The sequence below is a fragment of the Aquarana catesbeiana genome, linkage group LG01 (assembly GCF_042186555.1).
Source record: "Aquarana catesbeiana isolate 2022-GZ linkage group LG01, ASM4218655v1, whole genome shotgun sequence".
NCBI lineage: Eukaryota > Metazoa > Chordata > Amphibia > Anura > Ranidae > Aquarana > Aquarana catesbeiana.
The window spans coordinates 927,033,025-927,105,113 of record NC_133324.1 but is presented as its reverse complement, the minus strand read 5'-3'; the positions used below and the strand labels follow the sequence as shown (position 1 = coordinate 927,105,113).

Here is a 72,089-nt window from a genome sequence, read left to right as displayed (position 1 = left end):
TTATGGCTCAGGGGGACTAAGGGGGACGAAGGCTCAGGGGACTAAGTCCACGCCCCACACTATATAAGGCTGCTTCCAACGCCGGCCGGGTGTAGTGTTGTTGCCGTGGATGGAGAGAGAGAGATATTGAGCTAAATTTGGCAGGTTAGTACCTGTGTATTGTGAGTACAAAATTTGCGTCCTTTTTTTCCCACAAATAGAGCTTTCTATTGGTGGTATTTGATCACCTATGCGTTTTTTTGTTTGTTCTATGAACAAAAAAAAGAGCGACAATTTTGGAAATAAAAAACAATATTTTTTACTTTTTGCTATAATAAATATTCCCAATTTTTGAAAAAAAAAAAACAAATGTCTTCATCAGTTTAGGCCAATATATATTCTTCTACATATTTTTGGTAAAAAAAATTGCATTAAGCATATATTGATTGGTTTGCGCAAAAGTTATAGCATCTACAAACTATGGGAAAGATTTATGGCATTTTTATAGCATTTTTATTATTTATATTTTTTTACTAGTAATGGCTGTGATCTGCGATTTTTAGCAGTACTGCGACATTGCAACAGACAGATAGGACACTTTTGACACTTTTTTGAGACCATTGAGATTTATTCAGCGATCAGTGCTAAAGAAAATGCACTGATTACTGTGTAAATGTCACTGGCAGGGAAGGGGTTAACACTAGGGGCGATCAAGGGGTTAACTGTGTGTTCCCTCAGTGTGTTTTATTTGTGTGGGGATGGGAGTGACTAGGAGAGGAGACATATCGTTTTTCCTACTTAGTAGGAACAAACAATGTTTCCTCTTCCTTGACAGCACAGGGATTTGTGCGATCATGCATGCGATCGCGCATGGCCGGGGGCGATCATGCCTGCTGGCCACACTCATCGAGTCCCCTGCCGTGCAGTGGGTGTGTGTGTGCACCCTCTGGTGGCCGAAAAAGGGAAGGACGTACCCATACGGGATTTCGCCCAGGGGAGCCATTCTGCTGCAGTAAATCTGCGTGAGCAAGTCGGGAACCCGTTAAAGTCTATGGGACACAAATGTGAAAAATCAAAGTGTTAATTTTAAAGGCTTATATGCAAGTTATTGCCATAAAAAGTATAAGGGGAGAAAAAACGCGCTTATTATGAACACTGTAAATGATAATTCAGAAAAATTCAGAAAAACAGCAACTCTTGTGCGATATCACAAAAAAACAGTATAACCAAGAGCGGAGTCTCGCTTAACGTTTTACATGACATACTAATCATAAGAATGTCAACAAAATATTGATGCAATAAAGAGTCCTTATTCCAGGAAAAAGTCATAAAAAAAAATAATAATAAATATTAAAAATATATATATCTCCAATGTTACACAGTCTTATGTGATAGTAAAAGGAAAGTGCAGAGCTTGAGGTAGTGAAAAGATGTCACACTCCTGAATTCCCAATCACAGTTCATAGAAGCATTCCAAATATTCAATATGTTATCCACACCGCATGTGACCATCACCAGAGAGAAATGCCCGCTTACCGGATCAATTTGACCTGTAAGAAGGTCAAAACACCTGTGGCTGATAACCCTGCCAGGGCCTTTAAGCTGCAGTGCCGCTCGGCACACCAGGATATATATATGTGTATATATATATAGATATATATCTATATATATATACACACACACACTCACTCTCTGCATTCAGTGTAGCCTATATATGCAGTGCATTCGGTGGTGTACAGTTTCTAATACACTTCAGGCGGTGTACACAGTATATAATACAGTGCAGTCATTGTAAAGTTTCTAATAGAGTGCAGCTGGTATATTTTATATATATATATATAGATAGATAGAGATATATATATCTATATATATATATATAGATATATATATATATATATATACACACACAAACTCACTCTAATATATATTTATTAGGGATGAGCTTGATGTTCGGGTCGCCGAATAACGAACATTATGGGGCATTCGCAGGAAATTTGAGCGCCCGCGGAATGCCTCATAATGCACTGCGAAATTGCAGTGCATTGCTGTATGATGATTGGCCAAGGCATTCACCTGACCTGCATGCTTTGGCCAATCCCAGCACCCTTTGCTAAGAGAGCCATAATTGGCCAAAGGCAGGGTGCCTTTAGCCAATCATGGCTCAGGGGGACTAAGTCCATGCCCCACACGATATAAGGCTGCCTGCAAGGCGGCCCTGTGTAGTGTTGTTGGCGTGGACAGAGACATAGCTTGATTTAGATTAAGCAGGCAGGTTATTGTTAGTTAGTGGATAGTTAGTTAGTGTATAGTTAGTGGCAGTGTATTATATATATATATATATATATATACAGTCAGTCTAGTATATATATATATATATATATATATATATATATACTCTGCATCCAGTCAGTGTAGCCTAGAGATCTACATTCTACAGTGCATTCCGTGGAGTACTATTTCTAATCTACTTCAGGCAGTGTATTTGATATATATATACAGTCAGTCTAGTATATATATATATATATATATATATATATATATTTATACACTGCATCCAGTCAGTGTAGCCTAGAGATCTACATTCTAAAGTGCATTCTGTGGTGTACTATTTCTAATCTACTTCAGGCGGTGTATTTGATATATATATATATATATATATATATATATATATATGTGTGTATATACAGACAGTCTTGTAGATATATATATATATATATATATATACTCTGCAGCATCCAGGGTAGCGTATATCTACAGTGCATTCCGTGGAGTACTGTTTCTACTACTTTTCTGGTGGTGTACACATAACACAATACAGTGCAGCCGTAGTGCAGTTGCTGCTACTTTTCTGGTGGCATACACATTGCACAATACAGTGCAGCCATAGTGCAGTTGCTACTACTTTTCTGGTGGTGTACACAGCACACAATACAGTGCAACCATAGTAGAGTTGCTACTACTTTTCGGGTGGTGTACACATCACACAATACAGTGCAGCCGCAGTGCAGTTGCTACTACTTTTCTAGTGGTGTACACATTACACAATACAGTGCAACCGTAGTGCAGTTGCTACTACTTTTCTGGTGGTGTACACAGCACACAATACAGTGCATTGTGGTGTTGCCAAACAAAATATACATCATGTCCGGAAGGCCACCCAGGAGAGGCAGACGCTCACAGGCCACTAAAAGAGGGCAAGCAGGCTCTGTGTCTACGGTCAACAGTGCTGGTCGCAGACATGGTGCATTCTCTGCAGGTGGTCGTGGGGCACACATGTCTTTTTTTCTGCTGCTGGCGGTGTTATTGAGCCAGAACATGCAGAAGAGTTGGTGGAGTGGATAACAAAACTGTCCTCATCCTCCTCAGCCTCTGTCACCCAGGCTCAGAGTAGTTTTCCTTCCAATGCAGCTGCCAAAGTTGCCTATTCCACCTGCTCCTTGTACACAGTCACTCCTTCCGCAGCCCCAGCATCATGCACGGAGGAGTCCCCCGAACTATTTGACCACAAAAAAAAAACCACAGTGTCGAGTACATGCTAATGGAGGATGTGCAGTGATTTGAAGGCTCCGATGTTGGTTCCCAGGTTGAGGAAGGGAGCAACGTGAGCCTAGAGAGAGGGGGTGCCCAAGAAAGACTCCCCCAGCCGCAGCATACTGCCAAATTTGCTCCAGTGACGAGGAGGGAGGGGATGATGAGGCCCCTTCTCTACTTGGGTGCCTGATAGAATAGAGGAGGAGAAGGAGGAGGCACAAAACCAATGAGGCAGGATGTCCTCTAGGGGGCAGCTTAAGGGCAGTCACCCTACTGCATCACACTGCAGAGCTCCGCAGGTGCAGGCGCTGCTGACTCCCCGCTGATTTTGAAAAGTTCCTTTTTCCTTTGGTGTGGGCCTTTTTTGACATGTGTGCAGCAGATCGCACCGTTGCTGTTAGCAACCTATGTCTGAAGCAGATCAAGCATGGCCAGAACAGCAGCCGCTGGGCACCACATGCTTGACCAGACATCTGACGACCTCCCATGCAGTCCGTTGGCAACAGCATTTGAAAGACCCACATCAAAGAAAAAAGCGGACTTCTCCTTGCTCCTCATCTGGGATTTCAAACCCTACTATGCCTCCAGTCCTCTCAAAAACCTGCACTGAGTGTAATGAAGGTATAGCAATAGGTATCACAAGTACTTGCAGCCAATCTCCTATCAGTACACCTCCATCTGATTTTAGCATGCAAATTTCCCTACCCCAGTTGCTAAACCCGGAAAAAGAAATTCGGTCCCAGCCATCCACATGCTCAGCGTCTGAATGCTAGCTTGGCCAAATTGCTAGCACTGCAACTGCTTCCTTTTCAGCTGGTAGACTCTGCCTCCTTCCGTGAATTTGTGGAATGTGCTGTACCTCAGTGGCATGTTCCAAAATGCCATTTCTTTTCACGGAAGGCCATTCCGGCTCTCTACCGGCATGTGGAAGGCAATGTTTTGGCCTCATTGGACAGGGCAGTAAGCAGTAAGTTGCATATTACCGCTGACTCATGGTCCAGCAGGCATGGGCAGGGACGTTACCTTTCCTTCATGGCTCACTGGGTAACTCTGCTGGCAGCTAGGAAGGTTGCAGGACAGGGTTCCGTATTGTTGGAGCTTGTTTCGCCACCACGCCTCCAAAATGCTAGTGGTAATTCTGCCACACCTCTCTCCTCCACCCCCTCCTCTTCTTCTTCCTCTATGGCCTCTTGTTCAGATTTCTCCTCTGAATCAGCGGTGCTCTGTAAGCGGTCAAGGGCCTACGCAAGCACTCAGGTAAAAAGATGCCATGCGGTGCTTGAGTTGGTCTGCTTAGTGGACAGGAGCCACACTGGGGCAGAGATTCTGTCAGCTCTGCAGGGGCAGGCTCAGAGTTGGTTGACACCATGCCAGCTTCAGCCAGGAATGGTTGTATGCGACAACGGCATCAACTTTCTCTCTGCCCTCTGACAGGGACACTTGACCCATGTCCCATGTTTGGCACACGTCCTGAATTTGGTGGTGCAGCGGTTCTTGAGCAGGTACCTAGGCTTACAGGATCTCCTGAGGCAGGCCTGAAAAGTCTGTGGTCATTTCCGCTGGTCATACAATGCCAGTGCTCGGCTGGCTGACATTCAAAGGGAATGTAACCTGCCCACCAACCGCCTCATTTGTGACATGCCCATCAGGTGGAACTCACCGTTGGCAATGCTGCAGCCGCAGCAGAGGACTATCAATGAGTACAGCACCAGGACAGGGTCAAGGGAGCTTGGCTTTTTTTTCGCCACGCCAGTGGCTACTGATCAAGGATGCATGCACTGTCCTGTCACCACTTGAGGAGGCCACGAGAATGGTGAGCAGGGACAATGCATGCATCAGTGATACTGTCCCTCTTGTCTTCCTGTTGGAGCACACGCTTCATGGAATAATGGACAGGGCACTTGAGGCAGAACAGCGGGAGGAAGAGGAGGACTTCCTTACCTCTCAAGGTCCCCTTTATACAGACAGCATTCCTGTGGGCCCACCAAACACACAGGAAGAAGAGGAGGAGGATCGTTGTGTCAGCATGGATGTAGAGGATAACACTCAGCAGCAGTCTTCAAGGGATGGTTTTTAGTCCCCAGAAACCCATGGAGTTGTACGTGGTTGGGGGGAGGTAGTTCATGACAACGTCATCCTCAGTGACCCAGAGGACTCACAATCGAATGCATCTTCAAACTTACGCTTCATGGCCTCCCTGATTCTGCAAAGCCTGCGAAAGGACCCCAGGATTTGTGGTATCAAGTAGAGGGATCATTACTGGCTCGCAACCCTTCTTGATCCACGTTACTAAGGTTAGGTTGCAGAATTCATCCTGCCTTCGCAGAAGAAGCAGAGGATGAAACACCTTCGGGAGGCCATGAAGAAAGGTTTGTGCAATGCGTTTCCAGACCCTGGGAGGTTACAATTTCCTGGTGCTGGACAACGTGTTGCTGAGGCTTTGGTCAGTCAGAGGAAGAGCGGTAGAGAAGGTGTCCAGCTGACCGATGCCTTTAGACAATTTTTTAGTCCTCAGCGCCAAGGTCTGATCAGTTCAAGCAACCATCGCCAGCGTCTGCATTACATGGTGCAGGAATATCTTGGGGCAAGAGCAGACTTGGAGACCTTTTCAACCGACCATCCACTGGGTTACTGGGTCTTGAGGATGGACCACTGGCCAGAACTTGCTCAATATGCAAATGAGCTACTGGCCCATCCTGCATCCAGCGTTCTTTCTAAATGCACATTCAGTGCTGCTGGAGGGTTTGTAACGGATCATAGAGTGTGCCTGTCCACAGACTCCATTGATAGGCTTACATACATAAAAATGAATCAGTCTTGGATCAGAAGCAGCTATCAATCACCTGATGCTGATGTAACTGACTGATTTTTCTATGGATGTGGGATTCCTTGAAGACTGCCTATGCTGAGTGACTATCCTATTCCTCCTCAATCTTGATGATGCTAGCTTCCAACAATATTTTTGGTTTAGGGCACCACCACCACTGCCTAAGGCCTGATTTTTCTGCCTCTGTTTAACAGGGGCATGTAATTACATTTTTTGAACAAATATTTCATAGCAGGGCCCGTTCCTGCGCCCAACAAGCGTAACTGCGAGAGGTTACAGTGTTGTGGCACCACTGCCAAGGCTCGATTTTTCTGCCCCTGTTTAATGGAGGCATGCAATTACAATATTTGATCAAATATTTAACAGCACGCCAGGGCACAACTCTTTTTCCACAATGGTACACTCCTACCCCACCCAGCCATTTCCGCTAAACCTCCAGACTACAACATCCCCTTTTATAAATACTTGCAACTTTGACATTTTCTCGACACGGCCAAACCTACCTCTCTTTGGCACAGAGAATACACACCCTTTGAACTGCTATGCAACAGTGCAGAACCCCAACGTCACCTGATCTCCTCTACCTATGCTCTCCTATTTTCGAAGCACCATGTTAAGAAAGACAAGATCGTGAGAAAATGAGAATCTGAACTGTCCATAGATCTGGGAACGCATATTCAGTCACATTCATAAAGGCTCAATTAACGTCTCAACCCAGGAGAATAGATACAAACTATTCTCCAGGTGGTATAGGACTTCTGACAAGATCCACAACTTTCACCCCACTGTCCCTCAAGCCTGCTTGAGATGCAATGCAGCGAGAGGCACCCTACTTCACATATGGTGGGAGTGCCCTCTTATCCAATCATTTTGGATGGAAATCCATCGCTTGGTCTCCCAAATTACCACCTACACCCCAGCCTTCTCACCTGCACAATACCTGCTCCATCACACCCCAGTCCCCCCCTCTTCGTATAAAAAATCCCTCACGCTACATCTCATCAATGTGGCCAACCTGTTTCTCCTGGAGGAACACAGTACCTCCCACAGTAAATTAATGGATCAGAAGGGTGGACAGTATTGCGGAAATGGAAAAACGTATTTGCCAAGCAAATGATAACCCAACCAAATTTACTAACACTTGGGGCTGCTGGCTACACTTTAGAGTCCACAGCGTTGACCAAATCAGCCACTGATCCACCCCCCCACCATGAGCGCATTGAGCGGTTCTCGGGCTCTGCGGAACACACACCCAACACCTTAGCCCCCTTGCCTCCTACCCCCCCTTAGACTCGAACGCTCCAGGTGGAGATACAACGTTGAATGGTCACTGGATACCCTTCCCCTCCTACCCCTGGTAAACTCAACACCCTGTCGGGGTTACATAGTAGGCCCCGATATACCGCCCATGTCTAAATATCTTACCCAATCTCCATTGGTCCCCTCCCATTCACAGCAAAGTCCCTATAGGTTTAAATGGTACTCAGGTTGGCCTTTGGCGGTATACACTAAACCACCGTCTATACCCTGAACCTCACATCCACCCCAACCCCTCCAAGCAGAGATACTCAAGCACTGCTTGTACCAGTCAAGGTACACTGTACATCTTCAGAAACAGATGCCTCCTGGTAAATAGCAGCACCTGGTCTGAAGCACAAATGTATTTGTTGTTTAGTTTGTTGCACTACCACGCTAGTGTTGTGGACTTATGCACTCATTCCAGATCATATATGCATAAGATCATGCATTGTACTAACCTCCTTACTTTCTGTACTTCTATATTTACATGTCAATTGTATTTCTCTGTTAACCTGACAAACTTGAATAAAAGCTTCTTGGAAAAAAAATTTAACAGCAGGGCCCATTCCTGCGCCCAACAAGAGTATCTGTGAGGGGTTACAGTGTTGTGGCACCACCACTACCTAAGGCCCAATTTTTCTGCCCCTGTTTAACAGGCACACAGGTTTCACAGCAGGGTCTGTTCCTACACTCAACAAGTTTAACTGAGGGGCTAAAGTGTTGTGGCATCACCACCACTGCCTAAGGCCCAATTTTTCTGCCCCTGTTTAACAGGGGCATGTAATTACAATTCTTGATATAATATTTCATAGCGGGGCCCATTCCTGCGCCCAATAAACGTAACTGTGAGGGGTTACAGTGTTCTGGAACCTCCAACACCTAAGGCCCAATTTTCTGCAGAGTATTTAGGGCAGGCCGTATAGTATATATACTACTGTTCAGAGTATATAGTGCCTGGGGGCCCCCCACGCCAGTTTTTTTTAAATTTGGGTGCAGGGTTCCCCTTATTATCCATACCAGACCCAGAGATCCTTGTAATGGGCTGGAGGGACTCAATGGTTTACATGTGTATTGCTGGGACCCGACAATACATTACAGCCGCAAGCAGTTTTAAAGGACTTTTTTTCCTTTAGAAATGTCATTTTGCTGTGGTATTGTTCTAAACATGGGAAAACTGCACCACTTTACAGGCATCCTATAGACACCCCCCAGGCATGATATTTGAAGGAATATTTAATTTTTTTTGTTTCACTTTAAGCATTCTTAAAATCACTCCCGAAAAAACGGCCGTTTATAAAACTTTTTTTGCATTGATACATGTCCCCTGGGGCAGGACCTGGGTCCTCAAACACTTTTTAGGGCAAAAACTTTCATACTGTATAAGCCTTTAAAATTAGCACTTTTGATTTTTCACGTTCGTGCCCCATAGACTTTAACGGTGTTTGCGTATTTGAACAAACTTTTTTGCGTGTTCAGATGTTCTGGTGCAAACCAAACCGGGAGGGGGTGTTCGGCTCATCCCTAATATTTATTAGTGTGTGTTTATGTATGTATGTCTAAATATATATATATGGCGTGAAGTGTGCCCTGGTCGGCTGGACGGTATGCCTAAAATACCCAAGGCATACCCAAGATAAGTAATGGATGATGTGGAAAGAAATGTGCTGACAAGTGCCCTAAAAAAGGGGAATGGGAGGGAGGGTATCACAAACCGGAAACCGACAAGGCCCACAGGTGAGTGGTGTGCTTTAAATACCCCCCCGGGTGTCCTCCCATAAATCCAGGCCACCATACTGGCTTTCTTACTTATGGTCGGAGCCTACAACTGGGACAGATATTAACCACACAAACACGCCACAAGACTAACAACATGAAGACCTGAAGTGTGCCCTGGTCGGCTGGACGGTATGCCTAAAAAGGGGGCAAGAACACTCAGATAGGGAGGTAACTACTTTATTAAGCTGGTAACGTACTAATGAGCAGGCTTGCTAATGGCTTGCAACTTCTCTCCTGAGGGTTCGGAATATACTGAGCGAAGCAAGCGGATTTCCATCTGCCCACCTTTTTAAAAGGCATTGTCTGGTACCCTGTGCTGAGATGTGGCCGAGGCCGCTCCGACCCAAAAGGAGTGTTTGGAAAAGCGGCCGTGGTCAAGGCCTAGGTTAACCAGGTGGATCCTAACGAGCCTGACGAACTGGCTGCCTCTCTGGGGGCTGGTCAGAAAAGGTAGCAAGGGCTGGAGTTCAGCTGGCTGGGTAGGTGAGACAGTAAGCGAGTATCACTGCTGGGCACCAGACAATGTTAGTCTGGAAAGTTTGATGTTGACCCTGGGGTCGTATTGATGTTTTTGGACACCACGAGGTGTGGCCGCTAAAGGTAAACTCGCTAGGCCGCAAAAGTCGTAGAAGGCCAGGTAGTAGGGCGCTTGGATGATCAGGCTGGGTAGAAACCCAAAGTCGGAACGGGAAAGGATGGTCAACATGTCCCTGTAGATGGCACTTGTGGGTAAGCGTTTGTAGTTGGCTATGGGCTGATGCTTCTGGATGCCACGTAGAATGGATTTTGACTGTATGGGCTGCGAACAATGATGGCTTTCCGGGGTCCTATAAGGACAAAATGCTGGATGCCAGCTAAGTATAGTCCGATGGTGTTATGAGATAGAGCCAGCTGCGTGTGGTAATACAATATAAGGCTAGGATGTGCTTGATGTCTCCTGTCGCTGCTCTGGGGCATGAGGCTAGGAACCTGTAATAGGCGTTCCAAGCGGGTTGATAGGCCTTCTGTGTGTTGCGGAAGAACGCCTGATTTAACAAGATGGGTTGCGTTGTGAAGGTGTGTCTTTAACCCATGGTCAGTAGCGACCAGGATGGGATAGGAGAAGTGGTTGAGTGGGCTCTTGGTTTCTGCTGAAGGAATTAAGCAAGTTTAGGCGGGACAGTGCGTCTGCTGAGACGTTGTGCCTGCCCAGGATAGAAATGCAGTGAACATTAAATTGATGCTGCTGGGACAATTGCACCTGCCATGTAGGAAGGACATGGCGGCGAGTAACTTGGACCTGCCTTGTTTATAATTTCGGCCATGGCTTAATTATAAGACCCTTCAGGTCTGGTATGGATTTTAAGGGGAACCCTGCACCAAATTAAAAAAAATGGCATAGGGGCCCCCTCAAAATCCATACCAGACCCTTATCCGAGAACGCAACCTGGCAGGCCACAGGAAAAGAGGGGGACGAGAGAGTGCCCCCCCTCCTGAACCATACCAGTCCACATGCCCTCAACATGGAGAGGGTTCTTTGGGTAGCCCCCCAAAGCACCTTGTCCCCATGTTGATGGGCAAAAAACAAAAAGAAACACTCCTATGGCCACATCTGTATGGTTAGGTTATCAAAATAAAAAAAAGGGGTTCAACAAGGAACCCCCGGTCAGACTTTAAGGCACAGCAAACCAGAGGGATAGTATTCAGTATAATAATATAATAAATTTTATTCAATACACAAATACATATACATTGTGAAAAGGGCAAAAGCATATAAAAATCATCTATATAAAAATATACATGATATGAGCCCCAATGCGTCTACGCGTTTCGTTCTAAAAACTTCTTCAGGACACATTCAGGTCTCAATTATTGCAGAGAAAAGGAGAAAGGTCTCACTATCTAAAAATAAAAACAGAAGCATAAATACATATAGACACATAATTCCATAAAACACCAGATGAGGCTCAATGACATATGCACAGAAGACATATATTGTGTACATCCGCATTGTTACCTTGCAGAAAGGCTCTCATAAGCCCTAGTAGATAAAAAGTGTATATTTCCACTGTAGGTGCAGGAGACCTGTCATAGAGGTAAGTAACCATCAGCTACAGAAAAAAAAAAGGAGAATGTCAGAAAAACAAATGATGCATAAGAGAATCACAATATGTATGAATGGAATAATATATGTGACCTGTGGTCATATAAATCCTAGCTGCAGGTGCAAGGAAACCACAAAAGTTGCTAATAAGCCAAAGGGATAAATATCCACGCCAAAAGAAAGCTCCCCCAACCATCGGGGGGCTAAAAAATAGCCCATATGCAATATCCGCTGAATGGCCCAGATGGAAGTGTGTAAGTACACTTATAGAGCCTGTAGAAATAAAAATAAGGAAGACACCCAAAGTGGGCATTTAGAGTGTTCCATATGTATCCCAACAAACAAAAATAAAGAAGAAAGGACGATTATAGTATATATAAAGCACTTACTTTCAATTTGGATCTAGTACAGATCCCCTGGGAGGAAGCAAAGACTCTCATGAGTTGGCCGGTAAACAAACAATAAATAACCCGTTTTGGCACCAAAAGGGGCGGACACATCGTCTATCTTGGCGCCAAAACGGATGTGGCAAAGATAACAAACCTGTCCTCAAACCACGTGAGAAAAGGGGGCGGGGTGAGCTCCGCCACCCAACACGAGTGCACAGCAACGTGGAGAGGCGGGAACGTCGCCCGCCCCGACGCCGGAACAGACAGGATGCAACCACATGTCCCGTCCCCCACCAGCCCGAAAGAAGGGAAGGGGCGGGGCAGTGGCCCACGCATGCACCAGCACGACAACGTCACCGCACATGCACAAAACAAAACACAAACACAAACAGCACAGCAGGCGGACCTAAACACCATACGGCAGCAAACAACATCAGGCCACGTCCCAGACAGGAAATAGAACAGCATGCACATCTGGCCACCACAGGTCCGCCGCAGCATAGCCAAGACCGAGACGCCGGAAGAGAAGAAAAGAGGGAAAATAAATAAATAAAGCTGACTGACCATTGATGACATGTATGTATCAAAACCTACTGTGGACATATTAAACGGATCTGTCATAGGTCAGAGGTCATAAGCCAGCATACTGGGATATGGTATGAAATAAAATAAATTGTCCTGCTCACTGTACAGAAACATTTCATAACAACAAATATCCATCAAAGTAAATTGGTTTGCTTATGGGTACAGAAGTTTGTAATAAAGCATATAATAATGCGAACAAATGTCATAAATAAATAAATAAATAAGTGACATAATATCACGAAAATACCAGTGTATGAAAAAAAAAGGGGACCACTTTATAAGTGATATAAATAAAATAACATTTATAAAAATGATTTGAAACTGAGCATGTCATTGAGGCCAGGGTATGATGTGGCCTGCAAATTGTACACGCATTGGGTCTCTCTTTGGAGTACCCTTTGATCAAAATTACTGCCTCTTGGATCCTCGTAAACACGGTCAAGGACGGCAACTTTGAATGTGTGTGGATCATAATTATGCTTAAATGCCACATGATAACCAATGGCCTTGTTAAGTATGCCATTGGTAGCGTAATAAACGTGATCCTTCACCCTTTTCCACAGTGGTCTAATCGTTTTGCCGATGTAGAAGGCTCCACATCGGCAAAGAATAATATAAATAACCCCTTTGGTTAAACAGGTAACATGGTGGCGCAAAAAGTGCATCTGGCCACTGGGCAGGACAAAAGAAGGCCCCTCCAGAAGAAGATGACAAAAGTCACAGTTACCACAACGGAACAGACCAGATAATTCATTTTGTCTGTCCTGGGATTTGTGATAATTACTCTGTACAAGACGATCCTTAATGGATTTAGGACGCCTATATGTTATTTCTGGACGTGGCCCCAGATATTTAGAGAGTATAGGATCAGCTAATAGGAGGTGCCAATGCTTGCTGAGAATAGAACATATAACCTGATGCTGATCAGAGAAAGTAGCGATAAATCTTTATCACATCGGACTCACTTTTTTTCTGAGAACAGGATCTCATGTCTTTTTAAACACATTTTAGTGTACCCCCTGGCCAATAAATGCTTGTATAATAAGTCAGCCTCATGTTTAAAATTTGCATCATTGTAGCAATTTCTCCTGAGGCGTAGATATTGGCCAAAAGGGATACTACAAATAAGTGCATTCGGATATAAAAGTACCCCTACCATTTCACAAAAAAAGTGTCAAAATGTTAAAAAAAACAAGATACAGCTTGGGGACAAGTCCTTTATTAAAAAATGAAAAAATAAAAATGTTCCACGATGTTCCGCCGACAGACCGAAAAAGCAAAAAAAAATCTGCCACCGATCCGCCTCCATGGGAGGCACCCGCCGTGTGAAGCTTCATCGCCTTTAACAGTTCTTATATAACTGAGGGCGGGGCCACCCGCTGATGTAACCGGGAGGCCCTGTCCCCCTCTGACGCCACGGGGAAGCCACGAGAAAGTCTCCGTGCGTCACAGGGGGGTGGGGTCACCCAGGTATGTCACCGTGTGGCCCTGCCCTCAGTTATATAAGAACTGTCAAAGGTGATAAAGCGTCACCCCATGGAGGTGGATCGGTGGCGGATTTTTGTTTTTGTTTTTTCGGTCCGTCGGAGGAACATCGTAAGACATTTTTATTATTTTTATTTTTTAATAAAGGACTTGTCCCAAGCTGTGTCTTGTTTTATTTTAACAGGGGGAGGCCGGGATCTTGGGGTCCCCTTGTTAAAGGGGGCTTCCAGATTCCGATAATCCCCCCACCCGCAGACCCCCACAATCACCAGGCAAGGGTTGTGGGGATGAGGCCCTTGTCCCCATCAACATGGGGACGAGGTGCTTTGGGGGCTACCCCAAAGCACCCTCCTCCTGTTGAGGGCATGTGGCCTGGTATGGTTTAGGGGGGTGCTCTCTCGTCCCCCCTCTTTTCCTGTGGCCTGCCAGGTTGCATGCTCAGATAAGGGTCTGGTATGGATTTTGAGGGGAACCCCTACGCCATTTTTTTTATTTTGGTGCAGGGTTCCCCTTAAAATCCATACCAGACTTGAAGGGTCTGGTATGGATTTTGGGAGAGACCCCTATGCCATTTCTATTTTTAAATTTGGCAGAGGGTTTTCCTTAATTTCCATATCAGACCCGAATGACCTGGTATGGATTTTAGGGGGACCCCCACACAATTTTTTTTTTAATATTTTGGTTCGGGGTTCCCCTTAATATTCATACCAGACCCAAAGGGCCTGGTAATGGACTGGGGGGGATCCCATGCTCTTTTTTTCAATGAGTTTTATCTATATTGCCGAGACCTGACAATTCATTACAGCCGCGATCAGTTTTAAATGACAATTTTCCTTTAGAAATGTCATTTTGTTGTGGTACTGTTCTAAACACGGGAACAATGGATCACTTTACAGGCATACTATAGACACCCCCCAGGCACAATATTTAAAGGAATATTTCATTTTTATTGTTTCACTTTAAGCATTAAAAAAATCACTGCTTCCGCAAAAACGTTTTAAAAAATAAATTGCATTGATACATGTCCCCTGGGGCCGGACCTATGTCCCCAAACACTTTTTATGACAATAACTTGCATATAAGCCTTTAAAATGAGCACTTTTGATTTTTCATGCTCTTGTCCCATAGACTTTAACAGTGTTCTGGCGGCTTTCGAATTTTTCCCGAGCACCACATATTGTTCGGTGTTCGCCAGAACATCCGAACAACCAAAGTTCGGCCCAAACTTTTGCTCGGGCCGAACCGTTTGCCCATCCCTAGTAGACACAAGAACTGCTATGCCAAACAGGGAGATCGCAGAGCAGCCAATGGTTGAAGGTGTGTTGGTTCCTGAAAAGTTTGTTTCCCTCCAGTCGGAAGGACCAGATAAGGGCACATGCATAGCAGATGTGTTGCCCACAGCCCAACAGCTGAATAGTGTCAAGGTGACAATGTAATGAATGTTGACTTGCAGAGGCTCATTGTTGAATTAGAGGGGATGAGTGGGAGACATGCGTCTGACAGTGCTCCGGGGGAGCCTCAGGCTGTGATGGGTACCTCCAGTGAGGTGGAGGCCCCTTTAAATGCCTCGGCTTTTTAAGCTGCAGTGAATGAGCCCCTCCATGTCTCTGATAAGGGAAAGGTCCCTAAAAAGGTTTTGCAAATTGATGTGGAGTGTGTAGAAATGACAGATATGCTAGTGGAACTGCTTGAACTGGTGAAAGCACATTCTTTGTATACCTGGGTGCCTCCATTACAGTTGGATGTGGTGGTACCAATGGGTGTAGCCAGATATTACAAACTGTGCAGGTGTCAGGGCTGGGCTCAGCCCTTCCTTCTCAGAGCTGGCCACTCAGTTGTTGGCTAATTGCCAGCTCTATCTCTCCACAGCTACTCAGCTGTTGATGATATCCTGCTCATCAGTCCTGCCTACTTAAGCCGTTCAGCCCAGTGGATCTCTGCCTTCGCCTTGGTCAACATCACAGAGAAATTCTCCTGAGTTCCTGTTTAAATACTTGCTTTGCTGACATCCCTTCTGGCTCCAGATCCTGCTGGCTGTTCCACTACATTGATACCTGACTTCTAGCTTGGGAGACTATCCTTTCCGGTTACTGAACTTTGGCTATGTTTTGACTACATTTGTTCTTTTTACGTTTATTATTAAACAAGTGTGATTTAACTGTACTTCTGTCTCGGCCTGATTTCATGGTTTCTGAAAGCCGGGTAACATTAATCACCAGTGGAACCAGTTGGTTTGATGCTTTTTAACAGTGTGGCAAGTCATCTCCCGATTCCTTGTGAGGGTGTTTCCAGAAATGGTTCGGTATGGAAGGCACTCTGGAGAGCTGATGGAGACATTGGAGGTCTCTCCGGCTTTTGCGGTAATGAACACACCTGCTAGTGCGGTCCGAGCTGCGGCTGAGCACAGATTAGTAAATGGAGCAGATACTGTCTCACCTGCTAGACCTCCTAAGAAGGAAGGGCCTGATATGGATGTGGAAAAAGCTGAGATTCTGTCTGACACCCGCAAAGAGGTACAAATTGAGGTACCCAGAGACGCTCTAAAATATAGTACGGAAAGGAACAAAAATTGTGCAATGGAAAAGTGTGAGCTGGCAAAGATTGGTACTGCTAGCAATGGGTCATGCGTTACTCAATATCAGTTGTTAGGACAACTGACCACAGAGATTTGGACAACAGGTGAAGAGAAGGTCCCATAGGGGATAACTGCTCACCTGTGTGTTGTCCCTCATTGAGCCTGGCCCAAACAAACCCTGAGAAAGAAAGAACTGATGGTATTGGTAATTGTAGAAATGGTTATTTATTACTAAATGTTAATGTAAATAATGGCCTTGATATGAAAATGAATAATTTCTTGGTAAATGAGCATGATAAACAGGTGTTGAGCTCTGGGGATTTGGTGGTCAAGGGTAAGTGCAAAGGTGTTGGTAAACCTAAGAGACATACTGTGATGGGGAAAACGGGTACCAGTGAAGGAACAAGTGGTTCCTCTTCAGGCATAGTGTCAGGAGCACGCCTACAGAACCCAGAAAGTTTGTTGAAAGGCAAAGGGTCACCAGGAAAGACATGGGAGCTCAGGAACCCCAAGGGAAGAGGGAGAAGGCTGAGTATACAAAAATGTAGGACCCCATTGAGGTTCAGGCTAGGAAGTGCCTGGAAACACACCCTAAAAAAATATTGGGCCTACGCAGCTGATAGCTGGCGCAGAGGTAGGTGCTCCAATCATGAATTTGGGCCTACTGGGTCGAAACAAGGGTGGAGGATATGTGATAGGATGTGATGCTGTCACTGTAAAATTTGTGATTTAAAGGACATAGTGTGCACATTGGCCCAGTGCAGGACTACAGAGTGTAGCTTTGGAGTGGAGAAAACTGCTTTTGCAGCTTTCTCCAGGTTTTGTTATACCTGGATTGGGCTCTGTAGTTTGGGAGATTCCATAGTGTCTTGGGTGGGACGGAATCTTCAACCCTGTGTCCAGGTTTTGTGGAAGACCAGCAGGGTGTGCTCAGTCACTCCGTATGATGAAGGTATGGGAATACCTCATGGCTCCCAGTTGGAGACATGTCCACCCAAGAGAGACAGGAGGTCTCCAGGAGTCAGAGGCTGCAGGTGGCAGCCAGAGCGTGTGTGTGTCCTCAAGAGGCAGTAAATAGCCTGAGGACTAAGGCCAGAGTGGAGCTGTGGGCGCTAGGGATGAGCTTTGTGTTCGAGTCGAACCCATGTTCGACTTGAACATCGTGTGTTTGGTCGTTCGCCGAATTACGAACGATATGGGCTGTTCGCGCCAAATTCGAGTGGGGCGTCACGGCCCATAATTCACTGCGGCATTGCAGTGCATTGCTGGCTGATGATTGGCCAAGCATGCACTATGACCAGCATGCTTGGCCATTCACAGCGCCGTCTGAACAGAGAGCCATAATTGGCCAAATCCAAGGAGGCTTTGGCCAATTATGGCTCAGGGGGTTTAGTACGCGCCCCATACTATATAAGGCCGTCTGCACGGCGGCCCGGTGTAGTGTGTTCCGGCATTCAGATAGAGAGAGAGAGACAGACAGTGTCATTTTATTTAAGTTAGATAGAGTAGGCAGGTCGAGTCAGTTAGCTGCAGTTACAGTGTATTGTGCATATATATATGCATCCCAGGTGTTGTATATATACAGTCCCTGACAAAAGTCTTGTCGCTTGTGTACAAATTGACCTGAAGTGCCACTAAAATATATTTATAATCAAGATTTTGTTACAAGAAATGGGTCATTTTAATCCCAACAGCTTTTGTAATAATGTTTCAGTGCACATCGAAACTGACAAAAGTATTCTAATATTCACAGCTTGGTAAAGCCCATTGAGTCAATTTTTGCCAAGACATAAGTGTTGTCGCCTTGTTATATGAGCTTCACCTGTGACTAATAATGGATCAATTAGGTCCACCAGTACACTAGACCTTCTCAATTGCAACTAGACCTCTGCAAACTAAAGTGTTGATTATCAAGAGGCTGAAGACCAGATCCACTGCTGATGTGGCACCTTCAATGTGTCTCAGCGTCAAGTTCAGAGGATAAAAAAAAGATTTGAAGAGACTGGAGACGTTTTGGACAAGGCCAGGTCAGGCCGACCCCGCAAGACAACTGCTCGAGAGGACCGTTTGTTGGCTCAAAAATCCAAAGCCAGCCCATTTTTCCCTGCAGCAGAGCTCCACGAGACCTGGTCACCTGAAGTCCCTGTGTCAACCAGGACAGTTTGTCGGATTCTGTCTCGAAATGGCCTCCATGGTCGAATCAGTGCCCATAAGCCAGCACTCAACAAAAGACAATTGAAAAAACGTGTGGCATTTGCAAGGGCCACAGCCTGCTAAAAGGATGGACTCTGAAAAAGTGGCAGAAGGTGGATTTTTCAGATGAATCTTCTGTTAAATTACACCACAGTCGCAGCAAATATTACAGGAGACCTACTGGAACATGCATGGAGCCGAGATTTACCCAGAAAACAGTGAAGTTTGGTGGAGGCAAAATCATGGTCTGGGGTTACATCCAGTATGGGGGTGAATGAGGGATCTGCAGGGTGGAAGGCAACATCAATAGTCTAAAATACCAAGAAATCTTAGCTACCTCTTCTATTCCCAACCATAAAAAAGGCCAAATTTTGCAGCAGGATGGTGCTCCATCGCCTACTTCCATCTCCACATCAAAGTTCCTTAAGGCAAAGTAGATCAGGATGCTCCAGGATTGGCCAGCCCAGTCACCAGACATGAACATCATTGAGCATATGTGGTGTAGGATGAAAGATGAAGCATGGAAGACGAAACCAAAGAATATTGATGAACTCTGGGAGGCATGCAAAACTGTTTTCTTTGCTATTCCTGATGACTTCATCAATAAATTGTATGAATCCTTGCCAAACCGCATGGATGCTGTCCTTCAAGCTCATGGAAGTCATACAAGATATTAAATTTGGATCTCACAGCACCACTACTTAATTTGGTGACATATTTTTGGATTTTCAGTAAAGTTGTTCAATTTCTGTATAGGCGACAAAACTTTTGTCTTGCCAAAATTTGACCTGTCTGTCTTGATTAAATGATAAATCTTTTTTCAGTGAAACTAATTTATTTCAGTGCATTAAACATCATTTTGGAGGGCTTTAGCTTTTCATATGAGCTATTTCTAACACCATTTGATTAATTAAAAGTCAGGTTAATAGCAGGAGTTTCTACAAAATAGAGAAGCGACAAGACTTTTGTCAGGGACTGTGTATATATATATATATATATATATATATATATATATATATATATATATATATATATATATATATATATATATATACACTGTATTCAGTTTAGCTATATCCTGTTCTTCTCTTCCTAATATACTGACAGGCAGGCAGGTGTTTTTACAGTATTTCCAGCTACTGTACTGTGTACCCTGCACAGTCATAGTTACATATATAGTTACATAGTAGGTGAGGTTGAAAAAAGACACAAGTCCATCAAGTCCAACCTATGTGTGATTATGTGTCAGTATTACATTGTATATCCCTGTATGTTGCGGTCATTCATGTGCTTATCTAATAGTTTCTTGAAGCTATCGATGCTCCCTGCTGAGACCACCGCCTGTGGAAGGGAATTCCACATCCTTGCTGCTCTTACAGTAAAGAACCCTCTACGTAGTTTAAGGTTAAACCTCTTTTCTTCTAATTTTAATGAGTGACCACGAGTCTTGTTAAACTCTCTTCTGCAAAAAAGTTTTATTTCTATTGTGGGGTCACCAATACGGTATATGTATATTGAAATCATTTCCCCTCTCAAGCGTCTCTTCTCCAAAGAGAATATGTTCAGTGCTTGCTACTTTTCCTCATAACTAAGATCCTCCAGACCCTCTATTAGCTTTGTTGCCCTTCTTTGTACTCGCTCCATTTCCAGTACATCCCTTCTGATTACAGCATATTCCAGGTGTGGCTGGACCAGAGTCTTGTAGAGTGGGAGAATTATCGTTTTATCTCTGGAGTTGATCCCCTTTTTAATACATGCCAATATTCTATTTGCTTTGTTAGCAGCAGCTTGGCATTGCATGCCTTTGCTGAGCCTATCTTCTACTAGGACCCCCAGGTCCTTTTCCATCCTAGATTCCCACAGAGCTTCTCCCCTCAGTGTATAGATTGAATTTATATTTTTGCCACCTAAATGCATTATTTTACATTTTTCTACATTGAACCTCATTTGCCATGTAGTTGCCCACCCCATTAATTTGTTCAGATCTTTTTGCAAGGTTTCCACATCCTGTGGAGAAGTTATTGCCCTGCTTAGCTTAGTATCGTCTGCAAATACAGAGAATGAACTGTTTACCCCATCCTCCAGGTCATTAATGAACAAATTAAATAGGATTGGTCCCAGCACAGAACCATGGGGAACCCCAGTACCCACCCCTGACCATTCCGAGTACTCCCCATTTATCACCATCCTCTGAACTTGCCCTTGTAGCCAGTTTTCAATTCATGTACTCACCCTATGGTCCATGCCAACGGACCTTATTTTGTACAGTAAACATTTATGGGGAACTGTGTCAAATGCTTTTGCAAAATCCAGATACACCACGTCTATGGGCCTTCCTTTATCTAGATGGCAACTCACCTCCTTATAGAAGGTTAGTAGATTTGGCAAGAATGATTCTTCATGAATCCATGCTGATTACTGCTAATGATACCATTCTCATTACTAAAATCTTGTATATAGTCCCTTATCATCCCCTCCAAGAGTTTACATACTATTGATGTTAGGCTAACTTGTCTCTAATTCCCAGGGATGTATTTTGGGCCCTTTTTAAATATTGGTGCTACATTGGTTTTTCTCCAATCAGCTGGTACCATTCCAGTCAGTAGACTGTCTGTAAAAATTAGGAACAACGGCCTGGCAATCACTTGACTGAGATCCCTAAGTACCCTCGGATGCAAGCCATCTGGTCCCGGTGATTTATTAATATTAAGTTTCTCAAGTCTAATTTTAATTCTGTCCTCTGTTAACCATGGAGGTGCTTCCTGTCTTGTGTCATGAGGATAAACACTGCAGTTTTGGTTACTGAAGCCCCCCGATTCATTTGTGAAGACTGAGGAGAAGAATAAATTCAATACCTTCGCCATCTCCCCATCCTTTGTAACCAGATGTCCTTCCTCATTCTTTATGTCCTCCCTTTTTTACTGTTTACATACTTAAAGAATTTCTTGGGATTTTTTTTGCTCTCCTGTGCTATATGTCTTTCTTGTTCTATCTTAGCCATCCTAATTGCACCCTTACATTTCTTGTTGCATTCTTTATACAGTCTGAATGCTGAGGATCATCCTTCAACCTTGTATTTTTTGAAGGCCTTCTCCTTTGCTTTTATATTAATTTTTACATTGGAGTTAAGCCATCCAGGACTTTTGTTCCCTCTTTTAAATTTATTACCCAATGGGATGCATTGGCTAATGCCCTTATTTAATATGCTCTTAAAGCAAACCCATCTCTCCTCTGTGTTCTTTGTTCCTAATATTTTATCCCAATTTATGCCTTTTAGCAAGGTTTGTAGTTTAGGGAAGTTGGCTCTTTTGAAATTCAGTGTGTGTGTATTCCCTTTAGGTTTCCTATTTGTGTGATTTATACTGAAACTAATTGACCTGTGATCGCTATTATCTAAATTGCCCCATATTTCCACATCCGTGATCAGGTCTGTGTTGTTGGTAATCAGTAGATCCAGTAATGATTTATTTCTAGTTGGTGCGTCTACCATCTGACACATAAAATTGTCCTGCAAGACATTAAGGAACTGGCGAGCCTTAAATGAATGTGCGGTTCCCTCCACCCAGTCTATGTCTGGATAATTAAAATCCCCCATTATGATAACACTTCCCATCCTTGCTGCTAATCCAAATTGTGATAGGAGATCTGTCTCCACTTCCTCCCTCAGGTTAGGGGGCCTATAGCATACTCCCAATATTATTTTCCCCTTAGCTTCATCCCTTTGGAGCTCTACCCATAAGGATTCCACCTCCTCCCTAGCTCCCTCAGTGATGTCATCTCTCACATTCACTTGTACATTATTCTTGATATATAGGCATACCCCTCCCCCTTTTTTACCCTCTCTGTCCTTGCGGTAAAGGGTATACCCTTGAATGTTTGCCAGCCAATCATGAAAGCTGTTGAACCAAGTATCTGAAATTCCCACAAAATCCAAATCCTCCTCGTACAACAGTATCTCTAGTTCACCCATCTTGTCCGCCATGCTCCTGGCATTGGTGAACATTAGGGATGAGCTTCGTGTTCGAGTCGAACCCATGTTCGACTCGAACATCGTCTGTTCGCCCGTTCGCCAAATTGCAAACGATATGGGCCGTTCGCGGCAAATTCGTGTGGCGCGTCACGGCCCATAATTCGCTGCGGCATGGCAGTGCATTACTGGCTGATGATTGGCCAAGCATGCACTATGACCCGCATGCTTTGCCAATCACAGCGCCGCCTGAACAGAGAGCCGTAATTGGCCAAAGCCAAGGAGGCTTTGGCCAATTATGGCTCAGGGGATTTAGTACACGCCCCACACTATATAAGGCCGCCTGCACGGCGGCCCTGTGTAGTGTGTGTTCTGGCGTTCATTGAGAGAGAGAGAGAGACAGACAGTGACATTTGATTTGAGTTAGATAGATTAGGCAGAACAGTCAGTCAGTTAGCTGCACTTACAGTGTATTGTGTATTTATATGCATCCCAGGTGTTGCATATATATATATATATATACACTGTATTCAGTTTAGCTAGATCCGTTCTTGTTATCTTCCTACTGACAGGCAGGCTTGTCTTGTTACAGTATTTACAGCTACCTGAAGAAAATTGCTGGTGTTCTTTTGATCCTATTAGTACCACAGTCAGGCAGCTAGACTATTTACAGTTAGTGCAGTGCGTCCTGCTCACAGTGTTCAGCTAGATCCGTTCCTGTTATCTTCTTACTGACAGGCAGGCTTGTCTTGTTACAGTATATACAGCAACCTGAAGAAAATTGCTGGTGTTCTTTTGATCCTATTAGTACCACAGTCAGGCAGCTAGACTATTTACAGTTAGTGCAGTGCGTCCTGCTCACAGTGTTCAGCTAAACCGACAAGTTAGTGGGGTGCGTCCTGCTCACAGTGTTCAGCTAAACCTACAAATTAGTGCAGTGCGTCCTGCTCACAGTGTTCAGCTAGATCTGTTCCTGTTATCTTCTTACTGACAGGCAGGCTTGTCTTGTTACAGTATATACAGCAACCTGAAGAAAATTATGTAAAAAACTCCTGCGCTGTTAAATGAATCCTATACTAGAGGGACAGTGCTGTAACACACAGGACTGCTCCAAAACAGACAAAAAAAAAGTGAGATAAGGGGGTGGTGGTTGCGCTGTGATAGAAAAGGGGAAGGGGAAGGGGATTTTTTTTTGGGGGGGGGGGGAGGGGAAAGGAAACTAGACTAAATTGAATCAAAAGATATCAAATGACCTAAAAATGTGAATAAATTGTGTGAAAACGGACTCACAGATGCAAATATACAATGTAAGCACAAACAAATATCACTAAATGATGCATGACAAAAGTGCTGTAATCAAACCAAATAAAATAAATTAAATCAAATAAAGGTGTATACCAGCAGAGAGTGTACAGGGGTATATGAATCTGCTTCAAAAAGAGCATCAATCCAGAGTCTATCAGATATCATGAAAACTTGTCCAATGAAATTGCTGAAACCATGTATATATAAATGTGCTAATATTATAATCAACTGATGATATAAATACGTGGATAATAATTGACAATAAAAAAGAAAAAGACTGTGAATAAAAAATATATATATAAGTGTCCATAAAATAGTCCCAGTGGTTGGTGTTGGTGACCCGCCAACACTTGGCGAAAAAAATATATAATATATACCAAATAAAAATAAAAATAGATAAAGTGACGACAGTCTCACCACCAAATGTGACAATCCTGGATGTAGATAAGATACTGATGGTGGACCAGGGGGGAAGGAAGACAGTGTGCTGACAGGTGGGGGCACCTCCGTGTTCCCAGGCCCCTTACCTTACAGCTGTAAGGTATACAGCATACGTAGAGGAGGCCCCGCAGACGGGGAAGTCCAAGGTACAACGGATGGCGTTGATTGGTGATGCCGTATATCATATGCAGAGACAAAGAACGAGTGGCATATAGTATAATTCCGTTTGATCTAAAAATACAGGTGGGGGGGGGGATGAAGTTGGGAGAGGGGGAGGGGGGGGGGGTTGCACTCACTTTTAAGCAATGAGCGCACGCCTCAACCCACGAGCGCCGAGCTCGTATAATCCCAGGCTCTGGATCTTCTAAAAGACTCTCCCCGCTTCCAGTTCCTCACCACCCGTTATGCAGAGTTATATTGTGCGGTGTATAGAAAACAGAAACTGCACATAGCATAATCATTTAAAACACAGCTGGGGGGTAAAATATCCACGAGCGCCGAGCTCGTCACATCCAGCTAGTGTGTGGCAGAGTCCCGTGCTCCTGACACGTATCGTCACGTCAGTTAGTGCAGTGCGTCCTGCTCACAGTGTTCAGCTAAACCGACAAGTTAGTGGGGTGCGTCCTGCTCACAGTGTTCAGCTAAACCTACAAGTTAGTGCAGTGCGTCCTGCTCACAATGTTCAGCTAGATCTGTTCCTGTTATCTTCTTACTGACAGGCAGGCTTGTCTTGTTACAGTATATACAGCAACCTGAAGAAAATTATGTAAAAAACTCCTGCGCTGTTAAATGAATCCTATACTAGAGGGACACTGCTGCAACACACAGGACTGCTCCAAAACAGACAAAACAAAAGTGAGATAAGGGGGTGGTGGTTGCGCTGTGATTGAAAAGGGGAGGGGGAAGGGGATTTTTTTTTGGGGGGGGGGGGGAGGGGGAAAGGGGAAAGGGAACTAGACTAAATTGAATCAAAAGATATCAAATGACCTAAAAATGTGAATAAATTGTGTGAAAACGGACTCACAGATGCAAATATACAATGTAAGCACAAACAAATATCACTAAATGATGCATAACAAAAGTGCTGTAATCAAACCAAATAAAATAAATTAAATCAAATAAAGGTGTATACCAGCAGAGAGTGTACAGGGGTATATGAATCTGCTTGGGAACACGGGAACACGGGAACACGGAGGTGCCCCCACCTGTCAGCACACTGTCTTCCTTCCCCCCTGGTCCACCATCAGTATCTTATCTACATCCAGGATTGTCACATTTGGTGGTGGGACTGTCGTCACTTTATCTATTTTTATTTTTATTTGGTATATATTATATATTTTTTTCGCCAAGTGTTGGCGGGTCACCAACACCAACCACTGGGACTATTTTATGGACACTTATATATATATTTTTTATTCACAGTCTTTTTCTTTTTTATTGTCAATTATTATCCACGTATTTATATCATCAGTTGATTATAATATTAGCACATTTATATATACATGGTTTCAGCAATTTCATTGGACAAGTTTTCATGATATCTGATAGACTCTGGATTGATGCTCTTTTTGAAGCTGAAGAAAATTGCTGGTGTTCTTTTGATCCTATTAGTACCACAGTCAGGCAGCTAGACTATTTACAGTTAGTGCAGTGCGTCCTGCTCACAGTGTTCAGCTAAACCTACAAGTTAGTGCAGTGCGTCCTGCTCACAGTGTTCAGCTAGATCCGTTCCTGTTATCTTCTTACTGACAGGCAGGCTTGTCTTGTTACAGTATATACAGCTACCTGAAGAAAATTGCTGGTGTTCTTTTGATCCTATTAGTACCACAGTCAGGCAGCTAGACTATTTACAGTTAGTGTAGTGCGTCCTGCTCACAGTGTTCAGCTAAACCTACAAGTTAGTGGGGTGCGTCCTGCTCACAGTGTTCAGCTAAACCTACAAGTTAGTGCGGTGCGTCCTGCTCACAGTGTTCAGCTAAACCTACAAGTTAGTGTGGTGCGTCCACCTCAGTGTTCAGCTAAACCTACAAGTTAGTGGGGTGCGTCCTGCTCAGAGTGTTCAGCTAAACCTACAAGTTAGTGCAGTGCGTCCTGCTCACAGTGTTCAGCTAGATCCGTTCCTGTTATCTTCTTACTGACAGGCAGGCTTGTCTTGTTACAGTATATACAGCTACCTGAAGAAAATTGCTGGTGTTCTTTTGATCCTATTAGTACCACAGTCAGGCAGCTAGACTATTTACAGTTAGTGCAGTGCATCCTGCTCACAGTGTTCAACTAAACCTACAAGTTAGTGGGGTGCGTCCACCTCACAGTGTTCAGCTAAACCTACAAGTTAGTGGGGTGCGTCCTGCTCAGAGTGTTCAGCTAAACCTACAAGTTAGTGGGGTGCCTCCTGCTCACAGTGTTCAGCTAGATCCGTTCCTGTTTTCTTCTTACTGACAGGCAGGCTTGTCTTGTTACAGTATATACAGCTACCTGAAGAAAATTACTGGTGTTTTTTTGATCCTATTAGTGCCACAGTCAGGCAGCTAGACTATTTACAGTTAGTGCAGTGCGTCCTGCTCACCGTGTTCAGCTAAACCTACAAGTTAGTGGGGTGCGTCCTGCTCACAGTGTTCAGCTAAACCTACAAGTTAGTGTGGTGTGTCCACCTTACAGTGTTCAGCTAAACCTACAAGTTAGTGGGGTGCGTCCTGCTCACAGTGTTCAGCTAAACCTACAAGTTAGTGGGGTGCGTCCTGTTCAGTGTTCAGCTAAACCTGCAAGTTAGTGGGGTGCGTCCTGTTCACAGTGTTCAGCTAGACCTACAAGTTAGTGGGGTGCGTCCTCCTCACAGTGTTCAGCTAAAGCTACCTGTAGAAGGTTGGTGGTGTTCTCATACTACAGGCAGGCAGTTGATTTTGCTAGCTGCAGTATCAGTACATATATATATATCCCAGCTTAGTGCAGCTACAGGCCATTAGTATGTCTGGAAGGCCAAGAAGGAGAGGTAGACAGTCACAAGCCAATAAGAGAGGGCAAGCAGGCTCTGTGTCTAGTGCTGGTCGTGGAGACAGTGCATCCTCATCAGCACGTGGCCGTGGGACACGCTTGGCCTTTTTTTCGGCAGCTGGCCGTGTTGAGCCGCATCATGCGGAAGACTTGGTCGAGTGGATGACCAAGCCGTCCTCATCCTCCTCATCCTCTCTCACCCATGCCCAGGGTACTTTGTCTGGCAAAGCAGCGGCCTCTTCCCTCGGCTCAATGTCATCAGTGACTCCTTCCCTAGCCCCACCATGTCCTCCTGAGGAGTCCCTCGAACTGTTTGATCACAGTGTTGGGTACATGCTCCAGGAGGATGCCCAGCGTTTGGAAGGCTCTGATGATGATACTGAGCTCGATGAAGGCAGTAACATGAGCACGGACAGAGGGGATGCCCAAGAAGGACAGCAATCTGGCAGTCATGCTCCCGCTGCTGCAGCATACTGCCAGGTTTGTTCCAGTGATGAGGAGGGAGGGGATGATGAGGTCACTGACACAACGTGGGTGCCTGATAGGAGAGAGGAGGAGGAGAACAAGGTGCAGTAGTGTTGGAGGTTGTTCCGCCACCACGCCTCCAAAATGCTAATGATTGTGACACACCTCTCTCCTCCACCCCCTCCTCTTCTTCTTCCTCCATGGCCTCTTCCTGTGCTTTGTCCTCGGAACCAGCAGTGCTCCGTAGCCGTTCAAGGGGCTACGCAAGTACGCAGGCCAAAAGATGCCATGCGGTGCTTGAGCTGGTGTGCTTGGGGGACAGGAGCCACACTGGGGCAGAGGTTCTGTCAGCTCTGCAGGGACAGGTTCAGAGGTGGTTGACGCCACGCCAACTTAAGACAGGAATGGTGGTTTGCGACAATGGCACCAACCTCCTCTCTGCCCTCCAACAGGGACAAATGACCCATGTGCCCTGTTTGGCTCACGTCCTTAACTTGATGGTGCAGCGGTTCTTGGGCAGGTACCCGGGCTTACAGGATGTCCTGAGGCAGGCCAGGAAAGTCTGTGTGCATTTCCGCCGGTCATATAATGCCAGTGCTTGGCTGACGGACCTCCAAAAGGAGTTTAACCTGCCCAAGAACCGCCTAATCTGTGACATGCCCACCAGGTGGAACTCAACGTTGGCCATGCTGCAGCGGCTGCACACGCAGCAGAAGGCCATCAATGAGTACCTGTGCGACTATGGCACCAGGACAGGGTCAGGGGAGCTTGGTTTTTTTTCCCCACGCCAGTGGGCCATGATCAGGGATGCATGCACTGTCCTGTCACCATTTGAGGAGGCCACGAGGATGGTGAGCAGTGACAGTGCATGCATCAGTGACACTGTCCCCCTTGTCCACCTGTTGGAGCACACGCTGCGTGGAATAATGGACAGGGCACTTGAGGCAGAACAGAAGCAGGAAGAGGAGGACTTCCTTAGCTCTCAAGGCCCCCTTTATCCAGACAGTGTTCCTGCGTGCCCGCCGATCACACAGGAAGAGGACGAGGAGGAGGAGGAGGAGGAAGATTGTGTCAGTATGGAGGTGGAGCCTGGCACTCGGCATCAGCAGCAGTCTTTAAGGGATCAGTCCCAAAAAACACATGGACTTGTACGTGGCTGGGAGGAGGTGGCTGCGGACCATGTCATCCTTAGTGACCCAGAGGACTCCGGACCGAATGCCTCAGCAAACCTCTCTGATCCTGCAAAGCCTGTGTAAGGATCCTCGTATTCGTGGTATCAAGGAGAAGGACCAATACTGGCTGGCAACCCTCCTTGATCCACGTTACAAGGGTAAGGTTGCGGACCTTATCTTGCCAGCGCAGAGGGAGCAGAGGATGAAACATCTTCGGGAGGCCTTGCAGAAAGGTCTGTGCAATGCGTTCCCAGAGACTGGGAGGTTACAAACTCCTGTTTCTGGACAACGTGTTGCTGAGGCTTCGGTCAGTCAAAGAAGGAGCGGTGGAGAAGGTGGCCGTCTGACCGATGCGTTCAGACAATTTTTTGGTCCGCAGCCCCAAGGTATGATCGGTTCCAGCAACCATCGCCAGCATCTGTTTTACATGGTGCAGGAATACCTAGGGGCAAGATCAGACATGGACACCTTTCCCACCGAAAATCCTCTGGGTCTTGAGGATGGATCACTGTCCAGAGCTTGCACAGTATGCAATTGAGCTACTGGGCTGTCCTGCATCCAGCGTTCTTTCGGAACGCACATTCAGTGCTGCTGGAGGCGTGGTAACCGATCACAGGGTGCGTCTGTCCACCGACTCGGTCGATCGACTGACCTTCATAAAAATGAATCAGTCTTGGATCACCACCAGCTACCAAGCACCTGATGCTGATGTAACCGAATAATTTTTTTTGAAATCTCAGATCCCTTCAAAGACTGCCTATGCTGATGCTGAGTGACTATCCTTGAGTAATTATCCTCTTCCTCCTCAATCATCACGCTGATAGCTTGTAAGAACATTTTTGGTTCTGGGCGCCACCACCAGTGCCTAAGGCACAATTTTTCTGCCCCTGTTTCACAGGGGTGTGTAATTACAATTTTTTGATGCAATACTTTGCAGCAGGGCTCGTTCCTGCGTTCCAACTAGAGTGTCTGTGAGGGGTTGCAGTGTTGTGGCACCAGCACCAGTGCCTAAGGCCCAATTTTTCTGCCCCTGTTTAACAGGGGCGTGTAATTACAATTTTTGATGCAATACTTTGCAACAAGGCTTCTTCCTGCATTCCAACTAAAGTGTCTGTGAGGGGTTGCAGTGTTGTGGCACCAGCACCACCACCACCACAGGCCCAATTTTTCTGCCCCTGTTCAACGGGGGCATGTAATTACAATTCTTGATTTAATATTTCACAGCAGGGCCCGTTTCTGCACCCACCAAGAGCGAGTGAGGACTTACAGTGTTGTGGCACCAGCACCACCACCACCACCACCAAAGGCCCAGTTTTTCTGTCCCTGTTCAACAGGGGCATGTAATTACAATTCTTTATCTAATATTTCACAGCAGGGCCCTGTGAGGGCTTACGTTGTTGTGGCCACAACAACACCTAAGGTCCAAATTTCTGCTGAGTATATAGGGCAGGCCCCTACTTTCAAACATCTAACTTACAAACGACTCCTACTTGCAAACGGAAGGAGACAACAGGAAGTGAGATGAAATCTACCCCTAGGAAGGGAAATTCTCTCCTGTAAGAGTTAATATGGGAAAAACATTTCTCCTTTCCACTGATGCTTTCCAATCCTTGTTCCACAAAAAACCCCAAATTCTCAAAAAACATTTGTCATTGGGACAAAAAGTGAGGTGAAATCTTCTAAAGAGGAGGAAAGACAGCAAAACAAATGTCACAGGGGTGATAACCCTTCCCTATGTTTTCCAAAAAGCTTAAAAAAGATATTTTGGCTGGAGCTAAACACGTTAAAAATGTACCCGTTCAAAATGACAAACAGATTCACTTAACAACAAACCTACAGTCCCTGTCTTGTTTGCACCGCCTGTATACTGCTGTTCAGAGTATATAGGGCCTGGTGGCCCCACACCTTTCCTTATTTTAATTTGGGTGCGGGGTTCCCCTTAATATCCATACAAGACCCAAAGGGCCTGGTAATGGACTGGGGGGTACCGTTTGTGTCACTGATTTTCATCCATATTGCAAGCAGTTTTAAATGAGATTTTTTCCTTTAAAAATGACATTTGGTGCAGGGACTGTTCTAAACACGGGAAACACGCGCCACTTTACAGGCATACTATAGACACCCCCCAGGTACGATATTTAAAGGAATATTTCACTTTTTTTTTTTTTCACTTTAAGCATCATTAAAATCACTGCTCCCGAAAAAACGGCCGATTTTAAAAGTTTTTTTTGCATTGATACATGTCCCCTGGGGTAGGACCCGGGTCCCCAAACCCTTTTTAGGACAATACCATGCAAATTAGCCTTTAAAGTGAGCACTTTTGATTTCGAATGTTCGAGTCCCATAGACATCAATGGGGTTCTAACGTTCGTGCGAACTTTCGGTCCGTTCGCAGGTTCTGGTGCGAACCGAACCGGGGGGTGTTCGGCTCATCCCTAGTGAACATGCCACATTTTAGACCAGTCGCATATTGTCCTCGTATTGGGTGTTTTGAGATTACAACTAGGACTTGCTACTATACTTACCTTGTGTTTTTGTGCTTTGGTCAACCTACCACTAATGCCCCCAATACTACCCTCTGGAATATCTTCCGCGCTGACTATCTCTACCTCTGGACCCTCCCCCCCATAGCCTAGTTTAAAAACCCCTCTAACTTTTTGGCCATCTTCATTCCCAGCAGATCTGCACCCTCCTCATTTAGGTGCAGTCCGTCCCTTCTATAGTACCGGTTATCGACTGAGAAGTCGGCCCAGTCCTCCAGGAACTCAAACCCCTCCTTACTACACCAGCTTGAAGTATTTCCAGCTACTGTACTGTGTACCCTGCACAGTCTCACCTACAGCAGAGCTACCTGCAGCCAGGTGCTTGTGTAGGCTCATTGAAGTATTTCCAGTTACTGTACTGTGTACCCCGCAGAGTCTCACCTACAGTATAGCTACCTGTAGCCAGGTGCTTGTGTAGGCTCATTGAAGTATTTCCAGCTACTGTACTGTGTACCCTGCACAGTCTCACCTACAGTATAGCAACCTGCAGCCAGGTGCTTGTGTAGGCTCATTGAAGTATTTCCAGCTACTGTACTGTGTACCCTGCACAGTATCACCTACAGTAAAGAGCTACCTGCAGCCAGGTGCTTGTGTAGGCTCAATGAAGTATTTCCAGTTACTGTATGTGTACCCCGCACAGTCTCACCTACAGTATAGCTACCTGCAGCCAGGTGCTTGTGTAGGCTTATTGAAGTATTTCCAGCTACTGTACTGTGTACCCTGCACAGTCTCACCTACAGTATAACTAACTGCAGCCAGGTGCTTGTGTAGGCTCTTCATGTATTTCCAGTTACTGTACTGTGTACCCTGCACAGTTGCACCTACAGTATAGCCTCCTGAAGACAAGTGCAGGGGTTATCATACTAATAATACTACAGGCAGGCGGTTGATTCTGCTAGCTGCAGTATAATCGGTATATATATATATATATATATATATATATATATATATATATATATACCGATTATATATCCCAGTTTTGTGCAGCTCACTGCAGGCCAATAGTATGTCTGGAAGGCCAACAAGGAGAGGCAGACAGTCACAAGCCAATAAAAGAGGGCAAGCAGGCTCTGTGTCTACAGGCAACAGTGCTGGTCGTGGACACGGTGCATCCTCATCAGCACGTGGCCATGGGACACGCTTGGCCTTTTTTTCGGCAGCTGGCCATGTTGAGCCGCAACATGCGGAAGACTTGGTCGAGTGGATGACCAAGCCTTCATCCTCCTCATCCTCTCATCCAGGCTCAGGGTACTTTGTCTGGCAAAGCAGCTGCCAATGTGGCCTCTTCCCTCGGCTCAATGGCATCAGTGATTCCTTCCCTAGCCCCACCATGTCCTCCTGAGGAGTCCCTCGAACTGTTTGACCACAGTGTTGGGCACATGCTCCAGGAGGATGCCCAGCATTTTGAAGGCTCTGATGATGACACTGAGCTAGATGAAGGCAGTAACGTGAGCACGGACAGAGGGGGTGCCCAAGAAGGACAGCAATCTGGCAGTCATGTTCCCCCTGCTGCCAGATTTGCTCCAGTGATGAGGAGGGAGGAGATGATGAGGTCACTGACTCCACGTGGGTGCCTGATAGAAGAGAGGAGGAGGAGGAGGCACATCACCAATGAGGCAGGATGCCCTCCAGGGGCCAGCCTAAGGGCAGCACACTGACTGCATCACACCACAAAGCTCCGCATGTGCAGGGCACTGCTGTCTCTGCGCGTTATTCTAAAAATTCTTTGGTGTGGACCTTTTTTGAGACGAGTGCATCAGATCGCACCGCTGCTATTTTTAACATATGTCTCAAGCGTATCTCGTGTGGCCAAAACATCTCCCGCTTGGGCACCACATGCTTGACCAGACATATGTTGACTAGGGATGAGCCAAACACCCCCCTGTTCGGTTCGCACCAGAACATGCGAACAGGAAAAAAGTTCGCTCGAACATGCGAACACCATTAAAGTCTATGGGACACGAACATGAATAATCAAAAGTGCTAATTTTAAAGGCTTATATGCAAGTTATTGTCATAAAAAGTGTTTGGGGACCTGGGTCCTGCCCCAGGGGACATGGATCAATGCAAAAAAAAGTTTTAAAAACGGACGTTTTTTCAGGAGCAGTGATTTTAATAATGCTTAAAGTCAAACAATAAAAGTGTAATATCCCTTTAAATTTTGTACCTGGGGGGTGTCTATAGTATGCCTGTAAAGAGGCGCATGTTTCCCGTGTTTAGAACAGTCTGACAGCAAAATGACATTTGGAAGGAAAAAACCCATTTAAAACTACCCGCGGCTATTGCATTGCCGACAATACACATAGAAGTTCATTGATAAAAACGGCATGGGAATTCCCTACAGGGAAACCCCGAACCAAAATGAAAAAAAAAAAAATGACGTGGGAGTCCCCCTAAATTCCATACCAGGCCCTTCAGGTCTGGTATGGATATTAAGGGGAACCCCGGCCAAAATTTAAAAAACAAAATGACGTGGGGTTCCCCCTAAATTCCATACCAGACCCTTCAGGTCTGGTATGGATTTTAAGGGGAACCCCGCGCCAAAAAAAAAAAAAAAAACGGTGTGGGGTCCCCCCAAGAATCCATACCAGACCCTTATCCAAGCACGCAACCTGGCAGGCCGCAGGAAAAGAGGGGGGGAGTGCGGCCCCCCCTCCTGAACCGTACCAGGCCACATGCCCTCAACATTGGGAGGGTGCTTTGAGGTAGCCCCCCAAAACACCTTGTCCCCATGTTGATGAGAACAAGGGCCTCATCCCCACAACCCTGGCCGGTGGTTGTGGGGGTCTGCGGGCAGGGGAGGGAGGCTCCCGCTGTGTGACGGCATCTCTTCGTCTGACGGTTCTTAAATAACGGGGGCGGGGCCACCCGGTGACCCCGCCCCCCTCTGATGCACGGTGACTTGACGGGACTTCCATGTGACATCACGGGGAATGCCACAGGGAAGTCCCGTCATGTCCCTTGCGTCAGAGGGGGGGGTCACCAGGTGGCCCCGCCCCCCGTTATTTAAGAACCGTCAGACAAGGAGACGCCGTCACACAGCAGGAGCCTCCCTCCATGCCAGCATGGATGCGGAGCGGCCCGGAGAAGAAAATGAAGAAGAGAAGAAGAGAAGAAGGAAGAAGAGAAGAGGATGAAGAAGAAGATGAAGAGAAGAGCGGGAGCCTCCCCCCATGCCATGGGTGCGGAGCGGCCCGAGGAGAAGAAGATAGAAGACGTCGCGGAGGCCCTTGTCCTCATCAACATGGGGACAAGGTGTTTTGGGGGGCTACCCCAAAGCACCCTCCCAATGTTGAGGGCATGTGGCCTGGTACAGTTCAGGGGGGGGCCGCACTCTCGTCCCCCCTCTTTTCCTGCGGCCTGCCAGGTTGCGTGCTCGGATAAGGGTCTGGTATGGATTTTTGGGGGGACCCCATGCCGTTTTTTTTTTTTTTTGGTGCGGGGTTCCCCTTAAAATCCATACCAGACCTGAAGGGTCCGGTATGGAATTTAGGGGGAACCCCACGTCATTTTTTTTTCTTTATTATGGCCGGGGTTCCCCTTAATATCCATACCAGACCTGAAGGGCCTGGTATGGAATTTAGGGGGACTCCCATGTCATTTTTTTTTTTTAATTTTGGTTCGAGGTTTCCCTGTAGGGAATTCCCATGCCGTTTTTATCAATGAACTTCTATGTGTATTGTCGGCAAAAAATTAGCCGCGGGTAGTTTTAAATGGGTTTTTTCCTTCCAAATGTCATTTTGCTGTCAGAATGTTCTAAACACGGGAAACATGCGCTCCTTTACAGGCATACTATAGACACCCCCCAGGTACGAAATTTAAAGGGATATTACACTTTTATTGTTTGACTTTAAGCATTATTAAAATCACTGCTCCTGAAAAAACGGCCGTTTTTAAAACTTTTTTTGCATTGATCCATGTCCCCTGGGGCAGGACCCGGGTCCCCAAACACTTTTTATGACAATAACTTGCATATAAGCCTTTAAAATTAGCACTTTTGATTTCTCCCATAGACTTTTAAAGGGTGTTCTGCGGCATTCGAATTTGCCGCGAACACCCCAAATTGTTCGCTGTTCGGCGAACTTGCGAACAGCTAATGTTCGAGTTGAACATGAGTTCGACTCGAACTCGAAGCTCATCCCCAATGTTGACCTGCCATGCAGTTCGTTGGCAAGCGTACCTAAAAGACCCACACCAAAGAACAAAGAGGACCTCTCCTTGCTCCTCATCAGCTGAGATCTCCAACCCCACTATACCTTCAGTCCTCTCTGAGACCTGCACTGAGAAGAATGAAGGTGTAGAATTAGGTGTGTCACAGCCAAGTACTTGCGGGCAATCTGCTATCGGTACACTGCAAATTTCCCTGCCCCAGCTGCTGCAGCACAGAAAGAAGTTCACTCTCAGCCATCCACATGCCCAGCGGTTGAATGCTAGCTTGGTAAAATTGCTAGCACTTCAACTGCTACCTTTTCAGTTGGTAGACTCTGCCCCCTTTCGTGAGTTTGTGGAATGTGCGGTTCCTCAGTGGCAGGTTCCCAAATGCCACTTTTTCTCTCTACCGGCATGTGGAAGGCAATGTCTTGGCCTCGCTGGACAGGGCGGTCAGTGGTAAGGTGCATATTACCGCTGACTCATGGTCCAGCAGGCATGGACAGGGACGTTACCTAAGTTTCACGGTGCATTGGGTGACTCTGCTGGCAGCTGGGAAGGATGCAGGACAAGGTGCAGTAGTGTTGGAGGTTGTTTTTTCGCCACCACGCCTCCAAAATGCCACTACAGGTGATTCTGACACACCTCTCTCCTCCACCCCCTCCTCTTCTTCTTCCTCCATGGCCTCTTCTTGTGCTTTGTCCTCGGAACCAGCGGTGCTCCGTAGACGTTCAAGGGGCTACGCAAGTACACAGGCCAAAAGATGCCATGTGGTGCTTGAGCTGGTGTGCTTGGGGGACAGGAGCCACACTGGGGCAGAGGTTCTGTCAGCTCTGCAGGGGCAGGTTCAGAGGTGGTTGACGCCACGCCAACTTAAGGCAGGAATGGTGATTTGCGACAATGGCACCAACCTGCTCTCCGCCCTCCGCCCTCCGACAGGGACAAATGACCCATGTGCCCTGTTTGGCTCACGTCCTTAACTTGGTGGTGCAGCGGTTCTTGGCCAGGTACCGGGTTTACAGGATGTCCTGAGGCAGACCAGGAAAGTCTGTGTGCATTTCTGCTGGTCATATAATGCCAGTGCTTGGCTGGCAGACCTCCAAAAGGAATTTAACCTGCCCAAGAACCGCCTAATCTGTGACATGCCCACCAGGTGGAACTCAACATTGGCCATGCTGCAGCAGCTGCACACACAGCAGAGGGCCATCAATGAGTACCTGTGCGACTATGGCACCAGGAAAGGGTTAGGGGAGCTGGTTTTTTCCCCACGCCAGTGGACCATGATGCACTGTCCTGTCACCATTTGAGGAGGCCACGAGGATGATGAGCAGTGACAGTGCATGCATCAGTGACACTGTCCCCCTTGTCCACCTGTTGGAGCACACGCTGCGTAGAATAATGGACAGGGCACTTGAGGCAGAACAGAGGCAGGAAGAGGAGGACTTTCTTAGCTCTCAAGGCCCCCTTTATCCAGACAGTGTTCCTGCGTGCCCACCGATCACAAAGGAAGAGGAGGAGGAGGAGGAGGATTGTGTCAGCATGGAGGTGGAGCCTGGCACTCAGCATCAGCAGCAGTCTTTAAGGGATCATTTACAGTCCCAAGAAACCCATGGACTTGTACATGGCTGGGAGGAGGTGGCTGCGGATCATGTCGTCCTTAGTAAACCCAGAAGACTCCAGACTGAATGCCTCAGCAAACCTACGCTGCATGGCCTCCCTGATCCTGCAAAGCCTGCGGAAGGATCCTCGTATTTGTGGTATCAAGGAGAGGGATCAATACTGACTGGCAACCCTCCTTGAGCCACGTTACAAGGGTAAGTTTGCGGACCTTATCTTGCCGTTGCAGAGGGAGCAGAGGATGAAACATCTTCAGGAGGCCTTGCAGAAAGGTCTGTGCAACGCGTTCCCAGAGACTGGGAGGTTACAAACTCCTGTTCCTGGACAACGTGTTGCTGAGGCTTCGGTTAGTCAAAGAAAGAACGGTGGAGAAGGTGGCTGTCTGACCGATGCGTTCAGACAATTTTTTAGTCTGCAGCCCCAAGGTATGATCGGTTCCAGCAACCATTGCCAGCGTCTGTTTTACATGGTGCAGGAATACCTAGGGGCAAGATCTGACTTGGACACCTTTCCCACTGAAAATCCTCTGGGTTACTGGGTCTTGAGGATGGATCACTGGCCAGAGCTTTCACAGTATGCAATTGAGCTACTGGCCTGTCCTGCATCCAGCGTTCTTTCGGAACGCACATTCTGTGCTGCTGGAGGCTTTGTAACCAATCACAGGGTGTGTCTGTCCACCGACTCGGTCGATCGACCGACCTTCATAAAAATGAATCAGTCTTGGATCACCACCAGCTACCAAGCACCTGATGCTGATGTAACCGAATACTTTTTTTTGAAATGTCAGATCCCTTCAAAGATTGCCTATGCTGATGCTGAGTGACTATTCTGTTATGCTGAGTAATTATCCTCTTCCTCCTCAATGATCATACTAATAGCTTGTAAGAACATTTTTGGTTTTGGGCGCCGCCACCAGTGCCTAAGGCCCAATTTTTCAGCCCCTGTTAAACAGGGGTGTGTAATTACAATTTTTGATGCAATTCTTTGCAGCAGGGCTCGTTCCTGCGCTCCAACTAGAGTATCTGTGAGGGGTTGCAGTGTTGTGGCACCAGCACCAGTGCCTAAGGCCCAATTTTTCTGCCCCTGTTCAACAGGGACATGTAATTAGAATTCTTCATCTAATATTTCACAGCAGGGCCCGTTTCTGCGCCCACCAAGAGTAACTGTGAGGACTTACAGAGTTGTGGCACCAGTACCACCACCACCATCACCAAAGGCCCAAATTTTCTGCCCCTGTTCAACAGGGGCATGTAATTACAATCGTTGATCTAATATTTCACAGCAGGGCCCTGTGAGGGCTTACAGTGTTGTGGCAACACTAACACCTAAGGCCCCAATTTCTGCAGAGTATATAGGGCAGGCCCCTACTTTCAAACATGCAACTTACAAATGACTCCTACTTGCGGAAGGAGACAACAGGAAGTGAGATGAAATCTACCCCTAGGAAGGGAAATTTTCTCCTGTAAGAGTTAATATGGGAAAAATATTTCTCCTTTCCACTAATGCTTTATCACCAATCCTTGTTTCACTAAAAAAATGTGTCATTGGGACAAAAAGTGAGGTGAAATCTTCTGGAGGAGCACAGACAGCAAAACAAATGTCACAGGGGTGATAACCCTTCCCTATGTTTTCCAAAAAGCTTAAAATAGATTTTTTTGCTGGAGCTAAACATGTTAAAAATGTACCAGTTCAAAATTACAAACAGATTTTGTAATATTCCTTTAAATATTTAAAGGAATATTTCACTTTTTTTTTTTACTTTAAGCATCATTAAAATCACTGCTCCCGAAAAAACGGCCGTTTTTAAAACTCTTTTTGCATTGATATATGTCCCCTCGGGCAGCACCCGGGTTCCCAAACCCTTTTTAGAACAATACCATGCAAATTAGCCTTTAAAATTAGCACTTTTGATTTCGAACATTCTAGTCCCATAGACGTCAATGGGGTTCTTACGTTCGTGCAAATTTTCGGTCCGTTCGCAGGTTCTGGTGCGAACCGAACCGGGGGGTGTTCGGCTCATCCCTAGTGGGCGCTAGAGTAAAGCCGTCCACTTTGAAGAATCCTGTGGTCTGTGTGACCAGCATAAAGAGCAGAGTTACTGCTAAAGAGAGCCAGGTGGGCTAGCTTTTTTGTGAATTTATGAAGAAGAACCCCTGCGAGGAAAGCTTTGTTACTGACTTTTTAGTTGCCTTTTAATAAAAATGGCCTACCAGGCCCTTAAATTATAGTTCCTGACTACAGTGAATCACTAGAAAATACATCTACCACTAGAGCTAATGGTCCCCCATGTCAAAATATAACTAATATATATATATATATATATATATATATATATATATATATATATATATATATATATATATATATATATATATATATATATATATATACATTATTTAAAAAAAATAAAATAAAAGAGGAGGGAGATATATATCTATCTATTAGACTTGATGGGGCACTTGGCCTTTATTCTGCCATCAGTCCTCTATGTTTCCTTGTTTCTATTTACTGCTTTATAAATATAAAGTCCTTTGAATTTTATGAGTGAGCCTATATAATGTAATACAATGTTTTCTCTTTCTTTTCTTAATATGATTGTTTTCTAGGTTCCAGTATCAATGTGCTCTGAAGACTGTCCTTTGGGTTTCAGAAGAATGATGAAGAGGGGAATTCATCGTTGTTGCTTTGAGTGTGTTCAGTGTCCAGAGGGGGAAATATCCAATGAGACAGGTGAAAAAAATGAAAATTTTCAGTTATGTAGCGTTCACCTACATAGATACAAAACCATGGAATGTGGTGCAATACTATGGCCTTTGTGTTGTAAAGCTATCTGTGTGTGTGTGTATGCACACACTTTAAGGAAGGGACACAGTCTCCAATGCAAAAAGTTTTACTGAAAAGTCTTCCTCCAATACATGTAAAAAAGCTACTGTACAGTTTTGAGCATTCCATGCTCTTCATCAAGCTCTGTGTAACTATCTAGAACAAACATCCTACCTATATACCCAAATCACAAGGTGTGGCCACATGGGTGTATCCCACATCGCCCTTCCTATCCAAATTAACCCTCTCAGTTCACTATATACACACACAGGTCTATCCAACTGTCTAAAGCCATTCGTCAAAGAACATACAAATTGTACCGCTCATATTCCACCCCGAATTTTACTTATCAACTACACTAATTATACATATTTACATAATATCCTAATTCATCACATCTTTGTATATTATTTCTTTCCGTGTAATCTTCTTCAAGTACAGTCAGTATCTTTCTTAATGTATCTCTATTCACACCTAGAAAGAAGGCACAGTAATCAATCTTCATGTCTCCTATTCATAAAAACAAATATAGATCATAATCCCTGCTCATCCCATTCGGATGCAAGGATTGGAGTTTATTGATCCACCATACTTCTTTGTTTTAGTTTCAAAATCCTGTCCCCACCTCTCCTGTCCCTGGGTACTTCTTCCAGAATCATAAATCTCAGGTCTGAGTCTTTATGTCTATGCTCTACAAACTGGCAATCCTGGTTGTTTACTCCTAATAGAGCTACGATGTTGGGCTATTCTGTCTTTTATCTTTTGCGGGGTTTCTCCTACATACATCAGCTTACATGGGCACGTGAGGATGTAAATTACATATGCCGACTGGCACGTCTGGAAACCTTTTATCATACATTTTTGACCATTTCCAGCATGAATATAATTATCCCCTTTCATTATCAATTTACACTGTATGCAGGTAAGACAGGGAAAGCATCCTTTCCTGTCTTAACATGATGATTGCTTGATGAAGAGCATACCATGAAACTGTACAGTAGCTGTTATTTTCACAGAAGAAATGTCAGTAAAACTTTTTGCATTGGAGTTTGTGTCCCTTCCTTTCTTCTATTGAATATTGGTGGATTAATTGGAATATATATACTCCACAAAGTAGCTACTAAGAGTCTATGGAGTAATAGATATAAGTCCATCTGAGGATGAAGTCACAAAGCTACAGGTGTGTCAGCACATTAGGGCAAGCCTCTTGTTAGGAGCAGAAGCAGTCTCCAGGATACATACAAAAAAGGAGAGATATAAAGGCACCTCTAAGTGCAGGCTGTAAACCATTTATTCAATAAAAGAAAGGTATATTCACATTACACATTAAACACATTAAAGGTATACTCACATTAGATAGAATAAAAACAGGCACTGGTTAATTTTTGTCTGGTGAGATAGGGAACAGCGCTCATGCTGTTGGAGTACCCACCGCCACTCAGCTGGGTCCAGGAAGCTGGCTAGTCTGTGGAAGGGAACCAGAACATGGAGTGGAGCGCAGCATGGAAGGCAATGACGTCACCGGACATATCGCTATTTGTGTTTCAGAGGATCCTGAAAACAGGTGAGTTCCTTTGTCAAGCTACTAGAATAGGACTAAAAATGCCATTATATAACACGCTATTTAGTGGCCATTATTGAGAACACTTGGTTTATGGGCTACAGATATAAACCAAATCTACATATAAATAAAGATTAAAAGCAATAACAAATAATTGTCTAAACCAAATTGTTGACAATAAATAGTAAACAGAACAGAATGAATTCATGATTAATCAGTTGCTCTTAGATAAAAGAGAATCTATAGATATCTAAAAGGTAGTAACCTAATATTAATAAAACTGATAAGTACCATTAAGTTTTTATAATAAAACTTCTATAATAAAACATTCTATACCAAAATGCCACAAGACAATTGACTGTTTAAGTAATGCAGAAATGAATACATATGAGTTGAAAGATATATATAAAAAAAAAAAAAAGTGAGTACACCCCTCACCCCTCGCATTTTTGTAAATATTTTATTACATCTTTTCATGTGACAACACTGAAGAAATGATACTTCATAAAGTAGTGAGTGTACAGCTTGTGTAACAGTGTAAATTTTCTGTCCCCTCAAAATAACTCAACACACAGCCATTATTGTCTAAACCGCTGGCAACAAAAGTGAGTACACCCCTAAGTGAAAATCTCCAAATTGGGCCCAAAGTGTCAATATTTTGTGTGGCCATCACTATTTTCCAGCACTGCCTTAACCCTCTTGGGCATGGAGTTCAACAGTGCTTCACAGGTTGCCACTGGAGTCCTCTTCCACTCCTCCATGACAACATCACGGAGCTGGTGGAAGTTAGAAACCTTGCGTTCCTCTTCCTGCCGTTTGAGGATGCCCCACAGATGCTCAATAGGATTTAGGTCTGGAGACATGCTTGGCCAGTCTATCAACTTTGCCCTAAGCTTCTTTAGCAAGGCAGTGGTCATCTCGGAGGTGTGTTTGGGGTCGTTATCATGGAATACTGCCCTGTGGCCCAGTCTCTGATGGGAGGACATCATGCTCTGCTTCAGTATGTCACAGTACATGTTGGCATTCATGATTCCCTCAATGAACTGTAGCTCCTCATTGCAAGCAGCATTCATGCAGCCCCAGACCATGACACTCCCACCACCATGCTTGACTTCAGGCAAGACACACTTGTCTTTGTACTCATCACCTGGTTGCCGCCACACACGCTTGACACCATCTGAACCAAATCAGTTTCAGGATCTTGGCAATCTTCTTATAGCCTAGGCCATCTTTATGTAGAGCAACAATTCTTTTTTTCCGATCCTCAGTGAGTTCTTTGCCATGAGGTGCCATGTTGAACTGCCAGTGACCAGTATGAGTGAGAGCGATAACACCAAATTTAACACACCTGCTCACCATTCACACCTGAGACCTTTTAACACTAACGAGTCACATGACACCGGCAAGAGAAAATGGCTAATTGGGCCCAATTCGGACATTTTCACTTAGGGATGTACTCACTTTTGTTGCCAGCAGTTTAGACATTAATGGAGTTATTTTGACAGCAAATGCACACTGTTATACAAACTGTACACTCACTACTTTACATTGTAGCAAAGTGTCATTTCTTCAGTGTTGTCACATGAAAAGATATAATAAAAATATTTACAAAAAATGTTAGGGGTGTACTCACGTTTGTGAGATACTGTGTATATATATATATATATATATATATATATATATATATATATATATACATATATATATATATAAAACTTAATATTAATAAAATTGATTAGTACCATGAAGTTTTTTATAATAAAGCCTCTATAATAAAAGATTCTATATCAAAATGCCACAAGACAATTGATTGTTTAAGTAATGCAAAGATATATATATATATATATATATATATATATATATATATATATATATATATATATATATATATATATATATATATATATATATACATATATATACACATATATATATATGTATATTGGGGAGAACAAGTATTTGATACACTGCCAATTTTGCAAGTTTTCCTACTTACAAGCATGTAGAGGTCTGTAATTTTTATCATAGGTACTTTTCAACTGTGAGATATGGAATCTAAAACGAAAATCCAAAAAATCACATTGTATGATTTTTAAATAATTAATTTGCATTTTATTGCATGACATAAGTATTTGATACATCAGGAAAGCAGAACTTAATATTTGGTACAGAAACCTTTATTTGCAATTATGGAGATCATACATTTCCTGTAGTTCTTGACCAGGTTTGCACACACTGCAGCAGGGATTTTGGCCCACTCCTCCATACAGACCTTCTCCAGATCCTTCAGGTTTTGGGACTGTCGCTGGGCAATACAGACTTTCAGCTCCCTCCAAAGATTTTCTATTGGGTTCAGGTCTGGAACTCACAGGTGCTGCCTCTGCACAAAATTTAGAAGAAAGAAAAAAAAACAGGTAAACCCAGCTAACTTGTTTCACACCATGGGTTGGTGCTTAATTATAGCTAAATGATTAAAGTCTGACTGTGTGTGTATATAGAGGTGATAATAAATGAATGACCTATCAGAGGTTGTTTTATCCTAAAAACGAGCCTCCCACACAATCAGACCTTGATTGATGCCTAAATTGAGAAGCAACTGAAAAGGGGAGGGGGGAAACAAAAGGTACACCAAAATGAGTTCTGTCAACCCAAAAGAAGGGTGAATATTGAATAAACACACAAGTACAATACATAAGTACAAAAATATATGTAATACTGGTTCCAATGAATAACCCCCACAGAATACAGTCACAGACATAATAGACATCAAATTGGAAATAAATGGTATGAAAAAATGTGTGATTTGACATATGACGTGATAGGAAAGCCCAATGCAAACTTAAAAAAATACGATGTAATTTTAAAAATAAAAAAGAACATAAATTAATATGTATATATATATATATATATATATATATATATATGTGTGATTATCTTGAATGTTTGTAAAGGGATCCCAACAACAGTCAATATGTAACGATCCATAGACATATAAACCATAGACATATACACAATTGTAAAGGAATTGTATAGAATTAAAAAATATGTACATATCTATTGGAAAAAGACAAAAATCATTATTCCAATACTCCTTTTACGGACACAAAATGCTGAGAAAAGAAAAGACAAAACCTCCAAAATGTAATTATCTATAAACACTTGAATATCAATGTATATAAACACAAAATTTTGATTTAAGATAAAAATATCTAAACCTATGGAGGCAATCATTCAATACTAAAGACGTATACTGTAATATTGTGAAAGTAAAAGTAAAAGGATGTTCAGTAAGACCCTGGCTACATACAAAGAGAGATATAGAGATGGCAGAGTGGTTCATTTTGGACATAAAATAATGTGCAACAAAAAGCCACAGTCTCACTCCGCATGCTGCAGAGTGGGACAGCAGTTTCACAACGCAACTCTCGGGCATAATGCAAATGGGGATTAATTTTAAGCACAGAATGATGTGCGGAAAAAAAGCCACAGTCTCACTCCGCACGCTGCAGTGTGATGTAGCCGCTAACAGCGCAAGCATCGGACACCAGACACCCGACAGAATGCAGAACGGAAGCAGCAATTCACCCAACACAGTACAAGGGCTAGTGGCAATAAAGTAATGCAAGGCAATGGCTACATTACAATTAGCTTAAACGATGTGTAGTATACAGGGCGGGATAAACATCTCACCCCACAGGGTAAGACAGTGGCTTCATAACGCAGCCATTGGGCACTGAAACAATGCCCAACAAGGTGCGAAGATGGATGGTAGTGAAATCATTACTTCCTTACCTTAAACACTAAACAATGTGTGCTATAGAGAGTGAGATAGACCGTCTTGCCCCACATAAAAAAGGGGACAACTCTAAATAATCATGGCAAGTTCAATGTGGATGCAAATGTAATGGACAAGGGAGCAATTATGCCACCCCCGCTACATGTAAACTAATGCAAAACTCAACATAGGAGGTGCATATGCATGTAAAGTACTACTATGTGATCATACGAACAGAGCGGTGGCAAAGGTGCAATCATACCTGGATATAAATTAAATACACTACGCAATATCGATAAATGATGTACATATCACTCAGATCCACAAATGAAAGGTGAGTATAATATTCACGAGCAATAAAGTCATATTAATAAAAATGAGAAACGTCGCATTCAAAGTTAAGGCCAATGGGCCGTCTAGTGTTTAAAGTGAATATTATTATTATTATTATACAGGATTTATATAGCGCCGACAGTTTACGCAGCGCTTTACAACATTAGGGCAGACAGTACAAGTACAATACAATTCAATACAGGAGGAATCAGAGGGCCCTGCTCATTACAGCTTACAATCTAGGAGGGAGAGTTAAGTTATACAAAAGGGTAATAGCTGTGGGGGATGAGCTATTGCAGAAAATAGTGCAGTTGTTAGATGGAGGCAGGATAGGCTTCTCTGAAGAGGAAAGTTTTCAGGGATCGCCTAAAAGTGGATAAATTTGGAGACAGTCTGACAGATTGGGGTAGGGAATTCCAGAGGATGGGCGAGGCTCGGGAGAAGTCCTATGGGATATGGGAGGAGGTGATGAGGGAGCTAGAGAGCAGGAGGTCCTGGGAGGACCGGAGAGGGCGATTAGGTTGGTATTTTGAGACTAGGTTAGTTATGTAGCTAGGGGCACAGTTGTGGATGGCTTTGTAACTTATTGTTAGTATTTTGAATTTAATTCGTTGGGCGGGTGGTAGCCAATGGAGGGATTGGCAGAGAGGGGTAGCAGACACTTAACGGTTTGTAAGGTGGATGAGTCTGGCAGCCGCATTCATGATGGACTGAAGGGGGGATGGTCTATTTAAAGGTAAGCCAATGAGGAGTGAGTTGCAGTAGTCAAGTCGAGAGATAACCAGGGAGTGAATCAGGAGCTTTGTGGTTTCACTGGTTAGAAAGGGACGTAGTTTAGAGATGTTGCGGAGGTTGAGGCGGCAAGATTTGGAGCGTGATTGGATGTGGGGCTGAAAGGAGAGTTCAGAATCCAGGATAACACCTAGCACCCTGACATGTGGGGACGGGTGGATGGTTTTGCCATTGCTCTTGACAGAGAAGTCAGGGGAAGAGGCACGTGGGGGAGGAAATATTATAAGCTCGGTTTTGGACAAGTTGAGTTTGAGGAAGTGGTGTGACATCCATACAGATATGTCGGTTAGTAAGTTAGTGATGCGTGAAGAGACTGATGGAGTGAGTTGAGGGGTGGAGAGATAGATTTGTGTGTCATCAGCATAGAAATGATATTGAAAGCCGTGAGAGGCTGACCCAGGGAAGAGGTGTAGATTGAAAATAAAAGAGGTCCAAGAACAGAACCTTGGGGGACCCCGACAGAGAAGGGAAGAGGAGTGGAGGAAGTAGAATTGTAAGTGACACTGAAGGTGCGTTGGGATAGGTAGGATGAGAGCCACTGAAGAGCACAGTCACGGAGACCGAGGGAGTAAAGTTTTTTGAGGAGGAGGGGGTGGTCAACTGTGTCAAAGACAGCTGAAAGATCCAGAAGTAGGAGTACAGAATAGTGTCCGTTGGTTTTTGCAGTTAGTAGGTCATTTGTGAGTTTTAAAAGAGCAGTTTCTGTGGAGTGTTGAGGGCGAAATCCAGATTGAAGGGGATCAAGAAGGTTGTTTTTAATGAGGTGGTCACTCAGTTGGTTGTAAACCAGGCGTTCAAGGAGTTTAGAGGAAAAGGGGAGCAAGGAGATAGGGCGTAGGTTGTTAAGATTGGTAGGGTCCAAGGACGGCTTTTTGAGTAAGGGAGTGACCAGTGCATGTTTTAGAGCATCGGGGAAGATGCCAGAGGTGAGGGAGAGATTTAAGATGTGGTTAGAGAGTGTAGGATGGGGTCAGAGGGTGACCGTAGCATTTGAGAGGTAATAGGGTCCAGGGGACAAGTGGTTAGGTGGGCGATAGAAAGGAGTTTAGCAACTTCGTCTGGAGTAGCAGATTTGAAAAGGGGAGTGTCAGTTGTACCTGTTGACATGGGGTCTTAGCTGGGGGAGATACCTGTAGAGTGGAGATTTCACCACGGATTATATCAATCTTGTTTTTGAAGTGATTAGCGATTTCCTGGGCAGTGAGTAAGTCAGTGGGGGGAGGCGGTGGAGGACAAAGTAGAGAGTTGAAGGTAGAGAAGAGTTTATGGGGATTGGATGAGAAGGTGTTAATAAGAGTTGTAAAATAGGTTTGCTTGGCAGTGTGGAGGAAAGAATAGTATTTTTGGAGGGCAGATTTGTATTGGTTGAAGTCTTTGAGAGACTTAGTCTTGTGCCACAGACGCTCAAGAACGCGACTACGTTTTTTGAGAATTTTAGTGTCATCTGTTCGCCAGGGTTGTAGGGGTCGAGGCCTGATTCTGCGTGTAGTGAGGGGTGCGAGCTTGTCCAGGATGGAGGACAGAGATTTATTGTAGATGGTCATGGCTTGGTTGGGGCAGAACAGGGGAGAGATTTTGTCATAGAGATGGTCAGTAGCAGAATAGAGGAGTTGAAGTTGCAAAAGTTTCTACGGGTGATGGTTAGGCGATTGGAGGGAAAGGTGATGGAAGACAGGGGGAGAGAGAAACTAATAAGGTGGTGGACGGAGAGAGGAAAAGGATTGTTTGAAAAGTTGCATGGAGTGCATAGGTAGGAGAATACAAGGTCAAGGGTGTTGCCATCAGAGTGAGTAGAAGCCTGTACCCATTGCTTCAGGTCAAATGAAGAGGTTAGACTAAGAAGTTTAGAAGTAGCAGGAGTGTTTGTATTAGCAGGGATGTTGAAATCACCGAGAAGGATTGTGGAAATATCCGAAGAGAGAAAGTAGGGTAGCCAGGCAGAAAACTCATCAAGGAAAGTCGATAATGGTCCAGGGGGCCGGTAGATCACAGCAATTCTTAGGGAAGTAGGAGAGAATAGACGTATACAGTTGGCTTCGAATGATGAGAGTGAAAAAGAGGGAGGAGGGTGAATAACCTGGAAGGTGCTCTGGGGGGATAGGAGGAATCCCACTCCACCTCCCTTGCGTCCATTAGGCCTAGGGGCGTCAGTCCAGTGAAGGCCACCCTGGGATAGGGAAGCAGGAGAAGGGGTGGCATGTTCGTGGAGCCAGGTTTCGGTGAGAGCAAGTAGATTAAAGGAATTAGTGACAAAGAGGTCATGAACAGCAGTAAGTTTGTTGCAGACAGAGCGGGCGTTCCAGAGGGCGCAGGAGAGAGGGAGGCTGGCATTGGGAAGAAGAGGAATGGAGACTAAATTGTGAAGATTGCGACTACTGCCAGAGGGTGTAGGGTGATGGGTGTGTTGGGCACAGTTAAATAAGGGGGGCCCAGGGTTTGGGGAAATATCTCCAGCGATTAGGAGAAGCAGAAGAGTGAGGGAGGTAATATAAGAATATGATTTGTATGAGTGGACATGCTTCAGTATCCTGGGGGGTTTGTTAGCAAGTGGGCTTAGAGTTAGAAAGAGGTGATGAGTGCAGTAATAGGGGGAGGGGAGAAGTGAGGGTGATATGTACAGATATCCAACGCACCTCTTGCTTGTACAAAAGGCCAAATTTATTACCACCTCTAAGTGGTGCCACTATTTTATCTATGCCTTGGATCATTAGGCTAGAAGTATTTTTAGAATGCAATTCATTCCAATGGCGTGCCACATTAGTAGAATGTTCTTTATCAATGTCATAAAGGTGATCGTAAAGACGATGTTTAAGTCTACGCATTGTTCTGCCTAGAGTTTGGACCAAAAAGCTCTATTTTGGTCTCATCAGACCACATGACCTTCTCCCATTCCTTGTCTGGATCATTCAGATGGTCATTGGCATATTTCAGATGGGCCTGGACATGCGCTGGCTTGAGCAGGGGGACCTTGTGTGTGCTGCAGGATTTTAATCCATGACGGCGTAATGTGTTACTAATGGTTTTCTTTGAGACTGTGGTCCCAGCTCTCTTCAGGTCATTGATCAGGTCCTGCCGTGTAGTTCTGAAATGATCCCTCACCTTCCTTATGATCATTGATGCCCCACGAGGTGAGATGTTGCATGGAGCCCCAGACCGAGGGAGATTGACCCTCATCTTGAACTTCTTCCATTTTCTAATTATTGCGCCAACAGTTGTTGCCTTCTCACTAAGCTGTTTGCCTATTGTCCTGTAGCCCATCCCAACCTTGTGCGGGACTACAATTTTATCCCTGATGTCCTTACACAGCTCTCTGGTCTGGGCCATTGTGGAGAGGTTGGAGTCTGTTTGATTGAGTGTGTGGACAGGTGTCTTTTATACAGGTAACGAGTTCAAACAGGTGCAGTTAATACATGTAATGAGTGGAGAACAGGAGGGCTTCTTAAAGAAAAAATAACAGATCTGTGAGAGCCGGAATTCTTACTGGTTGATAGGTGATACTTATGTCATGCAATAAAATGCAAACACATTTTTAAAAAAACATACAAAGTTATTTTCTGGATTTTTGTTTTAGATTCCATCTCCCACAGTTGAAGAGTACCTATGATAAAAATTACAGACCTCTACATGCTTTGTAAGTAGGAAAATCTGCAAAATCGGCAGTTTATCAAATACTTGATCTCCCCACTGTATATATATATATATATATATATATATATATATATATATATATATATATATATATATATATATATATATATATATATAAAATATTTTTTTTTTTCTTTTTTAATTAATGGACATAAGGACTAAAAAACATGTATGCACAGCAAGATAATTATGATGGGTAATGTTATATTTACTTTTTCCAGGGAAATGTAGGATATCATTATGGTACACCACTTTTATATATTACAATATTACAGTGTGTGTGTGTTGTTCTGCATATAAATACTTTGAGGTGGTGCATATATAGAAAGCAAACCTGGCTCGACATTGTGACATTGGTGAAACATAGGTATGTACAAGCACCTCAGACGGGAGAAAAATAGACTCAAAATATGAATAAAAAGAGAAAGAAATGGTATGACATGCCTAGTACTAAATAGATAATACTTACTGACAATAGGGCCACCCACCAACCCAAAAAGTAGTAGTCACCCAATCAACCAAAAAGATATCTAGAAGAGATGGAAAAAACAATCAGTAATACAAAATTACAAAATTGTGGAGACCGCAAGTTTCTCATTGAGGTCACCAGGAGATAGTAGCATTGTATATCCAGTATGTCTCCCTTTCACAGAGCCTGTGAAACCGTTCTGCTTCAGGGAGACACCTGGATATCTGTTTGATGATGCAAACTTCTAAACCTCTTGTAGATTTTTTTATGGCACTCTGCAAAGTGACAGGGGACACTGTTTTGTCTTTTCCTTCTTCCACTATGGCGATGTTGGCCAAATTGCTTCCTTAGTGGGCCAATAGTTTGGCCTATATAGAGAAGTCTACAGGGGCAATAAATTATGAAATCAGAGTAACAGTTGCAAAATTCCTCTATTTTAAATGTTTTCACTTTTAGCTGTAAAATCTTCTTTTCCATGCTTAATAAAGATACAGGTTTTACACAATGTTTTCTTGCACTGATACATGCCCTGTAGGGCAATAAGACACATCTGAAGATGCAGCATTGTTAGACTTGAGTTTACTTGGGTTGATATCATTTTTTTAAGTTAGGGGCCCTCTGAGGTCTATTATGAAGGAGAGGTTTTAAAAAAGGATCTTCCAGGAGACCAGGAGAGGCATCGGCGGATGACCCGGGGGACTGAGAGCGGCGCCAGGTGTGGGTCATCGGGAGCAGGAGGGGCTGAGGAGAGCACCAGCACCACCCCATTGATTCCATCAGACGGGTCGGAACTGGGAGATCGAGAAGACCGTGAGGTGAAAGGTCTGACCGGGAAACGGCAGGTTAGTGTGCTGCGAACCGAAGGGGGAGAGTGACAGGCAGACCAGGGAAGCAGTGGGAGCAATAACAGGTAGGCTGACCAGGGGAGACTGTAGGCACTGACAAGCCTTGCAAGTGTCAGATTCCAAGGGCGTTTTTGCGATCAAAGTCATAACTAACAGAAAAGACTGACTGTGTGTAGTGGGGATGCTGTGTATTGAGCATTGTGGTGTAACCTGAGCATTGTGGTGTAACCTAAGCATTCTGGTGTAACCTGAGCATTTGAGTACCTGAGCATTCGGGCAAATTCGAAAGCCGCGGAACACCCTTTAAAAGTCTATGGGAGAAATCAAAAGTGCTAAATTTAAAGGATTATATGCATGGTATTGTCATAAAAAGTGTTTGGGGTCCTGGGTCCTGCCCCAGGGGACATGTATCAATGCAAAAAAAAGTTTTAAAAACTGCAGTTTTTTTGGAAGCAGTGATTTAAATAATGCTTAAAGCGAAAAAATAAAAGTGTAATATTTCTTTAAATTTCGTACCTGGGGGTGTCTATAGTATGCCTGTAAAGGGGCGCATGTTTCCCGTGTTTAGAACAGTCTGACAGCAAAATTACATTTCTAAAGGAATAAAAGTCATGTAAAACTACTACCGCTAGCGCCGGCTATAATGAATTGTTGGTCCAGCAATACACAAAAAAGTTCAGGTCTGGTATGGATTTTAAGGGGAACCCAAGCACCAAAATTTAAAAAAAATCCATACCTGACCCTTATCTGAGCATGCAACCTGGCAGGCCGCAGGAAAAGAGGGGGGACACGAGAGCGCTCTCTCTCCTGAACCGTACCAGGCCACATGCCCTCAACATTGGGAGGGTGCTTTGGGGTAGCCCCCAAAGCACCTTGTCCCCATGTTGATGGGGAGAAGGGCCTCATCCCCACAACCCTTGCCCGGTGGTTGTGGGGGTCTGCGGGCAGGGGGCTTATCGGAATCTTGAAGCCCCCTTTAACAAGGGGACCCCCAGATCCCACCCCCCCGTGTGAATATGTGAATTGGTAATGGGGTACAAATGTACCCCTACCAATTCACAAAAAAAGTGTCAAAAAGGTTAAAAAACACAAGAGAGGGATTTTGACAAGTCCTTTTTTAATCTCTTCTTCTTTCCGCTTCTTCTTCCATCTGCATTCTTCTTCTTCGGTGTTCTTCTTCTTCCTCCATCTTCTTTTTCTCCATCTTCTTCTTCTCCATCTTCTTCCTCCGCTCTTCTCATCCTGCATCTTCCTCCGGCTTCTTCTCCACTTCGTCTGCACGATCCACCTCAGTGGGAGTCTTCCGCTGTGTGACGCTTTGGCTCTTCTGACACTTCTTATATAACGGAGGGTGGGGCCACCCGGTGACCCCGCCCTCCTCTGACGCACAGGGACTTCACGGGGACTTCCCTATGGCTTTCCCCGTGTTGTCAGAGGGGGCGGGGTCACCCGGTTATGTAAACCCCCGTTTGTGTATTTTGGCGCGGGGTTCCCCTAATATCCATACCAGAACTGAAGGGCATTGTATGGAATCTAGGGGGACCCCCACGCATTTTTCTTTTTAATTTTGGTTCAGAGTTCCCCTGTGGGGGAATCCCATGCCATTTTTATCAATTAACTTTTATGTGTATTGCCAGACCGACAATTTATTATAGCCGGCGCTAGCGATAGTAGTTTTACAGTAGTTAGTAGTGATAGTAGCGATAGTAGTTTTACATGACTTTTTTTTCTTTAGAAATGTCATTTTGCTGTCTAAACACGGCAAACATGTGCCCCTTTACAGGCATACTATAGACACCCCCCAGGTACGAAATTTAAAGGAATATTACACTTTTATTGTTTCACTTTAAGCAGTATTAAAATCACTGCTCCCAAAAAAAGGTCAGTTTTTAAAACTTCTTTTTGCATTGATACATGTCCCCTGGGGCTGGACCCAGGTCCCCAAACACTTTTTATGGCAATAACTTGCATATAAGCCTTTAAAATTAGCACTTTTGATTATTCATGTTCGTGTCCCATAGACTTTAACAGTGTTTGCGTGTTCAAACAAATTTTTTGCCTGTTCGTATGTTATGAATGCGAACCGAACCGGGGGGGTGTTCGGCTCATCCCTAGTGAGTACTTAAGCATTTTGGTGTAACCTGTGTATTGTGAGTACCTGAGCATTGTGAGTACCTGTGTATTGTGGTGTAACCCATGTATCGTGAGTACCTGTGTATCTTGAGTGCTGTGAGCGCCCGTATCAACACTGAGTAGACTCTCCATAATAAAGAAGAGTTGGGATCGTACCCAGCAGGGGCCAGCACTGAGGCGGGTGGAGACAAAGAGGTGCAGGCACCAGAACAGAGTAGATGGATAGAGGAGAAAGAGTCAGGGAGGTCGATCTCAGGCTGGACTATCCCAATAAGTATGCTCTGTTGCGTGACATTGGTGAAACCAGTCAGGGACCAGAATCGATGGAGCACAGTGATGCTGCCAGGGGAATAACTCCTCCAGTAAGGTTGGGGGTGAAGCCAAGGGAAAGGAAAGACAGATTCTGGTGGTAAGGGACTCAATTCTCAGAAGGACAGAGAGGGTAATCTGTCACAAAGACCTGAAGCGCTGTACTGTATGTTGTGTATAGGGCGCTCGGATCCGGCACATCACGGATCTGGTAGACAGATTACTGGGAGGAGCTGGGGAAGACCTGGCTATCATGGTGCATGTTGGCACCAATGACAAAGTCAGAGGAAGATGGAGTATCCTAAAAAACAATTTTAGGGACCTAGGAGCTAAACTGAGGAAAATACTACCGGTACCTCAAGCCACACCAGAAAGGCAGCGGCAGATTAGGGGAGTAAACAAGTGGCTGAGGAGCTGGTGTAGAAAGGAGGAGTTTGGGTACCTGGAGAACTGGGCCGACTTCTCAGTCAGTTACCGGCTCTTAAGCAGGGACAGACTGCACCTAAATGGGGAAGGCTGGGACAGAAGATGGCTAATAAGTTAGCTGGGCTGTTAAACTAGGCGACGGGAGGAAGGTCAAGATGTAGAGTTAGCCAGCGTGGAACAAATTCCAGAGAGTAATCCAGAGGTTCCCATCCTTGCCGCCATTCCAAACTGTGATAGGAGGTCCACCCCCCTCCTCCCTCTGATTAGGGGGCATGTAGCATACTCCCAGTATTACTTTCCCCTTGGTTTCCTCCCTTTGTACCTCTACCCATAAAGATTTCACCTCCTTCCTTGCTCCATTAGTAATGTCGTGATTAGTGCTTTAATCAACCTACCACTAATGCCCCCAGCATTAGTAGTAGGTTGGCTAAAACACCTAAACCCCAGGTAAGTATAGTAACAAGTCCTATTTGCAACCTCAGAACACCCAATAAGGAGATAGTATGTGACCATTCAAAACTGCGTGACTTGTTCACTATAGTCAGGAATCTGGCGGACAAGATGGAAGAACTAGAGCTGCTATTGTACAAGGAATTTCAGAGACTTGGTTCAACAGCTCTCATGATTGGCTGGCAACCATCCAAGGGTGTTCCCTATATCGCAAAGATAGGGAGGGTAAAAAAAGGGGGTGAAGTATGCCTGTATATCAGAAATTATGTACAAGTGAATGTGAGAGACAACATCACTAATGGAACAAGGGAGGAGGTGAAATATTTATGGGTAGAGCTACAAAGGAAAAACCAAGGAAACCAAGGGGAAAGTAATACTAGGAGTATGCTTTAAGCCCCCTAACCAGAGGGAGGAGGGGGAGGTGGACCTCCTATCACAGTTTAGAATGGTGGCAAGGATGGGAAGTGTCATTATAATAGGGATTTTATTTATCCAGACATAGACTTGGCGGAAGGAACCGCGCATTCGGCTAAGGCTCACCCTTTCCTAAATGTCTTACAGTACAATTTCATGGGTCAGATGGTAATTGCAACAACAAGGAACAATGCATTACCAGACCTACTGATTAATAACAATACAGACCTGATCACTGATGTAGAAATATGGGGCAATTTAGGAAACAGCCACCATAGGTCAATTTGTTTCAGTATAAATTACACAAATAGGAAACATAAGGGGCATGCAAAGATACTGAATTTCAAAAGCGCCAACTTCCATAAACTACGCTCCTTGCTAGAAGATATTAAATGATAAATAAATTAAAGGATAAAATTCTAGGAACAAAGAACACAGAGGAAAAATGGGTGTGCTTTAAGAGCATATTAAATAAGGGTATTAGCCAGTGCATCCCGATGGGAAATACATTTAAGAGAGCTAATAAAAGTCCTGGGTTGCTTAACTCCATCATAAAAATGCATATAAAAGCAAAGGAGAAGGCCTTCAAAAAATACAAGGCTGAGGGATCATTGTCAGCATTCCAACTTTACAAAGAATGCAACAAGAAATGTAAGGGTGCAATCAGGGTGGCTAAGATAGAACATGAAAGGCATATAGTGGAGGAGAGTAAAAAAAATCCCAAGAAAATCTTTAAGTATATAAATAGTAAAAGATGGAGGTTGGATCATATTGGCCCCATAAAGAATGCCGGGGTCACGTAGGGAGTGATGATGTCAGCGCGTAGCTCCACCCGACATGTTTCGCCATACGTGACATCTTCTAAGGGCACGTGACCCCAGATGTGCGGGTGTTTGAATTTTATTGCCAGCAAGTACTTTTATGATGTATCAAACCAGAATTTTTTAGTAATAAACCAGTTTTAAAAATAACGCACTATTGGAGCCTTTATTCCTTTCACACTCTGTGAGACCTCTGAGGATTGGGATCTCGAGGAAGGGAGGACGATGACTCTGTACCAGGAAGGACATCTTCAGACCGCTAGTGTATCCCGGAGCCAGAATCCACGTAGACCCCGCAGAGGGCTATATCTGCATGTGTGCATGACCTTGCTGCTACAGGGGGTCCACGCTGTCCGGTAAGAGGCTCCACTTCTCTAAGTGATTACCACACAGAGATCTTCACTTCTTTTCCCCCTGTGGTGGTGCAAGTCCCGGAAAATTTTCCATCTTGCTCAAAATCTTTTTCAGTGTAGAACCTACTTCACTTCATTTTTCAGATATAATATATTTATATTTATTTACACATCATTTTCATGATTTTAATTAGCATGGTATACCGTTTCCATTTTAAAAAGGGGATTAACTCCAGAGATAAAATGATAATTCTCCCAATCTACAAGACTCTGGTCTGGCAGCACCTGGAGTATGCCATCCAGTTCTGGGCACCAGTCTTCAGGAAGGATGTGCTGGAACTGGAGAGAGTCCAGAGAAGGGCAACCAAGCTAATGAAGGGACTGGAGGATCTCAGCTATGGGGAAAGACTGCAAGCAATGAACTTATTCTCTCTGGAGATGAGATGCTTGAGAGGGGATATGATTTAAATGTACAAATACCATTCTGGTGACCCCATAATAGGGATAAAAGTCTTCCTTGAAAGGGAATATAAAAAGGCACGCGGCCATTCACTAAAATTAGAAGAGAAGCGGTTTAACCTTAAACTGCGTAGAGGGATCTTTACTGTTAAGGATGTGGAATGTTAAGGCAGTGGTTTCAGCAGAGAGCATAGATCATTTTAAAAAAACTATTAGATGGGCACCTGAGCAACCATAACATACAGGGATATACAATGTAATACTGACATAAAAACACACACACAGGTTGGACTTGATGGACTTGTGTCTTTTTTCAACCTCACCAACTATGTAGCTATGTAACTATGTAACTGGAATGCAATAGGGAATAACCCGCAGTCGATTTGCTATAGTTTTGGGCATGATATTATAGTATTATCTTCATGACCTACCTAAAGGTCCAAAAAGGCTAGTTTTTCTGCATCCAAGACAAGTGTTCGACAAATGCTGCAACCAGGTCTTGAGGACTGTCCCAGGTGATAATAATGTCCATATTGTGCCATATGTACTGGGATTCATAATATCCCATAGCCAGATTTGCATATGAGGCTGCAAAATTTGCACCCATGGTGGGCCCTTAAACTTATTCATTGCTAAAACTAAAATAATTATGTGTAAGACAAAATTCTCTGCCCTCTAAGATGAAGTTGGCCTGTCTCTGATTAATGAAAGAGTCTGTATACAAACAATTATTCAAAGCTGAAAGACCAAATTGGTGGGGTATACACAGTACGTGTACAATGAGCTGACGTCTAAGGACACCCATCAATAATTAGGTTCCTATCTGTAGGGTTGTAACAGTTCTAGTAAATGGGTACTGTCCCTTATGTATGATTGCAGACAGGGGGAGTTGTCTGGTTCTTATGAATCTTGGGTATATAGTAGAAGTAGGTGGTTTGTCAAAACTTCCTACACAAAAAGGAGGCTTCAACTTTGTCTATAATGCTGCTATCTATGCCACACCTCACCAAAGAGTCTGCCTCAATTTTGTATTTAGTAAGGGGTCTTTTTGACATAACTGGATGTGTCTGACAATAACCTGTATGCCTCAGTTATATAATCTATTTGTCTTGGATAATTATGCCCCCTCTCTTATCGATAGTCGTGATGATGATATCATTGTTGTCCATGAGATTTTAAAGTGCTTGATGTTCAATAGAGGTTAAGTAATCTAAATTATAATATTTTAGTGTAGGTAGTTGACAAAGTTTAAGAAAATTAAAATATACCATTTTGTAAAATGTCTCAAGGTATGGGCCCTTGGCATGATATGGGTAGAAAATGGATCTGGTCTTAAGTGAAGAGTGTACTATAGGTGGAGAAGCGATGAGATGTTGGGTGTACAAGCTGAGGTCCTCATAAGAGCTCTCTTGGTATAGTTGTACAAATGTGTCAATAATATCAGCTTCAAAATCAAATTCTATGGGGCAAGAAGGGTAAGGTGTGGGTGCAAGTCCCCGATTCATGGAAAGGGAATGGTTTTCTTTTGCCACTTTGACCTGAAAGAATCTTTTTAAGAGTCAGGTTTTGTATATATCTATTAAGATCTTAACACAAAAGGTAGGGGTTGGGTTTATTATAGATGGCAAAATTAGGTCCTCGACTCAGCAGTAGGGATGAGCCGAACACCCCCCTGTTCGGTTCGCACCAGAACATGCGAACAGGAAAAAAGTTCGTTCGAACATGCGAACACCGTTAAAGTCTATGGGACACGAACATGAATAATCAAAAGTGCTAATTTTCAAGGCTTATATGCAAGTTATTGTCATAAAAAGTTTTTGGGGACCTGGGTCCTGCCCCAGGGGACATGGATCAATGCAAAAAAAAGTTTTAAAAACGGCCATTTTTTCAGGAGCAGTGATTTTAATAATGCTTAAAGTCAAACAATAAAAGTGTAATATCCCTTTAAATTTCGTACCTGGGGGGTGTCTATAGTGTGCCTGTAAAGGGGCGCATGTTTCCTGTGTTTAGAACAGTCTGACAGCAAAATGACATTTTGAAGGAAAAAACTCATTTAAAACTACCCGCGGCTATTGCATTGCCGACAATACACATAGAAGTTCATTGATAAAAACGGCATGGGAATTCCCCAAAGGGGAACCCCGAACCAAAATTAAAAAAAAAAAATGACGTGGGGGTCCCCCTAAATTCCATACCAGGCCCTTCAGGTCTGGTATGGATATTAAGGGGAACCCCGGCCAAAATTAAAAAAAAAAAATGACGTGGGGTTCCCCCTAAATTCCATACCAGACCCTTCAGGTCTGGTATGGATTTTAAGGGGAACCCCGCGCCAAAAAAAAAAAAAAAAACGGCGTGGGGTCCCCCCAAAAATCCATACCAGACCCTTATCCGAGCACGCAACCTGGCAGGCCGCAGGAAAAGAGGGGGGGACGAGAGTGCGGCCCCCCCTCCCTCCTGAACCGTACCAGGCCACATGCCCTCAACATTGGGAGGGTGCTTTGGGGTAGCCCCCCAAAACACCTTGTCCCCATGTTGATGAGGACAAGGGCCTCATCCCCACAACCCTGGCCGGTGGTTGTGGGGGTCTGCGGGCGGGGGGCTTATCGGAATCTGGAAGCCCCCTTTAACAAGGTGACCCCCAGATCCCGCCCCCCCCCCTGTGTGAAATGGTAAGGGGGTACATAAGTACCCCTACCATTTCACGAAAAAAGTGTCAAAAATGTTAAAAATGACAAGAGACAGTTTTTGACAATTCCTTTATTTAAATGCTTCTTCTTTCTTCTATCTTCCTTCATCTTCTGGTTCTTCTGGCTCTTCTGGTTCTTCTGGTTCTTCCTCCGGCGTTCTCGTCCAGCATCTCCTCCGCGGCGTCTTCTGTCTTCTTCTCCTCGGGCCGCTCCGCACCCATGGCATGGGGGGGAGGCTCCCGCTCTTCTCTTCTTCTCTTCTTCTTTTCTTCTTTTCTTCTTTTCTTCTCTTCTTCTCTTCTTCTTCATTTTCTTCTCCGGGCCGCTCCGCAATCCATGCTGGCATGGAGGGAGGCTCCCGCTGTGTGACGGCGCTCCTCGTCTGACAGTTCTTAAATAACGGGGGGGGCGGGGCCACCCAGTGACCCCGCCCCCCTCTGACGCACAGTGACTTGACGGGACTTCCCTGTGACGTCACGGGGAATGCCACAGGGAAGTCCCGTCAAGTCACCGTGCGTCAGAGGGGGGCGGGGTCACCGGGTGGCCCCGCCCCCCGTTATTTAAGAACTGTCAGACGAGGAGCGCCGTCACACAGCGGGAGCCTCCCTCCATGCCAGCATGGATTGCGGAGCGGCCCGGAGAAGAAAATGAAGAAGAAGAGAAGAGAAGAAGAGAAGAAAAGAAGAAAAGAAGAAAAGAAGAAGAGAAGAAGAGCGGGAGCCTCCCCCCCATGCCATGGGTGCGGAGCGGCCCGAGGAGAAGAAGACAGAAGACGCCGCGGAGGAGATGCTGGACGAGAACGCCGGAGGAAGAACCAGAAGAACCAGAAGAGCCAGAAGAACCAGAAGATGAAGGAAGAAAGAAGAAAGAAGAAGCATTTAAATAAAGGAATTGTCAAAAACTGTCTCTTGTCATTTTTAACATTTTTGACACTTTTTTCGTGAAATGGTAGGGGTACTTATGTACCCCCTTACCATTTCACACAGGGGGGGGCCGGGATCTGGGGGTCACCTTGTTAAAGGGGGCTTCCAGATTCCGATAAGCCCCCCGCCCGCAGACCCCCACAACCACCGGCCAGGGTTGTGGGGATGAGGCCCTTGTCCTCATCAACATGGGGACAAGGTGTTTTGGGGGGCTACCCCAAAGCACCCTCCCAATGTTGAGGGCATGTGGCCTGGTACGGTTCAGGAGGGAGGGGGGGCCGCACTCTTGTCCCCCCTCTTTTCCTGCGGCCTGCCAGGTTGCGTGCTCGGATAAGGGTCTGGTATGGATTTTTGGGGGGACCCACGCCGTTTTTTTTTTGGCGCGGGGTTCCCCTTAAAATCCATACCAGACCTGAAGGGTCTGGTATGGAATTTAGGGGGAACCCCACGTCATTTTTTTTTTTAAATTTTGGCCGGGGTTCCCCTTAATATCCATACCAGACCTGAAGGGCCTGGTATGGAATTTAGGGGGACCCCCACGTCATTTTTATTTTTTAATTTTGGTTCGGGGTTCCCCTTTGGGGAATTCCCATGCCGTTTTTATCAATGAACTTCTATGTGTATTGTCGGCAATGCAATAGCCGCGGGTAGTTTTAAATGAGTTTTTTCCTTCAAAATGTCATTTTGCTGTCAGACTGTTCTAAACACAGGAAACATGCGCCCCTTTACAGGCACACTATAGACACCCCCCAGGTACGAAATTTAAAGGGATATTACACTTTTATTGATTGACTTTAAGTATTATTAAAATCACTGCTCCTGAAAAAACGGCCGTTTTTAAAACTTTTTTTTGCATTGATCCATGTCCCCTGGGGCAGGACCCAGGTCCCCAAACACTTTTTATGACAATAACTTGCATATTAGCCTTTAAAATTAGCACTTTTGATTTCTCCCATAGACTTTTAAAGGGTGTTCCGCGGCATTCGAATTTGCCGCGAACACCCCAAATTGTTCGCTGTTCGGTGAACTTGCGAACAGCCAATGTTCGAGTCGAACATGAGTTCGACTCGAACTCGAAGCTCATCCCTACTCAGCAGTAGTTTTTTGATTTCTGACATATTTTTACAGTCTGCAACATTTTGTTTTGTTGCTTCCTATTTGTTCATCGTACTCCTATATAGCCTCTCTTATGTGTTTTCTCTTTTTGGGGAACTGTCTGGAGGGGGGTCTATCTCTAAAAAAAGTCTCTACCACTGTGTTGTAAAACAATAGAGACGGTAAAAAGTGTCAGGTTGGTATGGTTGACATAAATGGACTTACAGTGGGGACGGAAAGTATTCAGACCCCCTTACATTTTTCACTCTTTGTTATATTGCAGCCATTTGCTAAAATCATTTAAGTTCATTTTTTCCTCATTAATGTACACACAGCACCCCATTTTGACAGAAAAAACAGAATTGTTGACATTTTTGCAGATTTATTAAAAAAGAAAAACGGAAATATCACATGGTCCTAACTATTCAGACCCTCTGCTTGGTATTTAGTAGAAGCAACCTTTTGATCTAATACAGCCATGAGTCTTTTTGGGAAAGATGCAACAAGTTATTCACACCTGGATTTCGGATCATCTGCCATTCCTCCTTGCAGGTCCTCTCCAGTTCTGTCAGGTTGGATGCTAAACGTTGGTGGACAGCCATTTTTAGGTCTCTCCAGAGATGCTCAATAGGGTTTAAGTCAGGGCTCTGGCTGGGCCATTCAGTCACGGAGTTGCTGTGAAGCCACTCCTTCATTATTTTAGCTGTGTGCTGAGGGTCATTGTCTTTTTGGAAGGTAAACCTTTGGCCCAGTCTGAGATCCTGAGCACTCTGGAGAAGGTTTTCATCCAGGATATCCCTGTACTTGGCCGCATTAATCTTTCCCTTGATTGAAACCAGTGGTCCTGTCCCTGCAGCTGAAAAACACCCCCACAGCATGATTCTGCCACCACCATTGGACAGGTGATGAGCAGTGCCTGGTTTTCTGCACACATACCGCTTAGAATTAGGGCCAAAAAGTTCTGTCTTGGTCTCATCAGACCAGAGAATCTTATTTCTCACCATCTTGGAGTCCTTCGGGTGTTTTTTTAGCAAACTCCATGCGGGCTTTCATTGTGTCTTGCACAAAAGAGGCTTCCGTCGGGCTACTCTGCCATAAAGCCCCGACTGGTGGAGGGCTATGGTGATGGTTGACTTTCTACAATTTTCTCCCATCTCCCGACTGCATCTCTGGAGCTCAGCCACAGTGATCTTTGGGTTCTTCTTTACCTCTCTCACCAAGGCTCTTCTCCCCCGATAGCTCAGTTTGGCCATACGGCCAGCTCTAGGAAGGGTTCTGGTCATCCCAAACATCTTCCATTTAAGGATTATGGAGGCTACTGTGCTCTTAGGAACCTTAAGTGCAGCAGAAATGTTTTTGTAACCTTGGCCAGATCTGTGCCTTGCCACAATTCTGTCTCTGAGCTCTTCAGGCAGTTCCTTTGACCTCATGATTCTCATTTGCTCTGACATGCACTGTGAGCTGTAAGGTCTTATATAGACAGGTGTGTGGCTTTCCTAATCAAGTCCAATCAGTATAATCAAACACAGCTGGACTCAAATGAAGGTGTAGAACCATCTCAAGGATGATCAGAAGAAATGGACAGCACCTGAGTTAAATATATAAGTGTCACAGCAAAAGGTCTGAATACTTAGGACCATGTGATATTTCAGTTTTTCTTTTTTAATAAATCTGTAAAAAAATGTTTACAATTCTGTGTTTTTCTGTCAATATGGGGTGCTGTGTGTACATTAATGAGGAAAAAAAATTAACTTAAATGATTTTAGCAAATGGCTGCAATATAACAAAGAGTGAATTTAAGGGAGTCTGATTACTTTCCGTCCCCACTGTATACAGAAGGACCATTGCGTCATTGATGGAAGTTTGTTAACCTAGCGCTCCAGCCTTTGTTCTGGTTCCCTTTCACAGATTAGTCAGCTCCCAACTGAGCAGCTGACACTTGCAATATAAACAACCTATTTGCCTTTCGTAAATAAGCCTCGCAATGTATTACTGTATAAGTAGCCATCTTGGTAGAACCAGGGCTTTTGCTCCCTCATGTCAGAGCCAGGGATGAGTCAACAGATTTGATCTAAATCTAGTTTTTTCTAGCGGTATTTATACCACTTCTATATATTCTGCTGTCACTGGTTCCTAAGAAAAGAGTGGATGCTATTTCTGTCTGAAAGTATTTTATCTTACCTTCTGCTCTGCTAGAAAATATCAGGGATTCAGGAGAGATCTCTCCAACTCAGAAAAAAATGCTAAAATAATTTTTGTTGCGAAAATGTGGGACAGTTTCAAGTTTTTATTGCAGTGCCCCTGCTGAGGAGATTTCTTCAGCTTCCTGCCCAAGAGTCAATGATAAAGGGGGGAAGGAAAAATGGAAAGATCTTGTCAAAAAATTCACAGATAGCAACTGTCACCAACAGAGGTTCTAAAATCCCGTATTCTATTCCCCCCTAAAAACATAAAAACATTTCTGCTGATTTTTTTTCACAGTTAGATATTATTTAAAATGATTCCCAGAAAAAGCATATGAACTTATCTAACTATAGTGTGCATCTATAATTAGTAGTGCGTTTTTTTTTTGGTTTTTTTTTAATGCTTATGACTAGATAAACCTCAGGTCTTATTAGAATTATTACCTTAGTGAAAAACTATTCTCTAGGTAAAAACATGTTGTAGCATTCTGATTACATCATCAGTAATCACAAAGTCATTTCATAAAACCAAACTGACAGTCCCAGACTAAGAATGCTTGGTTACATTTAAGTCTGTGTTGGTGAAATGCGTCATTGGTATTCAAGTCAAGTCAAGCTTTATTGTCATTCTATTACACCCATCTAAGGGAAGTCCTTAGATGGGTGAATACTCATGATGTAATGACTGTGTATTCTTTCCATTTGGTCTATTAGAAGTTAGCATGACTCCCTTTACATCTAGCACCTGACCCTCGGGAGATGGTGGAAACCATTTTGGAGCGGAGGATGATCTTTTACGTCTAACTGTTAGTAAACATAGTGTTTGAAATAAAGATCTTGCATTAGTTTTTCACACTGTACACTTTTTTTTAGATAAAGGTTTGTGTCATAAGTGTTCAGAAGAGGAGTGGCCAAATGATCACAATCAGTGTGTGCCAAAACCCATTGAATTTCTGTCTTATGGAAATGACCCGGTTTCTCTCACAGTCTCAGTTATTTCTGTTTTACTGTTGGTTAAAACATCTGCTATTTTTTGTGTTTTTATTGTATTTCGAGAGACTCCAGTGGTCAAAGCTAATAACCAAAACTTGAGCTTCATTCTCCTGGTCTCCATTTTCTTGAGCTTCCTCTGTGTGTTTTTGTTTTTGGGTAGACCTGGACCTATCAGCTGCATGTTTCGTCAGACCTGCTTTGGAATCATGTTTTCTGTGGCTGTATCTGCCATTCTAGCCAAAACCATTATGGTCTATATGGCCTTCAAGGCCACCAAACCTGGAAATTTCTGGAGAAAATATATTGGAGTAAAAATATCAAACAGTTTGGTTCTTCTTTGTTCATTTATCCAGGTTTTAATTAGCATAATTTGGCTATTGACTGCCTGTCCATTTCCAGAAATGAACACTGACTTATATGCTGATAAAATTCTTATTCAGTGTAATGAAGGATCTATGCTGGCATTCTCCATACTCCTGGGTTACATGGGACTTCTAGCAGCTGTGAGTTTCTTTGTGGCTTTCCTGGCCAGAAATTTACCAGACAGTTACAATGAGGCCAAATACATCACCTTCAGCATGCTGGTGTTCTGCAGTGTCTGGATTGTTTTTATCCCAGCTTATATGAGTGTTTCGGGGAAGAACATTGTGCTTGTAGAGATATTTGCTATAATAGCTTCTAACTTAGGAATTTTGGTTTGCATATTTACTCCTAAATGTTACATTATCCTGGTGAGACCAGATTTAAATTCAAAAAGTAAAATAGTAAAACAAACCAAAACTTGACAATACATTTTCTTATTCAATTTTTGTTTATAAATGATTACATTGAAGTGGAATGGAGATCCACTTCATCATTCCACTTATACATCGAATATGATTTTTCTGTAGGATTGATTGGGCAGAAATGGTTCTCCAAAAAATTATTGTCACACAGGTTTATTATTGTTATTTTTTTATGCAATACAATTATTTAAACTGTTACTTTGCTCTCTTTATTTCACAGATATTAGAGAAACATGCAACATTGAAAGTTCCATTAAACAAATAAAATATAAGTGGAAGTTTTTTTTTATCTTAATGCATTCTATGCATTAAGATAAAAAAAGCCTTCTGTTTGCAGCAGCCCCCTTAATTCTCTGAGGCCATCTCAATCCAGCAATGTTGCAGGGCAGACTCTCCCTTCTCATTGTCTGAGATAGCAGTGCGGTGCCATTGTAAGTATGATATGTTTGTTAATTTTAAAGAAAAAACAGACTTTATTATCACTAAAGTTAACCATAAGGTTTGTTCTTGGATAGAAAACTGGCTACTGGCATGTCCAAAGGGTCGTGATAAATAATGTATACTCAGAATGGTCTAGAGTGGTTAGTGGGGTACCCCAAGGCTCTGTCCTGGGACCAATTCTGTTTAATTTATTTATAAATGCTATAGAGAATGGGATAAATAGCTTGATCTCAGTGTTTGCTGGTGACACAAAAATATGTAGGACAATAACAACACAGCAGGAGATAGAAACTTTACAGGAAGACCTGAATAAATTAATGGAGTGGGCTACAGCATGGCAAATTAGGTTTAATATTGAAAAATGTAAGGTAATTCACTTGGGGGGTAAAAATATAAGTTACTCATTAGGGGGAGAACCCCCTAGGGGCTTCCAGGATGGAGAAGGATCTAGGGGTCCTAGTAGAAGGCAGACTGAGCAATAGCATGCAGTGTCAAGCTGCGGCTACCAAAGCCACCAGAATATTGGCATGCATTAAAAAGGGAATTTACTCCAGAGATAAAATTACTATTCTGCCATTTTATAAAACTCTGATTCGACCGCATCTGGAGTATTCCATCCAGTTCTGGTTGCCAATCTTCAGAAGGGATGTGCTGGAGCTGAAGAGAGTTCAGAGAAGGGCAACTAAATTAATATGGGGACCTCAATTCTATGAAACGACTACAAGTGCTAAGTTTATTCTTCTTGGAGAAGAGATGCTTGAGAGGAGATATGATAGCAATATACAAATATAACAGTGATCCCAGTGTAAGTATGTAACTTTTCATTCCCAGGAGTATATGAGGACACGGGGCTATACGATGAGACTGGAAGAGAATCGTTTTAACCTTCAGCTACGTAGGGGGTTTTTCACTGTCAGGGTGGTAAGGATGTGGAACTCTCTTCCACAATCTGTCGGCAGGAAGTATGGATAGTATTAAAAGACTCTTGGATGTGCATCTTAGTGAAAACAATATGCAGGGATATGGGAAATGATTTTTCTACACACACATCTACATATGTTGAACTAGATGAACTGTTGTCTTTATTCAACCTTACCAACTATGTAACTTTAAGTCTAAACAATATTTCTACATCACCAATAATTTTCCCCTTTTCCCCAAAAAAACACAGAAGATAAGTTAATTTTTAGGTGAGGTAACAGGTGATATTTATGGGTAAACGGGGAAAGCAGAAGCATGCATGGCCGCAATAGCAATTGCTGCAGTGTGAGTTGGAACCACTCTTTGGGAAAAATGTAGATTTGTTGCCACTACTTTTCAATCAGAAGTAACAGATTTCATATTCCTTGAAAAAGGTGACCCGGCATGTGTCAATTGATGTAATTCTAAATAAAATAATAATAATAATGTTCATCTCTCGTCCTTATTTTTTTTGAGTGATCTCTAGCTATATAGAGATGTTTTATCACAGCTTAAAAGTTCAAGTCTTCAACTATATTGAAGTTGGATGTAGAGCTTACAAAGTGAGAAGTGCCAACTCACCGTAGCTCCAGTGATGTCTAAATGAATAAAAGTCAGTAAGAGCTTTGGGATATTGATTTGGCCCCTCAGAATCAATTGCAGTCTTCCAATAAGTTTACAGATAATTCCTAGTCTCTCTCTCTCTCTTCAATGACATCACCACCATAAACCAAAGAGATACTATAGTGTAGTATGTTTATTCACCATATTAAAAGACATCAAAAGTGTTGCACTTACATATCTGTGCCCTGACTCGGCACAAATGTATACAGCTTTGTGTTTTGAATACTGTCTCTCTTCTGCCTCTCTGGATCGGTGTGCATTCCACCACCAAGAAGTCTGGGCCAGAGGTGAAGTCAGACGTACCCGGAGGTGGTGGCGGCTGGACGGCTGTATACATTTGTGCCGAGTCAGAGCACATATATGTAAGTGCAATACTTTTAATGTCTTTTAATATGGTGAATAAACATACTACACTATAGTATCTCTTTGGTTTACGGTGATGTCATTGAAGAGAGAGAGAGGGAGATTAGGGAGTATTTGGAGGCCTAATGGAAGACTGTGATTGATTCTGAGGGGCCAAATTAATAATTAAGTACATGGAAATGCAGATGAACAATTCTTGGAACCAGCATCTTAGTCACATAACTTATACCATTTATCAAGCAAGCAGGTTGCTATGTATTTTAAACACATATGTTCATATTGCTCCCCAAATTATCAAAATGCACACAATCATAAGGAATTAATTTATGTTTTGGCCAAATTTATAAACCACCACTCGTGCCAAAGGTCCTCATGTCTGTGAAGTCTACAATACGGGCCTGTTCACACCAGCCCAAACTACTGCAGTGAATTACACACAAGTGCCACCGATCTCATGTTACAGTAGTATGATTTCATTTTTCATTCATTTTGAAAGAGCTGCTGCAGGCATCATCCTGGTACCGTTTTTTACAGCGGGCGAACAGCTTTCCAGGTATAACAACCAAAGCGGCTAAAAGCCGCTCACTGTTATACCGGAGCAGCGGGAGGGGATGTCCCCCCTCCCGCCGCCTCCAGCCGCTGTTACCGGGCCTCTCGTTCGATTGGGAGGCCCGGTGGCCAATCAGCTGTCTCCGGCGACTGGGGGTGGGCTGGAACAAAGCTGTGGGCGGCTTCGTTCCAGCCTTCTAAATGTAAACATGGAAGCGACGTCATGGCATCACTTCCATGTTTACTTGGCTGCCAATGGTGCCGAGTACCTGTCACCACCTATTACTATCACAAGGGTTTGCATTCCTTGTGACAGCAATATAAGTCATCAAAAACTTTTTTTTTTACACAATTTATAAATATAAAAATTAATAAAATAAATAAGAAAAAAAAAATGTTTAAAGTGCCCCTGTCCCCGCGAGCTTGCGCAGCAAAGAAAACGCATATGGAAGTCGCGCTCGCATATGTAAATGGTGTTCAAATCACACATGTGAGGTATCGCCGCGATTGTCAGAGCGAGAGCAATAATTCTAGTACTGGACCTCCTCTGTATCTCTAACCTGGTAACCGTAAAAAAAATTTAAAGCGTCACCTATGGAAATTCGTGACATGTTTGGTATCTATTTACTCGGCATAACATCATCTTTCACATTATAGAAAAAAATTGTGGTAACTTTACTGTTTTTTTTTTAATTCATGAAAGAGTCCCTTTTCCCAAAAATTTGCGTTTAAAACACCGCTGCACAAATACCGTGTGATATAAAATATTGCAACAATCTCCATTTTATTCTCTAGATTCTCTGCTAAAAAAATAGGCTTAGTCATGAAAGGGATAACTAAAAATTAGTCAGATACGCCTTTTATGAAAAACTTACTGTGAATTTCCAAGATTACATTTATTACTTTAGTTCCTGCACCTTTAATCTATCTACACCCCCTTCCAGGGATTTTTCTAGGTTTTGGACATACGATAGATTGTTTTATGATTACTGTTTTATTTTGTAGTCAACTAAGCCGATCTTGTTTTTTTGTTGTTTTTTTGGAGACAGTTTTACTTTCTTTTAATACCATACTTTAAAGTAAATATTAGATAATCCAGGGATATATTCCCAGTGCTGCATTTAACAAATATCTCATTACACACACATATATATATTTTTATGAAATCTTTTTTTTTTTTAATTTGTTTTGAATCATACAACACCAAATGTTATGGGAAAAATAAATGGTGTAGAAATAATGATGAATGAATTTGATTTTATTTACAAAGCTTTTTACTCATACAATGACATGAAAATGAAGGCACTTTTTGAAAATATGCTGAAAGGCCTCAAAAATTGTGCCATTTTGAACAATAAACAGTTGGACGTTTCAATGTTTTAAACATTTATAATTTACGGTTTTATACTAAGCTTGTTTGAAACTAGAGGAAGAATGCTTCTAGTTGTTTTTTTCTTAGTTTCTAATGTAGCTAATAAGACTAAAAAGTAGTTCATACTAACACTCCTATACTCAAGAACACCACATATGTATTTTTTTATCACTTCGTGGGAACATGGCAGAGCTCAGAAACAAGTATATTTTGGTCATCAATGGGTGAGACCTGCCATGTAAATTTTTTGGCTCTGTACTGCGTTTCCAGTGGCTCAAAAATAAGAGGACAACAGAAATTACTCCCAAATGACTTTATTTAGAAAAGTAGCCACCCTAAGGTTTTTGGCAAGAGCTATAATTTGGAATTTTAAATCCAATTTTTCATAATGCATATGGCAGCAAAATTAGGGGAAAAAATAGAAATACCAAATTTTCAACGAAAAAGAGGAAAATCAAACAAAATGCAGCGATGGTATGGTCAAAACTGCATCCAATAATATGTTCAGCTATCTCTCAGGTGCACAGAGATGCCATAGAATGATGCCTTAGTCACTTGGTTAGAACATGACAGGATCCAGAAACAAGGGCTTTCAATGGCTGAAAACTGCTATGTCATTAGGTTTTAAAAAACATATTTTTACTTGTTTTTTTTTTTTATTAAAAATAAATAGTAATGCTTGAGGTGATTGTAGCCATATTAGTGTGCTTGTGACAGGGAAAAGCCTTGAAAACCCGAAGAGAAAGTCTCCTCTAATAAAAAGAGAAAAAAAAAAAAAATAACTGTGTACCTCTAGTCACCACATACAATCCAGCACTAGAAGGTATAAAAAGGATAATCAAATATTTACAACCCATCATAACAGAGGATGTAACTCTGAGAGAAATATTCCAACAACATCCAATACTGACTTTCAGATAACCACCCAACCTCAGACATAAACGAATCAGCAGTAAACTTAACTCTGATTATGAAGTCACAAATAATGAAAGCAAACCCTGCAATAAAAAACGCTGCAAACTGTGAAACCAGATCAATCTATCTAAAAGTGTCACACACACCAATGGGACCTTCAATATCATGGGATCATATAGCTGTACCTCTAGTAATGTTGTGTACTTCATTCAATGCAAAAGATGTAGCAAAGGCTCTTATGTTGGCTAAACAGAACAGACGTTACAGACAAAGGATGAATTTGCACAGACACGCCATCAAGGAAAATAAAGAAGATTGTGTCTGCACACCTGTGGGACATAATTTCTCACAACCGGACCATATTATAGAAGACCTCAATGTTTTAGTTTAGGGTATTTCAGAACTATCCAGGAAAAGGAAAACTTTTGAACTAAGAATTATACTTCTATTTGACACAAAAAATAACGGCCTAAATTTAGATATGGTTTTCCTTACTCATTATCCAATAGTTTTACGTCCCCTCTGTGACCATAATCCCCCCCCCCCCGCGCCTATTTTATAGCTTTCCCCCTGTCTTATCTCACTAACTATGCTGGTTTGTTTACCAATGCCATGTACACTTGTTTGTGTGTGTGTGTTTGTTTTTCTTTTGTTTCCTTTCCCTCAGGAAACATTTAACATTCTGCAAAAACTTTTGTGAATCAGTACTGCTAGGACCTTGGAGAACGGTACATATCTCGAAAAGCTTGTCCTAAAATATTGTATGTTAACGTAAATAAAAAAGTATCAAGAGCAGTACTCAATTGCCTTTGAATAAATAGTAAAAAAAAAAAAACGAAAAAATGTCCCTGTAATGTTTTCCCAAATCAACATTTACATATAAAGATGTAAAAGACAAGACAGAATTGTTTTTCTTAAATTATTTCTTTAATTTGTCTTGCATCATACAACACCAAATGTTAAAAATAAATAGTGTAGAAACAATGATGTATGAATTAGATTTTATTTACAAAGCTTTTCACTCATTGAGGATCGAATGGACAGATTGCTGGGTGTGACTGAGGAGGACCCAGCTGTAATGGTACAAGTTGCTATCAATGGCAAGAGGAAGGTGGAGCATCCTAAAAAAAGAATTCAAGGATTTAGTGGATACATTGAAGACAAGGACATCCAAGGTGGTTTTCTCAGAGATACTACCTGTGCCTCAAGCAACACG

General features: G+C 43.6%; 1 protein-coding gene across 1 annotated transcript; it reads left to right on the top strand.

Moving 5' to 3' along the window:
• Positions 1-16,248: 16,248 nt before the first annotated feature.
• On the top strand, positions 16,249-65,649 carry LOC141128100 (vomeronasal type-2 receptor 26-like). Its single transcript, XM_073615184.1, has 3 exons — positions 16,249-16,467; positions 39,979-40,102; positions 64,745-65,649. The coding sequence occupies exons 1-3, from the start codon at positions 16,249-16,251 to the stop codon at positions 65,647-65,649; spliced, it is 1,248 nt and encodes a 415-aa protein (XP_073471285.1).
• The last annotated feature ends 6,440 nt before the right edge of the window (positions 65,650-72,089 follow it).

Excerpts from the sequence above, each read along its gene's own strand:
- LOC141128100 (XM_073615184.1), top strand. The coding sequence starts at position 16,249 with ATGGTTCGGTATGGAAGGCACTCTGGAGAGCTGATGGAGACATTGGAG. Across the intron at positions 16,468-39,978 it reads TGTCTGACACCCGCAAAGAG|GTTCCAGTATCAATGTGCTC; the intron begins GTACAAATTGAG and ends ATTGTTTTCTAG. Across the intron at positions 40,103-64,744 it reads GGAAATATCCAATGAGACAG|ATAAAGGTTTGTGTCATAAG; the intron begins GTGAAAAAAATG and ends ACTTTTTTTTAG.